Raw genomic sequence first — 72089 nt, forward strand, 5'->3', positions numbered from 1 at the left:
GAGTTTCAGCTTCAGCATCAGTCCTTCCAATGAATATTCAGGACTGATTTCCTTTGAGATTGACGAGTTTGATGTCCTTGTTGTCCAAGGGACTCTCAGGAGTCTTCTGCAATACCACCGTTCAAAAGCATCAATTCTTCGGTGCTCAGCTATTTTTCAAGGCTTCTTGAGGGGTCAAACAATAAAACTATAGGTCAGGCAAGTGGCACTTCCAGTGTTAGATGCAAGAACTATCTCTAAAAACATTGCTTTAAGAACAACAAAATAACAATCTATTTTCTCATCTAAATGGCAGAAGGGAAAAAATGATGTTAGTTGTTTATAAATTGCTGCAGATATATAGTAGGTGAATCTGAAAAATAATTGTAAACTTTAAAGAGAGGCTTACTCCTTGGAAGGAAAGTTATAACCAACCTAGACAGCATATTGAAAAGCAGAGACATTACTTTGCCAACAGAGGTCTGTCTAGTCAAGGTTTTTCCAGTGGTCATGTATGGATGTGAGAGTTGGACGGTGAAGAAAACTGAGCACTGAAGAATTGATGCTTTTGAATTGTGGTGTTGGAGAAGACTCTTGAGAGTCCCTTGGACTGCAAGGAGATCCAAACATCCATTCTAAAGGAGATCAGTCTTGGGTGTTCATTAAAGGACTAATGCTAAAGCTGAAACTCCAATACTTTGGCCACCTCATGCAAAGAGTTGACTCATTGGAAAAGACTCTGAAGCTGGGAGGGATTGGGTACAGGAGGAGAAGGGAACAACAGAGGATGAGATGGCTGGATGGCATCACCGACTCGATAGACATGAGTTTGAGCGAACTCTGGGAGTTGGTGATGGACAGGGAGGCCTGGCGTGCTGCGATTCATGCGGTTGCAAAGAGTTGGACACAACTGAGAGACTGAACTGAACTGAACTGAACTGAACTGAAGAACTAGGTTGTGAAAGGTAATTTTGTTCAGTGCATTCCCATATATCGCCCACCTTTCTTATTTCCCCTCTTTCTTTAGCAAGTCCTTCCCCATCAGTTCAGTTAAGTTCAGTCGCTCAGTCGTGTCTGACTCTTTGCGACCCCATGAATCGCAGCATGCCAGGCCTCCCTGTCCATCACCAACTCCCGGAGTTCACTCAGACTCACGTCCATTGAGTCAGTGATGCCATCCAGCCATCTCATCCTCTGTCGTCCCCTTCTCCACCTGCCCCTAATCCCTCCCAGCATCAGAGTCTTTTTCAATGAGTCAACTCTTCAACTCTTCACATGAGGTGGCCAAAGTACTGGAGTTTCAGCTTCAGCATCATTCCCTCCAAGAAATCCCAGGGTTGATCTCCTTCAGAATGGACTGGCTGGATCTCCTTGCAGTGCAAGGCACTCTCAAGAGTCTTCTCCAACACCACAGTTCAAATGCATCAATTCTTTGGCACTCAGCCTTCTTCACAGTCCAACTCTCACATCCATACATGACCACAGGAAAAACCATAGCCTTGACTAGACGGACCGTTGTTAGCAAAGTAATGTGTCTGCTTTTGAATATGTTATCTAGGTTGGTCATAACTTTCCTTCCAAGGAGTGTCTTATAATTTCATGGCTGCAGTCACCATCTGCAGTGATTTTGGAGCCCAGAAAAATAAAGTCTGACACTGTTTCCACTGTTTCCCCATCTATTTCCCATGAAATGATGGGACCAGATGCCATGATCTTTGTTTTCTGAAGGTTGAGCTTTAAGCCAACTTTTTCACTCTCCTCTTTCACTTTCATCAAGAGGCTTTTTAGTTCCTCTTCACTTTCTGCCATAAGGGTGGTGTCATCTGCAGATCTGAGGTTATTGATATTTCTCCTGGCAATCTTGATTCCAGCTTGTGTTTCTTCCAGTCCAGCATTTCTCATGATGTACTCTGCATATAAGTTAAATAAGCAGGGTGACAATATACAGCCTTGACTTACTCCTTTTCCTATTTGGAACCAGTCTGTTGTTCCATGTCCAGTTCTAACTGTTGCTTCCTGACCTGCATACAGATTTCTCAAGAGGCAGGTCAGGTGGTCTGGTATTCACATCTCCTCAGAATTTTCCACAGTTGATTGTGATCCACACAGTCAAAGGCTTTGGCATAGTCAATAAAGCAGAAATAGGTGTTTTTCTGGAACTCTCTTGCTTTTTCCATGATCCAGTGGATATTGGCAATTTGATCTCTGGGTCCTCTGCCTTTTCTAAAACCAGCTTGAACATCTGGAAGTTCACGGTTCACATATTGCTGAAGCCTGGCTTGGAGAATTTTGAGCATTACTTTACTAGCATGTGAGATGAGTGCAATTGTGCGGTAGTTTGAGCATTCTTTGGCATTGCCTTTCTTTGGGATTGGAATGAAAACTGACCTTTTCCAGTCCTGTGGCCACTGCTGAGTTTTCCAGATTTGCTGGCATATTGAGTGCAGCACTTTCACAGCATCATCTTTCAGGATTTCAAATAGCTCAACTGGAATTCTATCACCTCCACTAGCTTTGTTCGTAGTGATGCTTTCTAAGGCCCACTTGACTTCACATCCCAGGATGTCTGGCTCTAGGTCAGTGATCACACCATTGTGATTATCTGGGTCTTGAAGATCTTTTTTGTACAGGTCTTCTGTGTATTCTTGCCACCTCTTCTTAATATCTTCTGCTTCTGTTAGGTCCATACCATTTCTGTCCTTTATCGAGCCCATCTTTGCATGAAATGTCCCCTTGGTATCTCTAATTTTCTTGAAGAGATCTCTAGTCTTTCCCATTCTGTTGTTTTCCTCTATTTCTTTGCATTGATCACTGAGGAAGGCTTTCTTATCTCTTCTTCCCCATACTAGGTCAGTATCTATACCCGACTGAATCCTGACCTCAGGCTACCCTTAGATTTTTCATGCTAAGAAGTGTGTAGTAATGGTTAGGAGTCTGACTCCACCTATCAAAGGTGAGATAGATTGAAGTCTGAAATCTACCTGCCTCTTACAAACTGGTTGATATCACCAAGCACCTTCCTAGACCTCTCCAAGCCTCAGTTTCCTTATCTGTCTACTGGGGATAATAGTAGTATTTAGCTCAGCTCATGCATGCAAAAGGCTTTGCCCAAATGCTAGGGAAATATCAAGTATGAAATACATTTAAATTATTGTTTTTTCTTCTCTCTCTTTTCCTCTTATCTCTATTTTTTCCTTGTTATTATCTTGCTCTGATAATTAATTCTTGCCCAGATGTTAAAGATTTAATATCAGATATCTAAAGCCATCTTCATGTAAAAAGAAATGCTTTATGGTTGATGGTGCCTTAACCCATTAATTGTTCTGAGCCTTAAGTGCAGAGGTTCGGTTTAACTATAATATTCAATTTATTATACATGCAAGTTCTCTCTAATTTACTTATTTGTTTAGTTGCTTTCTATTTTCATTCCCCACACTCCAATAGTAACCACTTTAATGTATTTAATGCATATCTTTCTGTTTATATTTTTGCCAAATATGTATTTTAATTTTATTTGCAAGTATTTTATTAATAATTCATGTAAACAGTATACTATCTACTAGTTCTCATTTGTTTTCGTGTCTTTTCACTTATGGGATGTTCTTTACTGCTGCTGCTACTGCTAAGTCACTTCAGTCGTGTCTGACTCTGTGCGACCCCATAGACGGCAGCCCACCAGGCTCCCCCGTCCCTGGGATTCTCCAGGCAAGGACACTGGAGTGGGGTGCCATTGCCTTCTCCTGGGATGTTCTTTAAGATTCAGCCAAATCTGGTGCCTCATCTTTAACTGCTGTATAGTACTCAGAGGTGCACATTAATTCAAATCTTTAAAAAAAAAAATTTTTTTTTTAACCAAAGAACTGCTTAAGATTTAGGAAAGTGATCTTATACCCCTATAGCCTCTTAAAGTGGAGCCCAAAGTTCTAGGCTCAAGCTCCATATTTCTTTGAAACAATTTGATTTATCATATAGAAAGAAATCATGGATTTTGCAGTCTATTTCATAGTATGTCCATTGTTAGTTTACTACAAAAATAATATTTTTTGTTTATGATTAAGTTGTTTAATTTTAATCTTCACTAAATCAATGAGCGTGGCCCTCTATAAGATGCACTGTTTTTCCCCCATGAGTTTCCATGCTGTCTGCATACTTCTGAGCAGAACAAGTTTGAGAAATGTGGTCTTAATCTAAATATAAACAGCTTCTAAAAGTGGGATTTCAGGCAAAAATTTGCTTAAGTGACAGAGAGTAATACTTAAATCCCTTCTTATTATGAAAGGCAGCCCTGATAAATATACTTAGCACTGAAAACTCAAAGTATGTCATTTCCCACAGTAAACAGCTAAAGCCATAACTTCAAAGGATAACTATTTGTGTTCCTAAAGGAAAATTCTCTGAAAGATGCCAAACCTTTAGGAGATTTTCTACAAGGTATAGAGTGACACCAAGAGATATTTTGGTTTGGCTAACCTGCCCTCATTTTCATTAACAGTTCCCCAAGTCACCTAAAAGAAGCATATAACTTAAGTAATAACTTCAGATGTCACCTGTTCCAACCAGATGGCTTCCCACATCTATTTTGTCAGACATGCTAGACCACAGCATATTTGCTTTTACAACTTTGGTGGTGGTGTCCTAAGCTTTCCCTTCCTTTTTCACTGTTTGTTCTTTGTGGTTCGGGTCAAGGCTCATCTATTTGCTTGTGCTGTGTTGGATTTCATATGTCATTCTGTTTTTTTCTGAACTGCCTTGTCACTTAAAGTCTCTTTAATTTAGCTCTTTTTCTTTATGTTTGTTTCATGTATCTTAATCTTGGTTGTGGGCTTCTCTGGTGGCTCAGATGATGAAGAATCTGCCTGTAGTGCAGAAGACCCGGGTTTGATTCCTGATTCGGGAAGATCTGCTGGAGAAGGGGATGGCAACCCACTCTGGTATTCTCGCCTGGAGAATTCCATGGATAGAGGACTCTGGTGGGCTATAGTCCATGGGGTCGCAAAGAGTCAGGTGCTACTGAGCAACTAATGTACCACACTACACTATCTTGATTGTAAGCTCCCTGTGGGAAAAGGTTATATTCTCTGTATTTTTCTGAATCTTCCTTGGTATCAAGTATAGAAGCAGACATGTAGTAGATCCTCAGTAAATGCTTATTATTTGATTTAATGGCCTTACCTTTAACAATTTGGTTGAATTTTAATTGTAAATATCTTAAATATCTTATATATCTTATATTAATATCTTAAATTAGATATCTTAGATATCTTAAATATCTTAAATATTTTCTAAGCAGTGCCATTCAAAGAGTGGATCATAGACCAAAAGCATGGGCATCGTTTGTTAGAAAAGTAGGATCTGAGTTGTTCCACCTCAGACTTACTAGGACAAAATATGCATTTTAATAAGATCTCCAGATGACTCATATGTACATTAAATTTGAGACATACCTAGTATTTTTCCAGGCCCTAGGTGTCAGTAGGTTAACAAGTTTTATAAATTCTCCGTATCATTAAATGTTATCTAAAGCTTGGAGAATTTGAAACCAGAGTAAGGTTCAGAACATCTTTTTAAAACTTAATATCTAGATATTACCCTTGGACCAAACCAGGCCCACCCCATGGCTGGTCCATGGCTTATGAGCTACGAATGGTATTCACATTTTTAAATGATTGAAACATATCAAAAGGATGTTTCATGATATATAAGTGTTATATAAAATCAAATTTTAGTGTCCATAAAGTTTTATTGGAACAAAGTCACACTTACTTGTTTATATAATGTCTATGGCTGCTTTCCCAGGTGGTGCTAATGGTAAAGAACCCACCTGCAAATGCAGGAGACATGAGACTTGGGTTCAGTCCCTGGGTAGGGAAGATCCCCTGAAGGAGGGCATGGAAACCCACTCCAGTATTCTTGCCTGCAGAATCCTAGGGATAGAGGAACCTGATGGGCTGCAGTCCAAAGGGTTGCAAAGAGTCAGACACGACTGAAACAACTTAGCACGCATACACATGGCTGCTTTTGCTCTACAAGAGCAGAGTTAAGTAGTTACAAGGGAGACCTTAGAGTCTGCAAAGCTAAAACTATCTGCTCTCTGGTCCTTTACAGAGAAAGTTTGCTGGCCCTTGATCTAGTTTCATGATGCTTGTTTATATAGAAGAAGCTCCAGAGAGATCTAGTTAAATTTGTGGAAAAGCAACTATAAATTTTATACATTTGTTGGCTATAATATTCTATGTCTATACTATGCAACAAGAGGCTCACTACTGTATTATAAAATTACATGCTGTGAAAAAATTATTTTGAAACATCACAAGATTATTATTTTGTGGGATAATGGCTTTCTTTTCTAACCAGTAAGGAAATAAGAAAAATAAAAGTGCTTGAAAATATCCAGTATGTCATTGTCATTTGGAACTCAATAAGCTATTACAGTTTTGTTAGGTTCAATCTCTAAGGAGGTGAATGAAAATATATATCTTGGGCTATTTGACCCCCATCAACATCATGCATCATGGTTACTCTGACATCTGAAGAGGAGCAATTCTGCCCTGTCAACTTGGAGACTCAAAGCTGCTGGTAAAGGTCACTCCTTCCTTCACCTTTAGCCACTGGATATCAGATTGAAACTACAGTGCGGAGATATGGAAAAGGTGTTCTACATCCTCTGTCAAATTAGCCTAATCCTCATTAAGTTGTACTGCTAATTCAGCATGTTCCAGAGGCTCCTGACACTATGAGAAATGTCACCCTATGACTTTAAAGGGCTTAAAGGATATGAGGCTTCTTGGTTTGAGTCAATTCTTTCCTGATACATCCTGGGGATTAAAGGGGTGGGGACCCTTCTCAGCTGCCTACGGGATTTCTGTACATCTTCGTATTTTAGGAATACAGAATGGCAGCCAAGTTGATTGACTGAATAAAACATAAGGCAGGAGGAATCCAAAGGCTGCCTGAAGTACTTGTGCACTTGTATCCTTCACGTGCAAGACTTGTTAGAGTGAATGAGTGACTCTGTAAACATAAATATGCTGTAAAAATTAATAAATTCACTTTGAGGGTTGCACCCTCAAAATTAACAAACAAAATCCCACCAGAAAGGGCCAACTGCTGAGTTTTGAGCTCATGATTAAAAATATTCATTTTGAAAATCTGTACTGTTTAGTTGACAGCTTGCTGGATGACAATGAGAAAAGCGTGGGTTATGCTCTTCTCACTAGTAAAACACTTTGCATTTCTTGAATTCAGATTCTTTGCTGAGTAAAATAGACTTCTACTTTATCCCCTGTAAAAGTCTATTTTACTTTTACTGGCTTTTTAGAAAAATAAAATTCTATAATGTTAAGTAACAATTGTACAACAGAGTTTGGGGTACTTTAAATGAAGGGCTAGGCAAATAAGGTCCTACTGCATAGCACAGGGAAATAGATTCACTATCCTGCAATAAACCATAATGGAAAAGAATATTGAAAAAAGAATGTCTACATATGTACAACTGAGCCACTTTTCTGTACAGCAAAGATTGTCACAACATTGTAAATCAACTATACTTTAATAACTTTTTTTAAAGGCCTTTCAATTTAATTTAAAATTTAAATTTAAGTTAAATTAAGTTAAATTTAAGTGACTTTAATTTCAGTCACTCAGTCTTGTCCAACTTTGTGTGACCCCATGGATGACAGCCCACCACGCTCCTTTGTCCATGGAATTTTCCAGGCAAGAATACTAGAGTGGGTTTCCATTTCCTTCTCCAGGGGATCTTCCCAACCCAGAGATAGAACCCACATCTCTTGCGTCTCCTGCATTGGCAGGCAGATTTTTTTACCAATGCACCACCGAAGAAGCCCAGCAATGTAAGTATCCATATAAACAAATCTCCCCAAGTTATAATGGAAACCCTCAACTATTTCACTTTTTTTCTGTTCCTTTTCTGGGAGAGAAGAATTATAGTGAATAAATAAAGGGATAATGCTATATAATAATATCAAACTTGAAGCACATTAGAGAATAAAATCCTCATTTTCCTAGATGTTACCAACCTGGATTTAGAGATGAGGTTATAATAATAAAATGATAGCCGGAATGTTCTTATCTCTTGCTCCAACCTTTAATATAGAAGTTCCAGGGGGAGGCAGGTCCTCAGCCTGGCACTACTGTCCTTCTGTCCAGGTCTGCTGCTTTTCCACCAGATCCTGGGGTTTCAGAGGGTATTGTCAGTGTTGGGTCAGGTACTGTGCTTGATGCATTACAGGCCTTGAAGTATCCAATTGTGCAGGGTCCTTGATGGATTGGGAGGCAATGTCTCTTTCCTCTTTGTTAGACTGTTTCAGAATTTCTATACTGCTCTTGTTCATTGCCATTTTACAATGTCAGAAAACCCTTTCAATTTTTAATTACAAATTTTTCTCTCTCTCAGATAGAACCCATATTCATGGGCCCAGTCTACAGGTAGGTTTGGCTGATAGCTACAGTGAGTCGACATTCCCATTCCTGATTTTGTCATTAGGTCAGTTCATTATGCCTTCGTCTTTGTCTCCGTGGAATAAATGACCACCCTTGAGTCTCTCCAGTGCCCAGGCAAGTTGACCTGACAGATCTCCTTTACCAAGTCCATGCTTGTTCATCCCCAGACTCATCATAGCCTAGCAATGAGCAACATCTCCCATATAAACTTATCTTGGTTGGGCCGCCCTCTGGTCCACTAGACATGACTAGACACATCTGACTTTCAGCAGTGGACACAACCTTAGCTAAGCCAGTTGATCTGTGGGGGCTAAGGGATTTCCTACTGCTGTATTTGTATGCCATTCTTATATGGAAAGCGGGATCAGTGTTTCCTCTCTCTCCCTATGAAACCTAGGAAGCACTGAATAATACACTAGGTTGAGGCAGACAGTAAGTCTATTTGAAATAGTGTTACAGGGGCTTCTCTTGCTTACTGAGTATCTATTATTCGTCAGGCACTGTGCTATGTGTTACTTAATTTAATTTTCAGAACAGTCTGCTTTGCTTTTACAGTTATATTGTTAAGTCAAAATAAACAATCCTCTCTCCCAAGACTGAGGGTTTCAATAACCTGCTCAGGTTTATACAATTAGAAAATGGTAGGGATTTCAAATGTTGGTCAATTGGACTGCAGAGCCCGTTATTTTTTTCACTCTAATATGCTGAAGGTATTTATATATCCTTCCTACTTATTTTGAAAATTCGCTAAATTCCTCTCTATATTTGGATTCCATTTACATATTTTCCTCCACTGCATTACTCACAATGACAGACTCATCCTTATTTTCTTTTTAACCAGAAACTTTTCACAATTACCTTTTTCCAGAAGAATTGTTGCAGTGTAGTCTCACAATAGAGAAGGAGCTGCTGTTAAAACAAACACATCTAAACACTACTATCATTCTCAACACCTTGTACTGACAAAAGTTAGCTACTTACATTCCTGGAAGGGTAGGCTGGACATCTGCCATTTCCATTAGTGGAAGATGCTTCTGCCCAGTGATAAATTGGTTCCAGTTGTCTTACAGGATTCAGACATCTACCATGTCTAGCCAGGAAACCATCAACCCCTTTATCAATTGAGAAATAAGAGCAAAGTTAATGCCAAAAAAGAACAACAAGGTATGTGATAGGTTCATTGTACTCTCTGTTTGTGGACCAGTAGGATTATGTCATAAATATGCTCGTGACAGTGCTCTGCTTGGAACTTCAGTTACAGAGACAATGGGTATATCTACAGCAAAACTGCTCTGTGTATTCCAGCATTGTTCTATATGTTGTAACAAAGGAAATACGTAATTAGTGGTTTTTCATGCTAAATGTTTTAGCTGCAATTTTGTTGACTTTTTTGAAATTTAATTATTCCAGTGTCAATAAAGTAATTTTTGGTAAAACATATTTAATCAACCAAGGAGATTCTTATTTTATAGAATAGATAAGTCTGTTCCAGGCTTTCCTTGTAACTGTGACTATTTTCTATATGTGATCAGTTTTAAGATGTTAGATATAAGACTTTTTCGTATACTTTATCATATGAAAGGCATGAAGTCAGTTAATGTGACTGATAAGGAAATTGAAGTGTTTTTTACTAAATATAAAAATAGGTTTTAAAATTTTGGCACTGTGCATGGTTGTCTCGGAAATTTTCTATTGATATGCATAAATAATGAAGTATATATTTTTTATGGAAATATTTTATTTGCTCTGTTCAATATAAATAGTTAAGAAATAAAGTAAGCAAGAGATGCAATACTGGTAGGACTCTTGAATGAATATGTAAGTGGCTAAAGATGACAAGAGGTTTTTTTATTTCTTTAATATACAGTGTGGAATAGTTTTCATAATTCTTTGATGTCAGATTTGGAAAATATTGGTAATTATTTGATGGTCTCTTCTGTGAAGGGAATGTAACATACATTGTTTTATTGGTGGAAATTAAGTTATAATTTCCTAATAGTTCATTTCACCCAAAACAATTTTGTTGTGTGCCTTCAAAATGAAACTATCTTAAAAACTTAAACACTGGGATTTGAAATTCTGCAATTTGTGGTGCATACACAGAAATTATTCATAAATCAACACACAATTTCATGATTAAGAGACAAAAATATGGATACTCTGAATAAAACAAGGATACTCTGAATAAAACTTTGGGGCAGGCAAGGAATATTCAATATTGAAACTATAGAAGTGGCCTTGTTCTCAAGGAACTTTTCTATCCTGACTCAGATGATTCAAGATTAATTCCACTAATCTATGTTTTGATAATTTTTAGAATAAATTTTTAAAGGCTTTATGTAACTCTGTGTCCTAAGGATTTGTAAGCTAGATATCATGGTAATGTAGACTTAAAGAAATATATGCTAACTTTTCAGTTCAGTTCAGTCTCTCAGTCGTGTCTGACTCTTTGCGACCCTATGAATTGCAGCACGCCAGGCCTCCTGTCCATCACCAGCTCCCAGAGTTCACTCAAACTCATGTCCATCGAGTCAGTGATGCCAACCAGCCATCTCATCCTCTGTCATCCCCTTCTCCGCCTGCCCCCAATCCCTCCCAGCATCAGGGTCTTTTCCAATGAGTCAACTCTTCGCATGAGGTGGCCAAAGTATTGGAGTTTCAGCTTTAGCATCAGTCCTTCCAAAGAACACCCAGGATGGATCTCCTTTAGAATGGACTGTTTGGATTTCCTTGCAGTCCAAGGGACTCTCAAGAGTCTTCTCCAACACCACAGTTCAAAAGCATCAATTCTTTGGCGCTCAGCTTTTTTCACAGTCCAACTTTCATATCCAACGTGACCACTGGAAAAACCATAGCCTTGACTAGACGGACCTTTGTTGGCAAAGTAATGTCTCTGCTTTTCAATATGCTATCTAGGTTGGTCATAACTTTCCTTCCAAGGAGTAAGCGTCTTTTAATTTCATGGCTGCAGTCACCATCTGCACTGATTTTGGAGCCCCCCAAAATAAAGTCTGACACTGTTTCCACTGTTTCCCCATCTATTTCCCATGAAGTGATGGGACCGGATGCCATGATCTTCGTTTTCTGAATGTTGAGCTTTAAGCCAACTTTTTCACTCTCCTCTTTCACTTTCATCAAGAGGCTTTTTAGTTCCTCTTCACTTTCTGCCATAAGGGTGGTGTCATCTGCAGATCTGAGGTTATTGGCATTTCTCCCGGCAATCTTGATTCCAGTTTGTGCTTCTTCCAGCCCAGCATTTCTCATCATGTATTCTGCATATAAGTTAAATAAGCAGGGTGACAATATACAGCCTTGATGTACTCCTTTTTCCTATTTGGAACCAGTCTGTTGTTCCATGTCCAGTTCTCACTGTTGCTTCCAGACCTGCATATAGGTTTCTCAAGAGGCAGGTCAGGTGGTCTGGTATTCTCATCTCTTTCAGAATTTTCCACAGTTGATTGTGATCCACACAGTCAAAGGCTTTGGCTTAGTCAATAAAGAAGAAATAGATGTTTTTCTGGAACTCTTGCTTTTTTCGATGCTCCAGCGATGTTGGCAATTTGATATCTGGTTCCTCTGCCTTTTCTAAAACCAGCTTGAACATCTGGAAGCTCACGGTTCACGTATTGCTGAAGCCTGGCTTGGAGAATTTTGAGCATTACTTTACTAGCGTGTGAGATGAGTGCAATTGTGTGGTAGCTTGAGCGTTCTTTGGCATTGCCTTTCTTTGGGATTGGAATGAAAACTGACCTTTTCCAGTCCTGTGGCCACTGCTGAGTTTTCCAGATTTGCTGGCATATTGAGTGCAGCACTTTCACAGCATCATCTTCCAGGATTTGAAATATCTCAACTAGAATTCCATCACCTCCACTAGCTTTGTTCATAGTGATGATTCCTAAGGCCCACTTGACTTTGCATTCCAGGATGTCTGGCTCTAGGTGAGTGATCACACCTTCATGATTATCTGGGTCGTGAAGATCATTTCTGTACAGTTCTGAAGCCAGAACTTAAGAAGCCACCTCTTCTTAATATCTTCTGCTTCTTTTAGGTCTATACCATTTCTGTCCTTTATTGAGGCCATCTTTGCATGAAATGTTCCCTTGGTATCTCTAATTTTCTTGAAGAAATCGCTAGTCTTTCCCATTCTGTTGTTTTCCTCTATTTCTATGCATTGATTGCTGAGGAAGACTTTCTTATCTCTCCTTGCTATTCTTTGGAACTCTGCATTCAGATGCTTATATCTTTCCTTTTCTCCTTTGCTTTTCGCTTCTCTTCTTTTCACAGCTATTTGTTAAGGCCTCCCCAGACAGCCATTTTGCTTTTTTGCATTCCTTTTCCATGGGAATGGTCTTGATCCCTCTCTCCTACACAGTGTCACGAACTTCTGTCCATAGTTCATCAGGCACTCTATCAGATCTAGACCCTTAAATCTATTTTTCACTTCCACTGTATAATCATAAGGGATTTGATTTAGGTCATACCTGAATGGTCTAGTGGTTTTGCCTGCTTTCCTCAATTTAAGTCTGAATTTGGCAATAAGGAGTTCTTGATCTTAGGCACAGTCAGCTCCCAGTGTTGTTTTTGCTGACAAACAAAAGCAATGACAACTGTGCCTGCATTTTTAGAGGTTGACAAAACAACTATTAACAATGAGGAGGCAAAGGAAGAAAAATATATGTTCTCAGCTCACACACACACACACACACACACATAAAATAAAATGCTCCTAAGTTGGCTTAAAGCTCAACATTCAGAAAACTAAGATCATGGCATCTGCTCCCATCACTTCGTGGGAAATAGATGGGGAAACAGTGGAAACAGTGTCAGACTTTATTTTTGGGGGCTCCAAAATCACTGCAGATGGTGATTGCAGCCATGAAATTAAAAGACGCTTACTCCTTGGAAGGAAAGTTATGACCAACCTAGATAGCATATTGAAAAGCAGAGACATTACTTTGCCAACAAAGGTCCGTCTAGTCAAGGCTATGGTTTTTCCAGTGGTCACGTTGGATATGAAAGTTGGACTGTGAAAAAAGCTGAGCCCTGAAGAATTGATGCTTTTGAACTGTGGTGTTGGAAGAAGACTCTTGAGAGTCCCTTGGATTGCAAGGAGATACAGCCAGTTGATTCTAAAGGAGATCAGTCCTGGGTGTTCTTTAGAAGGACTGATGGTAAAGCTGAAACTCCAGTACTTTGGCTACCTTATGCGAAGAATTGACTCATTGGAAAAGACTCTGATGCTAGGAGGGATTAGGAACAGGAGGAAAAGGGGACAACAGAAGATGAGATGGCTGGATGGCATCACTAACTCAATGGACATGAGTTTGAGTGAACTCCGGGAGTTGGTGATGGACAGGAGGCCTGGCGTGCTGCAATTCATGGGGTCACAAAGAGTTGGACACAACTGAGTGGCTCAACTGAACTGAACTGAATAATGTAACTTAAAAATACAGCTCAATCTTTTATTGTATTACTTCTCTTTTAGTACTAAGATAATCGGTATCGTGAAATAAACTTTTAGAGAATAGATCATTTGGATTAAATTGGCTCTAACATTTAATATTGAGAGCCACCTCAGAAGCAGAAATGCCTTTGGAAATAGGCATTAAATAAAAGTATACATGAAGTGGCTGAGTATAACATAAGTATTGTTTGAGCCTATGGAAGGCTTGGTGAACAATAGAGTCTAAGAATTGCTTAAAGATATTAATATTCCTTTTTTAAAAAGTTTTCTGTTGGCTAAAACAAAACACTTTGATTTGAAACCCTTCTTACATTGTTAAACCTAATTCTTTCCATTTTCTTTCTGAAGCATCAATTTTTGAACAACTTTAAGTTGGTTTAAATGGCTTAGATGTGACTTAAAAAAACTACCAATATTTTCTAGTTTTGAGATGGAAATTATTAATTAGAGGAGAAATTTCTTTTTGGAGCTGTAGGATCTGACACCAAATCCACAGCAAGTTTCAGCAGAACAAGGCATTTCTTCCAACTGGGAATCACTTATTCAATTAAAGCATGATTTCCCCTTTCAGTTATCAAGACAAAAGAAAATGGAAGATAATCTCTTATACCTAAAAGTTCAGGTTTGTACAAAAAATAAGGAAGATCATAAGGTTGTATCAGAAACTGGCTTTATATTCATAGGAAAGAAATATTTTCTTACAATGAAGGAATTTGGAGTTTCATGTATCCCACAAGTGCTCAGTGTTTCTAAAATCACAGGAAACCGTCTCCTCAACCTGACAATCAGAATTTTGTATTTGGAAATGTGTTCTTTCAAAACCTTTTTACTTATATGAAAAAGGAAATATAAGACTGAAGAATCACTCATGCTACCATACCTTTTGAAAAACAATACTGGAATCTCTTATGAATCATTAAATGAATGTATTCATCCTAAAAAATAGATAATCTCTTTGCTATAAATTTTCATTTCCTCAGAAAATATAAAGATCAAAGAATTTCATTTTGTAAAGCATGCATTAATGACCACTGTGGTTATCAAAAGATTTTAAACCGCTCTGTCCTTGCCCTTGACAACTTACAAAGAACTGCCTTTTATGATGTGATTCTCCCAGGAATCTGGGATACCATCAGTAATTGATTTTGCTGAGAGATCTAATTGTTTGATAAAAGCATTATTTCATCCTTTAGAAGAGTAACCTTGGAGGACCAGGTCTTGACTCTTCTTCCTTTAAAGTCTTGAAGAGATACGTCTCTAGATTGCATGGTACTGCTTGGTTGACTGTTTAGAATTAATTGATTGGTCAGTTCAGCCAAGTAGCCACTTTATCATATTTTTCCTCTTTCAGTTGAGTTGATTTTTGCTTGAGCAGACTGAAAAACTAAGCTTCAAGTAGATCAGAACCAGAGATTACATTTTCCCCTGGTAGAAGCTAATGGCTGAAAATCTTAGAAGCTCTTAATTCAGAATATTTTTCATAAAGGCATAAGGGTGTCACATAGCCCTTAAAAACCATCTGTAATTTAGCACATCCTAAAGTGAACTTCTTTTGACCTTCAAATCTGCTCCTTCCATGATCTTTTACCATCCACAACTCCCTTGGTGGAACTAAGCTATGATCCTCTGCTTAAAAGTACTCATTGGCTCCCCATTGCTTATGAATCACAGTCATTCTAGGATCTTTGAAATCTGGTAGTGATTTGCTGATAATCCACTGAGAAGATACTTTATCACCTTCCACAGCAACCCATGTAGAGTTCTTGCTCTTCTCTGAAGTTTCCCTAGCTCCATGTCTTTGCTGACCTGGTTCAGCGGGAGCAAATGCAGGTCTTCTGTGAATCCTCCTGACAGTTATCTCAGTGCACTGCTGCTGCTGCCGTCACTTCAGTCGTGTCTGACTCTTCGCGACCCCATGGACTGCAGCCCACCAGGCTCCTCCTCCATGGGATTTTCCAGGCAAGAGTACTGGAGTGGGGTGCCATTGCCTTCTCCCAGTGCACACTCCTCGTTTATGTATTTGCAGAGCTCCTCCAGGCCACTCTTTGGAAGAACTTTTCCTCATTTGTTTCCTCCTCTCTTTTCCTCTCATCCTAGCCCCAGCTACAAGGTCACACCATAGCCCATTTTTTTCCCCCTTAATGTAGGGAGTTAGGGCTTATGCCTATATATAAACCTCTGTGTGTTCACTAGGAAAAACTCAACTAACCTTGTACTTATGTCACTATTTCTTCCCTTCAGGATTGACTATATTTTTTCAGCACTGCTCAGAACCTTGTGGATGTGTCAAGTGTTAAGCATTCACAATATTAGCAATGCCAAAGAACTGCAAAGATGGAAAACCTATGATGCAAACCATATAGGTTCTTAGGGACACTAGTCTTAACATAAATTGAGATGTAATTATCATCTCTGCTAAAATAAATCTACAGTGGTTGTTATCTTGAACATCAATGAAGTAATTTATCTGAATTGTTTATGCCTCTGGGACACAGTCTGGAGAACAGAGGAATACTGGACATCTCCAGAGATTGAAAGTATGTATACCATTCAGAAAAAAATAAAAATGATTCTGTTTACTTCAATACATCATGTGGCCCTGACTCAAAGTTGGATTAACTCCAAAGATGCAAGTGCTCAGCAGCCTTTGTGTTACACTATCTTTTTTGCTGTTGTTCCTCAAAGCGGAATAATATTTAATTCTGCAATGTTTTACTTATGCCCAAGGCCTAATTCTACCTGTTGAGTATATGCTTAAACCTCTGCACCTGATGATTAGAAATATTTTCCTGTTACCTCAGTGATGCACTGGGCTTCCCTGGTGGCTCAAGCAGTAAAGAATCTGCCTGCAATACAGAAGAACTGGGCTTGATCCCTGAGTTGGGAAGATCTCCTGGAAAAGAGAGAGGCTACCCACTCCAGTATGCTTGGTTGGAGAATTCCATGGACAGAGGACCTGGTGGCTTACAGTTAATCTGATCACAATGAGTCGGACATGACTGAGCAACTAACACACACACACACACACACACACAGTGATGCACTTTTAATCACATCTACTTCAAGGGACTTGACTTGGTTGAGACTGTAATTCTTTCTAAGATCTAATACCTCAAACAAAATTGATCTCAGACTAATTAATAATCTGGATTTAAATCAGCTACTACTTAATACGAGACTGTATATCAGATCAGATCAGATCAGATCAGTAGCTCAGTTGTGTCCGACTCTTTGCAACCCCATGAATCGCAGCACGCCACGCCTCCCTGTCCATCACCAACTCCCGGAGTTCACTCAGACTCATGTCCATCGAGTCAGTGATGCCATCCAGCCATCTCATCCTCTGTCGTCCCCTTCTCCTCTTGCCCGCAATCCCTCCCAGCATCAGAGTCTTTTCCAATGAGTCAACTCCTCGCGTGAGGTGGCCTAAGTACTGGAGTTTCAGCTTTAGCATCATTCCTTCCAAAGAAATCCCAGGGCTGATCTTCTTCAGAATGGACTGGTTGGATCTCCTTGCAGTCCAAGGGACTCTCAGGAGTCTTCTCCAACACCACAGTTCAAAAGCATCAATTCTTCAGCGCTCAGCCTTCTTCACAGTCCAACTTTCACATCCATACATGACCACAGGAAAAACCATAGCCTTGACTAGACGAAACTTTGCTGGCAAAGTAATGTCTCTGCTTTTGAATATGCTATCTAGGTTGGTCATAACTTTCCTTTTAAGGAGTAAGCGTCTTTTAATTTCATGGCTGCAGTCACCATCTGCAGTGATTTTGGAGCCCAGAAAAATAAAGTCTGACACTGTTTCCCCATCTATTTCCCATGAAGTGATGGGACCAGATGCCATGATCTTCATTTTCTGAATGTTGAGCTTTAAGTCAACTTTTTCACTCTCCTCTTTCACTTTCATCAAGAGGCTTTTTAGGTCCTCTTCACTTTCTGCCATAAGGGTGGTGTCATCTGCATATCTGAGGTTATTGATATTTCTCCCAACAACACAACTTAGTGGTCCAGAAAAGTTAGTTGCTACTGAAAGTTAGTTGCTTTGAGGAACAACAGCAAAAAAGATAGTATAACACAAAGCCTGCTGAGCACTAGCAGCTTTGGAGTTAGTCCAACTTTGAGTCAAGGCCACATGATGTATTGAAGTTAACAGAATTATTTTTATTTTTTTCTGAATGGTATACATACTTTCAATCTCTGGAGATGTCAGTATTGCTCTGTTCTCCAGACTGTGTCCCAGAGGCATAATGAGAACTTCTCATGAGATATTTCTCTCATTTGCATGAGATAGTTCTCTCTCAAGAAATATCAATATTTTTGATATTAAGACAATGCTATTTTTATTGTCAAGTACTAAGTGACCCAGTGGCAAAGAATACTGCCAATGCAGGAGACAATGCTATTTTTATTGTCAAGTACTAAGCGACCCAGTGGCAAAGAATACTGCCAATGCAGGAGACACAAAAGATGCAGGTTTGATCCCTGGGTTGGGAAGATCTAATGGAGTAAGAAATGGCAACCCACTCCAATATTCTTGCCTAGAAAATTCTATGGATAGAAGAGCCTGGTGGGCTACAGTCTACGGGGTTGCAAAGAGTTGAACACGACTGACCAGGCATGCATGCAAAAAGTCTCTAACCTATTACGTTAGGGTTAACAACAACACAACTTAGTGGTCCAGAAAAGTTAGTTGCTACTGAAAGAACTTCCTTTAGGCAGAAGTTTCTCTTACTGTGGATACCATCATCTTTGAAGCAGTAGAGAATTGAGCCTCTGAGCATTTGCTTATTAGGCATGGAGTAAATAGATAAATGAATTGTTCTGAGTTGATAGGATTTCCTGTGACTTTTGAGAAAGCATTTTTCCAGTTATTCATAACTTCTCACCTGCCAGTCTCAGAATGTTTTCAGGCTTACATTAGGAGTTTTGGATATTCTGGATTTGGGTAAACTGGACTTTGCTTGATGCACTGGGGAGTATTTAATTTTTCAGCTTGGTCTCTGCTTATTCCATATGTGTATCATTTTAGCTGAAAATTGTTGGAGAAATTTGATCCTGCGGTCTTGAGAAAATGAAAAGGGGTTATGAAGTTTAAAATTACCAGGCCATAAACAATTTTGAGGAGTTAAATTCTGAATTTAAAAAACCCCAGAGGATCATTTTGGTCTGTTTGACTTGTTGCATAGAAACAGAAGTTTGTTACCTGAGAAAATGTCATCCTCCATTTCAATAAGTGGTTTGTATCAAATTCTAGCCCTCAATAACTGTTGTGTGTTTAGGCATCTTATCTTGTTGGTGGGCTGGTTATTGGAGGAATGCCTCATGGTATTTGGCTTAATTTAGGTTGCTTAGAAGGAAGAGTTCTTGACCACTTAGAAACAGTTTATAAAATGAGGTATAACAGTCAAAATGCATAGAGAACTGTAATATACTATAGTAATATAAGGTATGATTATTTTAATGGACATTTTATGATTTTACTACACATGGTGCTTATATACTTTTTCCATAGTTTATATTGCTTTGATGGGGAAAAAAAAATCTATATTCATGATGAACATAAGCCCAAGAAGTTCTCATTTGCATAAAACATGGTATAGAACCAGAATTCATGATTCAAGGTGTCAAAGACTGTAAATAAAAGCAATCACAGAGCTGTGACAAATTTCACTAGTCATATATCTACATACACAAAAATGCTGTTATGTACATTAGGAGCTTCCAGTTGCCTCTGAGGTACGACAGTAACATGCTGTCAACACTTTCTCACTTTCCACTCACACCTCCACCCTCAACAATCTTGCTCATGTCCCTGCAATGCTAGTGAAACTGCTCTTGTTTTAGCTTGCAAAGATCTCTTCTTGCTCATTCCCAGACGTTTGACTTCTCTGCAACATTTTACACAGAGCTTCACCATCTTGAATCCCTTTTATCCACCGGCTTAACAACATATTCTTTAATGAAAGTGCTTTTATTCTTCTGGTCTACCTCCTACCCCTTTAGTCATTCTTTTTTAGTCTCCATCAAGTCACCCTTTTCTCTCCCCATTAAACCTCTTTTGGCCTTCTAGTCCTTCTATACACATTTTCTCTGAATGATCTCGGTCTTCTCTCATGGTATCATTTCCATCCATATACTGATGCCTCCAAAAGCAGACCTTTCTCCTTAGCACAGACTTAGATATCTGTAGTAAGCATCTAAGGGGTTTTCTGCAAAGGATCCAGTTTTCAGGAATGACTCTCCCTTTCTAACTGTATGTTGAAGTTGTATTACTGTGTGACCTTTCCAGGTTCCACAGCCAGTATTTCCAGGGATGAGTGTTTCACTCAAGCTTGGACCATAAATTTATGTCCTGAGATGTTTGGATTTGAGACTGAGAGTCAGGGCAGCCTCTCTTTGAGATCCGGGGCTGAAGTTAGGGTGGTGGTTGTCTCGAATGCATCTAGTGTCACATAGGGCCCTATATTATCAGTTGGCCCAACTTATTAAATAGTTTAGACATCCTCTAATTGTAGGGTTCAAAGTTTGGGATTTGCAGGCAACTGTGTATACTCTCATATAGACTGTATATGTAGAGATGGACAGTCTGTAAGTCAGATATTATGAAATTTATTCTTATACGAGTTATATCCCAAACTAAATAGGTTTTTAAAAGTTAAGAAAATAAATGAGAGAAATGTCCAGTGTCCTGAGGTGTTAGGTCTCTGATCATCTATTTGCTGAGGTACAGTTACATCCCATCCCAGTACATTTACAGTGAGGTTCACTCTTGGTTAAAGCTTGATTGACATCTGCCACCTTTTATGAAAATGGCCCTAGTGAATAAGACATCCTGCTGCCTATAGGACATTTCTAGTTCAATGTCATGTACCTCTAATTCTCTCCTCATCTCCCACTCCCTCCTTACTTCTGAGTCTGCTTCTCCTTCCATAGCTCAGCAAATGGCATCTTTACTTATTCAAACAACTAAACTGCTTATAATCTTTTATTTTTCCTATAATGTCTTGCCCTTCCATCCAATCAGTCAAATCTTGCTATTTATCTGTCCATTTATTTCCATTGCCATTCTACTACGTTAGTTCCCTTTGTAATTCTTTTATTTGATCACCTTGTAACTGGTTTTGTCCCTTCTATACTCTGCCAACTTCCCGTGAATTCTTACTCTAAAGCAGTCTCTTCTTGGCTTCATATTCAGAACCCTCAGTGATAAAGTTCATGGTTTCCTCTCTAGCTTTGTCCCCTGCTATCACCTTTGTTCATATGGGTCATACGGTTCAGTACAAGAATGAAAATAAAATGCAGATAGGTGCTCTATATCAATCCCTCTTTCTGAAATGACTTTTATTCCCTTGTCACTATCAGAGCACTCTGAACTATTAATTGACTATTTACCACTAGTCTGTAAGCTCCTTGAAGCCAGGGATAATGTTTGGTGATTGCATTACTATTGTATCTTAACATAGTATCTGTTTTATGGTAGACATTCTGTAAATAATTATCGAACAGATGTACACGTTAGGAAAGTGAAATGCTGCTGGATGCAAGTACAGAGGGAGGAAGTAGAGATTTGAACTTGGAAGTCAAGGACAAAGTCCTTTTCCCTGAACTGAATGTTGGGAGGAGAGCAAGACTGTAACTCTGGGTTCAGTGTTTTGTGAATTATCACTTAGCAATCTTAATAATCTTGAGCATGCAGCTCTTCATGCACTAGTTCATGTTCATCTCTCAGGACAGGCATTGATTCTTTGACATGTAGCTAGTCAGGTAGAATAGATTTTACTGTCTACAGCTGGTGGCATTTTTCTCTGTGTTTTCAGTTTTTAGTTCCTTGACATTTTTTTTAGATATTGCTGCTTTGATTTTTCCCAAGCACTGCAGTATGAGGGCTATTAGATTATTAATGGCCACAGCTGTGCACATCCTAGAAAAATTAACTACTTAATTGCATTAATATGAGCCTCTCGAGGCTTAGTGATGGGTTCATATTGAAGTGATTGGATCGGCTGAATGATAATATAAAATGTGGTAGGTCATTAGAGATTTACAATTGTGCTTGATTTCCAACTACTCAGGCTTAAAAATAGAAGGATACATAGAGATGTTTGAAAGCAGATGCTTAGAATTGAAGGAAATCTCAAGTCTTGATAAGGCTCGTAAGTCATTTGTTCTACCAGTTGCAGAGTGAGTAATAAATTTGTAACCAAGATGTGAACTAGTTTCACTCTGCCCCTAAGGATTTAGGCAAGACTAGCTCATGTCCTCATTCTTCCTCCTATGGAGTCTTTTGCTTTTCCAAAGACTTCTGTCATTTCCCCAAAGGCTTATGCTTTGATGGTCACCTGACTGCAGTGTCCTGCCTCTGTTGCCTTCTCGTCATTAGCTCTTGTCTTATACTTGTTCCTTTATCTCTGATCTGTCATTGTTGCCACTAACCCTAATTGATACATAGCCCCTTCTTGGTACCTTTATCGAGGCACCCGCAGATACCAGAGATTTGTACACAATAGAACGAAGTTATTGAAAGTATATTATTGGAAGTTAGTCAGTCGTTGTTAGTCGCTTAGTCATGTCTGACTCTTTGCAACCCTGTGGACTATAGCTGGCCAGGTTCCTCTGTCTATGGAATTCTCTAGGCAAGAATACTGAAGTGGGTGGGCACTCCCTTCTCCAGGGGATCTTCCCTACCCAGGGATCAAGCTTGGATCTCCTGCATTGCAGGCAGATTCTTTACCATCTGAGCCACCAGGGAAGCCCAGAAGTTAGTCATCCTTGCTCTTAATTCACTGCAAGTCATTATCACTGGCCACACTGCCTAATGAGGGGCCCACTTCTATTCTTCTTCTTCTGAATTGCCTCTGGGAATTCAGAATTCTCAGTCAATTATATAGCACAACTCTCTTCAGTCTCCCTACCCCAAATCTCCTTTGCATATCTGAAACCCATCTAGTTATTCAGGCAAAAGAAAAAGACATGATTCATTTAGAAACACAAAGACTGTCCTGCCATTTCATTTTTTCTTTATTAGGATTTTTCCTTCTTAGAACCCTTGTGGTTTAAAATCATCCTTTCTTCTATCTCTTAGTAGCACATTTATTCCAAGGTGAGTATGGAAAGGGACTTTCTGGTTTGACGGCAGAGAAGTGGGAACTTTAAAAAAAGTTAGCTCTCTCAGTGAGCAAGTGGCCCTTCTCTGGGGAATTTTAAGTGAGATGTCACAGACTCTATCCCTATTGATCCTTAAAGAGCAGAAGAAGCAAGGTGACTATATTATAAATCTTTTTCACTTAGGAAATTAGAATTAGTTGAGTGACAAAAATTCTTTTCCTATGGTATTAACCTTCTTTGTTATGGGTAGCACATAAAAAAAACTTATGGACTTCCCTGGTGACTCAGTGGTGAAGAATCTGCCTGCCAATGCAGGAGACACTAGAGACTTGGGTTCAATCCCTGGGTTGCCAAGATACACTGGAGGAAGAAATGGCAACTCACTCCAGTATTCTTGCCTGAGAAATCCCATGGACAGAGGTGTGTGGCGGGCTACAGTCCATCAGGTCGCAAAAGAGTTGGTCTCGTTTTAGTGACTAAATAGCAACACCAAAGACATATTTTATGTTGGTTTCCTCCCTCTCTTGTCTTGGTTGATAACTATTCTCTCATCATCATCTCATTTTGAGAGAAATTTGCTCATGTAACTAAGTTTTAACTATGTAGCAATTTTTAAGCTTTTCCTAGGGGTTGCCAACCAAACTACTTACTAAAGACAGGAAAATAACACAAATTAAAAAGGGAGTTTAGTTCTGTAGAGAACAGATCCAAGTAGAGAACACCTGGCCTGTCTACAAACAGAATCCATGCTGAGTGCAGCACACAGGCTGGGGGCACCATGCTTTCCTTTGCAAATGGAAACCCAGGCTCTGCTGCTCAGCTCAAATGAAATGTTCACTTTAAAATGCATTGCCAATTAATAAAAGCAAGCAAGCAAACAAAATATGCTGTGATACCAACACTGTGAGCTTCAAGCAACACATAGGGAAGGTAAATCTGACCTGAGGGTCAGGACTTTTTGAACATCACTTATTGTTTAAACTTTGGAACTTTCAGTGGTACTTTCTTCTTCTTTCCCTCTTTTTATTTATAACTTCCTTCTCCAACAATGACACACCTGACTCCCATTTTCTTTAAATATATTTACTCATTTGTTCAAGCCACCAATGCACAGAGGGCTTCCCAGGTGGCACTAGTGATAAAGAATCCACCTGCCAATGCAGGAGACTTAAGAGACACAGGTTCGATCCATGGGTCAGGAAGATCCCCTGGAGAACGCCATGGCAACCCACTCCAGTATTCTTGCCTGGGAAATCCAAGGACAGAGAAGCCTCGTGGGCTATAGTCCATAGGGTTGCAAAGAGTCAGACATGACTGAAGTGACTTAGTATAGCACAGAATGCATAGAATGTAGTTTCTTAATTACTTGGCCAGACCACTGGAGGAGTAAACCTTTGCATGAGTGCACATACCCATTATCAAGATAGACCATTTCTGTCACTTCAGAAAGTTCTACTGTGCTTATCCTCTATAAATACATTATTTCTTAGTATATTTCAGCACACTTTTTAGGGCCAGGATTGCTTTCTTGTTTACCGTTGTCTCCCTCTAACTAGCATAACTACATATAGTAAACGCATAATGAAAGTTTGTAAGTAAGCTTTTTTCCTATGAAATGAAAACCTCTGACAAATTACTTTTCTGGAATCTTTGTCATTATGACTATTCCTTTCTGATTGGGACATCTCTGTAGTATCTTGGCATATGTAGGCCTTTCAACTCTGCAGTATTTTGATCTCCCATAGATACAAATGCAGCTATTTTGTGTATTGGGAGATCTTTTCATCGACTCTGGAAGCAGCTTCCTGAGCCCTCATACAACATCATTTTCATATTAAATTTCTTGGTGCTGGATGATTCTGTTCTGCCTCCTTAATGACAAAGGTCATTTGGGCTCTACTATTAGGGTCGTTTTAATGTTACTGTGTCTCCCCTCAAAGTTTAGGCTTGAAAATGTTAAAACAGATGGTGGTACTTAGAGGGTAATTAATTTTCCTTTGGAGACATAATTGCTTTCTTTAAAAATAAATGAATGCCTCTTTTTTTCCCAAGAGGTTTACTAAATTTTAGGAATGAACTGGGCTGCCCTTGACCAGGATTTAGGGGAAAAGGAGAGATCTTTAGGGATTTTGACCTTGTCTGGTTGTGTGAATTTGAGAGCCTTACTTTCTTGGGTGTTTGGAAAAATTAAATATAGCAACATTTTTAAGCATTTAGCATGTTTCTGATGCAGAGGAAGGCTTTAGAAGTTATCGAGTATAATTATTAGAAGTAGAAAGGGGACGTTATTAATTGATCTCATTGACTTTGTTTAGACACTGAGAGTCTTATCAGAGTAGTACATATAAAATACCACAAGGTTCTGATATTCAGGCTCCATTTGCACAAGTGGTATTTTTAAAATTAATTATTGATTAATGACCAAATTATTCTCCTTTTTTGTGTTATAGTAAATCAGTTGGGAAATAGTTGAATTTTCCTATTCTTTCTGGATAGCAATGTACAGCATGTCACTAACAAATGTCATTAAATGCAATCTTACCAGCAGCCTGTGTTTTAATATTTAGAGACAGTTTTTAATATATTTTCAAAAGGCCTGCTGAAGTAAAATTTCCCATGTGTTTACATTTCAAATTTTCCATATTCCCTAACTTTGAACTTCCAGCAACTCTTTGATATCATATATTCTGTGAAACGATAACATTTTTTTTTGTATGTAGCTGCTTGCCATTTGAGTTTTCACAGTTATTTAAATAAATATAAATAATGATACTGTATAGAGAGCTATTGAATGAACAGTCTCTTGAAATTCTTCTGAGTTAAACTTCTGCCAGGGGCTTACTTATTGGGTAGAAATGATCATGGTATCCATATTTTAGCATAGTGGGAGATGTATTCTAATATTTCATTCGAAACAAAGAAGTGATTATTTCTGAAAAAAATGTGTTTGAAGCTTGCTTTCCCTTCTCATAACGTGGAGAAGTGTACTGACCCCACAGACAGAATGCACTGGCAAGGTGACTATAGCTAAATGAACTCACTTCTCAGTACAGGTTGCCCGGGGCTATAGAAACAGCAGCCCTAATTTGCCTTTTGCAGAGTATTGGATGGAAAAAAAAAATGCATTTTTTTCCCACAAGTGTTTGACAAAGACTGTTTTAAAATTTGCTCAGTCAAGTATATAAGGGAAGTGAGACATAGGAAACCAGAACCAAGAAGCAGAGCTTCCAGTACAGATCATTACTGGTGCTTCTACTAGATAATGTCAATCTGTGACATGGAGGAGAGGACCCAGGATGAAGCCAATTTACATCTTTCAACTTGTGGATTAAGGCATGTCTTCCCTACGAGGGTGAATTGGAGATTGATGTCAGATTTCATTGAATATCCTTTATTCAGTCCATACAGCTCATCTATATGTTGGTTTGGAGATTCAGCAAACTGAATCCAATTCTCATTTCCTTTTCCTAAGTAATTTTCAACACATAGAAAATCAATATCATTTGTCATCCAAATAAAGTTCTGAATCAAGGAACTCTTTCAGATGTTGTTTTATGAGGACAGCTAATACCTAGACCAAAGAGAACTTGTAGAAGATAGTCAAAGTCAGTTGTTTGTTTGTGTTAATTTCTTCTGCTTCTCTACAGTGTATTCAGTGCGGAAATTCTTGCCGGGCTTCTAGATGAGATTTCAGGCAGTTCTAGTGTTATTCTGAATATTCTTAGATAATATAAAATGCTGTGATCAGTTTAAGATGAAAAACATAGCCATGGTTTAGGAGCTAGAATTTCTAATCAACTCTGAAAATTGAGTTTTTCTATTAGTTATTTCTTGGTTAGTTAAAACTGCCAGTTTAACATCGTGGGTTACATGTAGTGGTGATGGAGCTGTGCTCAGCTGTGTCTGACTCTTTGCAACCCCATGGGCTGTAGCCCACCAGGCTCCTCTGTTCATGGGATTTCCAGGTAAGGATACTGGAGTAGATTGCCATTTTCTACTTCAGGGATCTTCCCAACCCAGGGATGGAACCCATGTCTCTTGTGTTTCCTGCATTGGCAGGCAGGTTCTTTACTCCTGTGGTAGCTGGGAAGCCCTGGGTTACATGTAGATATCTGGAAATTATGACTCCTACCTAGCTATCAAAACTATAGTGCTAAAGCAGCTAAAACCAGGTAACAAGAGTTCTTACATAATTCTGTTTTCAAGAAGCCTTTTTCTTGGTGTTGTACATGTTATAATTTTCAAAAGAGCTGTTCTTTTGTGATGACAGTCTGGACCTATCAGTGCAGTGCTGGAACTCTGGCTGTAGACGGCCCGCTGCGCATGGCAATCTGTGCTGTCCTTGTCCCAGGCTGGATGCACTCTTGCCCTAAACTTGTTCCTTCGGTGAGTCTCTCCCCCAGGTAAACACAGCTCCTGGCTGCTGCAGCAGAAACATTGTGTGTCCTTCCCCAGGTTCCTCTGCATCTCAGTCTGCCTCAGGGCTGGGTAATAGTAATTGGTGATTGTGCAGGAAACTCAGCAGGCCCTTGCTGGCTCTGGGGCAGCCAGAGGAGACAGTAAAAACCACCACCACCTGCCAAGCTTTCTTTCTTCCCTGTTAAGAGGGGAAGCAAGGAGCGGTTTCCTATGAAGAGAGGCACCACAGGGGAGAGTGCTCATGGAAAGGAGAAGCACTGTGGTTACACCGAAGTGTCGGGAGGTGCTCTTAAACAGCTTGCTTATTCCTGATCTAAGCATCAGGTTTATATTATGAAAATCCATAATGAAACAGCTTAGAATTGCTCTTCACTGTCAGCTTTGGCTAGCTTTCTTTCTTTTGATATATATAAACTCAGGCCACCATTTAAAAATAAAAGTTAATACAGCATTAACATTCTTAGGCATTCCTTGGACTTTTTATCACCTTCCATCTCTCTTGGAGGTTTCCCACCAAAAATCTATATGTGTGAGAAACAATACCCAAGTCTAGACAAAGTTCTCTCTTGGGCCAGCTGATATTGCTTGCTTAGGGTCAAGTTTCTGTAACTTTTGCCCATATCTTAATAGTAGACCATTCTCAGATACATTTATCACGTGGGAACAGGAGTACAAAAGAAAAAAGTAATCAGAATTTGTCAAATTATAAAGCAGAGTTAACCAGATCACTTCTAAAACCTGGTCCAGTGAAATTTCTATATTTTGACTAACACTATTATCAACTCCCTTCACTGGGGTAGAGTAGGCATGTTTTACTATAGATAGAAGAGGATCAGTTCAGTTCAGTCGCTCAGTCATGTCTGACCTCTTTGTGACCCCATGGACTGCAGCATGCCAGGCTTCCCTGTCCTTCACCAACTCCTGGAGCTTGTTCAAACTCATGTCCATTGAGTGGGTGATGCCATCCAAACATCTCATCCTCTGTCGTCCCCATCTCCTCCTGCCTTTAATCTTTCCCAGCATCAGGGTCTTTTCCAATGAGTTAGTTCTTTGAATCAGGTGGCCAAAGTATTGGAGTTTCAGCTTCAGCATCAGTCCTTCCAATAAATATTCAGGACTGATTTCCTTTAAGACTGATTGGTTGGATCTCCTTGCAGTCCAAGGGACCCTCAAGAGTCTTCTCCAACACCAAAAAGCATCAATTCTTCAGCACTCAGCTTTCTTGATAGTCCAACTTTTCACATTCATACATGACTACTGGAAAAACCATAGTTTTGACTAGATAGGCCTTTGTCGGCAAAGTAATGTCTCTGGTTTTTAATATGCTGCCTAGGTTGGTCATAGCTTTTCTTCCAAGGATCAAGTGTCTTTTAATTTCCTGGCTGCAGTCACCATCTTCAGTGATTTTGGAGCCCAAGAAAATAAAGTCTCTCACTGTTTCCATTGTTTCCTCATCTATTTGCTATGAAGCAATGGGACTGGATGCCATGATCTTAGTTTTCTGAATGTTGAGTTTTAAGCCAACTTTTTCACTCTCCTCTTTCACTTTCATCAAGAGGCTCATAAGTTCTTCTTTGCTTTCTGCCATAAGGGTGGTGTCATCTGCATATCTGAGGTTATTGACATTCCTCCTGGCAATCTTTAGTCCAGCTTGTGCTTCATCCAGCCTGGGATTTATTTCACATGATGTACTGTGCATATAAATTAAATAAGCAGGGTGACAATATACAGCCTTGACGTACTCCTTTCCTGGTTTAGAACCAGTTTTTGTTCTACATCCAGTTCTAACTGTTGCCTCTTGAACTGCATACAGATTTCTCAGGAGGCATGTAAAGTGATCTAGTATTCCTATCTCTTGAAGAATTTTCCACAGTTTGTTGTGATCTATACTGTCAAAGGCTTTGGCATAGTCAACAAAGCAGAAGTAGATGTTTTTCTGGAACTCTCTTACTTTTTCAATGATACAATGGATGTTGGCAGTTTGTATGAGAAGGAAATAATTGTCTCCCTTCACAACTATTAATGCTGTTCCCCCAAATCTGAGTGATGAAGTTCCCTAGAGTCTCAGAGATGTCACTCACCAGAGATTTCACCTGCTAAGGCAGAAAGATTAATTCTTACCATCAGAGGTATATTGTCACAGTATAATGTGGAGAACCAACTTTGGATGTAGTCAGGCCATGATATGAATCCCTCTCAACCTCTGCATCCAAGGGGCTTAGTAAAATTTCTTAACCTCTCAAGAGTCTCAGGTTTTTCTGTTGAGTTGAAGCAGGAATAATATCTGGTAGAGTTGAATTGGCAATTACATGATGTAATAATGCATGTAAATGCATGTAAAGTGGAACTCAATCTATGATGTTATAATTGTAACTTTATAATGATGTTGGAATGCACAGCCTTCATGTTCCTAGTTGCTGTGCTACATCTAGGAAGCTCATGCCTTTCCTTCTCATACCATTTGGAAGATTTCCTATTACAAGCTTTGATTCTCGTTAGCCCTCTCTCTGTCTTCCTGGAAACTAATGTTTTCCCCTTATACAGACTCATCATTTCCTTCCCTCCTTTCACGTGGGGAGAGTCTTGACAATAGCGATGGCCTGAGGACAGAACCCTAGGGAACCATAAGGTGCAAGAGGTAGTTAACGGAGAAACATCTCATGAGGGAATCGCAGAAGGACCAAGAAGTACGAAGATATCTAGAAAACAAAAGAAACCCAACAGAGCAGAGTTTTAAGGAGGCTGTAATGAGGACCAAAATGTAGCCTAAAGTCTAGAAGGAGGACTGAAAGAAAACTCTTCACTCAGATCCATAGATACCTTCTTGTCTGTGCCTTCTGAGACTAGTCACATGTTTATGTGCCAGCTGGCTGGGGCCCCAGGAGTCTTACCTACAGCAGAGAATGCATCTAAACAGCCGCCTGAGATGAGACTGCAGTGAGAACAGTGAGCTCAGCCTTAATAGACTGAGCTGAGGAATATTGGTACCCAGTGGTAGTTAAGATCTGGGTATTTGTAACACTTGTAGGATGGCAGGGGCAATGCCAGGAGAAAACCTTCTCTCTGTGGTGGAAAGCAAACTGGTGCAAAAAGTTCATGGGAGCCCAGGATTTTAGAGGTACCAGACGAGGAGCCTGGTGGGCTGCAGTCCATGGGGTCGCTAAGAGTCGGACACGACTGAGCGACTTCACTTTCACTTTTCACTTTCATGCATTGGAGAAGGAAATGGCAACCCACTCCAGTGTTCTTGCCTGGAGAATCCCAGGGACAGCGGAGCCTGGTGGGCTGCCGTCTATGGGGTCGCACAGAGTCAGACACGACTGAAGTGACTTAGCATAGCATAGCATAGAGCTTATGGAGATCCACTCAGGAAGGTGTGCTGTAAAAAAAGTAGGTTACTTTTCAGCTTGTTCAGAAAAGACTGCAAATTTAAACCCATTTATCCTCCTCTGCAGAAAATCATGTACTCAAATAATTCTAAACTAGTGCCTCAGGTGAAGCATCTACTATCCATGTAGGTATATGAAGTTGAATTTGGGCACACATTCTGCCTTTTAGGCCAGGGTCTCTACAAGTCCCTTTTCACTTTGCATTATTCGTTTATGGCCCCTGGAAGCATTTAATCAATTTGCAAAGCTTGACCTAGTCAAATCACATGGTACGCCTTTGCTTCAGCAAGCTACAAATAAAGGTATTTTCCTATACACTTTACTCTTCAAGGCTCCTTCAGATATTTGTTTCAACCTGATTTCACCCAGATAAACTTTTGGAGGGTAAGAACTTTGTCCCTACAAATTACGATTACCCTTAAGTAGATACATTCTCTCTCTGGGGAGTATTCACATAGAGAAGTGACAGTGCTTCCTTCTGTCGGGCAAAAATATATCTGAATACCAGATATTTTCCTATAAAAACATATTGGCACAAGAATCTCTTCAGTTTGAAAAAGAATCTTGCCTTACACTTTTTATGCTGTTTTCTTTCTGTCTCCCTTTCTCATAAATGCCATGGTAACGTGGGTCTGACTACTTCTTCACATTAAGTTATGAAATGGTTTTCTTGACCTATTGCTTTTTATAGGAGGCAGTGTTTATGACCCAATTTTGATTTACACAGAGTCATGGGAAAATGGAGCTGAATGTCAGTGTTTGTATTTGTTAAGCAGCGAACCATGCCACAAACGCTGTTTCCAGCAAGGGGTGAGGGCTAAGAAAACCTTAGTAGAGGCATCCCCGTGCCTTTCTGCTATGAAGCAGGATGAAAAAGGAACTAGGCTTGTTTCTCCAGGGATCAGCCTTCAAGTAATGCAGGAGCTCTATCCTGGGGCGGGGTGGTGCTGACTCACACACTGTTGCTTAAAGACCAGAGTTCCTTGTGCAGGAAGATGAAATTCTCATGGTGGAAACATGAGGCTCTTTTTGCTATTCTCCCAAAAGACATAAGTGCTGCAATTCATACATCATTATTGGTGGTTAGCATGCTGCCTGCCACATGGAAAATCTGTGAATAAGTGGACTGACTTCTGATGTTTCATGCAGGAGATTCAATATATGAGGGAGGGGTGAGATGCGATGTGAAGAAAGATCTTTCTTTTACCAAAGAAAACCAGTTCTAACAGAATTCCTGGGTAGTGGATCAGCAGCTCAGGAAACATGACATGAGATACTTTCTCAGAAAATGTAAATGTTTCTGCAAATATTTTCCTTTCCCAGCCAGATAGCCAGCCTGGCTTTAGTAAATCCCTCATAGAAATATTCGAATTTGCTATCAGCCTCCTTCCTCTAAAACCCATGTATTTTTATTAATAAAAACACAGAGATACATAGTTTGCCAAATTATATATAGAAATGTTCATATCCTTCCTTTGTTTAACGTTAGCTACCTGAGTTTTTAAATAAGTTTGCTAACCTGTTACACATAAGACAAATTACTTCCTCTGGCGATTAACATTTCCCCTCTGATACATAGATGCAGGATAATCAACCATGTTATCTGATTAAATTGTAATTTTAACATCTTTGCATGTATTTTCGATGTTTCAGTTGTTATGATCCAATAAGGGTGAGCTGCATAACTTGGAACTGGAGTTGCTTTCTTTGATGCTGTTTAAGTCAATCTTGCTGCTAGTAACTGATCTCTGTCTAGTGCCTTACTTTTTCTTTCTCTTCTTTCTTTCCTTCTCTGTTCCTCTTCTGCTTCCTCTCTCACCTACTTTCTCTTCTCCTCCTTCTGTCCTCCACTTCTCTTTCCTTTTCTGTCCTCCACTTCTCCCTCTTCCTTCCCTCTTGATTCTGCTTTTTCCCCCTAAATTTGTGATGCTTGGTTTAAATTGTCTAGATCAGTGGAAACATTGTATATCTTAGAAATTGTGCTTTTGTTGATAAAGAAATGCATATGACAAAACTACTATGCTCTTAGCTAAGTGCTTCTATAATCCATCTGTCTTCCTTGTGTAGATACTATTGTGAAAATAGCACTCTTGCAAACAAAAAAACCCCTTCATAGCATTATAGATGAGAGAGAGAGAAAACAATTCATTTTAAAGGAAGCGTTATCTGAGTTACATGCATGTAAGATAGCATGAAAATGACTGCAAAGTCTGCACAAACCTTTTCTTTCTCCTTGAGAGATAAACGGATGCTTCTTGTGATTGTCTCCTATATAACTTCTGAAAGAGTTGGTTTTGGAGGTACATGTTTATAGCGTCAAAGGCCCAAAGGCCTGTGACCTTGCACTATAAAATCAAAAGATAGGGCCTCTTATTGAATCCATTGTATTTTGAAGGAGTGCTGTAAGGCAACTGCTTCTCTCCTCAAAGAAAATGTTATCATTTCAACCTTCTATCATCCAGGAGAGGTTTGCAAGGTGCTTCTTTAAGTGGCTTTCATTAGTCACCACGGTAAACCTCAGTGCAAGGGGGATGATTTAGAAAATGTCCACATACGGCATGCTGTGAGCTGCAATTGGACTAATTAGTTGTGATGGTGTGTGTCTGCATGATAGTGTGGTTTTCAGAGACTGAGATTCATTCTGGCAATATTTTAAGAAGAAAGATTAATACAATGTTAGACTCAAATCTGATCTTAGTTCTATTAGGTTATGATGTGTATGGATTCATCCAGTTGTTCACCTATGGAGGTTTTCTTGGCAGAAGTTTACCTCTTGTCATTCTTGTAGTGCCATTTTTATACATATCACTGACTACACCAGTGATTACATTGTTATTAAGTCTCAGGAAACTCAGGGCCCTGTCAATGTGCCAGGATTGATCTTGCAAGATTCAGGCCAAATGCTCTAATCAAAATTCTTCAAAAACGATTTAGGAGTGGTTGTATGTGATTGCTTTATAGGTTGAGTCTTTCTTTGGGCTTCCAAATAATCAGAAAATCAAAAGAAGCTACTTGCATTCATCATTCATTCATTTTGTAAGATATGGCAATGATGAGGAACAAAGGTGAAATATAATGAATTCCTATTTCAAAAAAGCTTATAATTTAATAGTGAATATGTTCCATAAACAAATAAGTGTGATATAAAATAATCTGTCAAAGGTCAGTGCCTAATGCTACATGAGTGGTCAGATGGTGAAAAGATAACATTTGCTGGGATACTGGGAAAGGCTTTGTGGAGAAGGAGGCATGTGGACACTGGTCTCTACAGGCAATGACACTGGGTATGGGAGGAAGCTCAGGGATGCAGACAGGGAACGGCACAAAGTCACTGTGGCTGGAGCATGTTCAGGATGATGAACTGAACTCACGTTCTGGAAGATGAGACTGCAGATGTAGTTTAGAGCGGTGTTTTCACTTTTCACTTTCATGCATTGGAGAAGGAAATGGCAACCCACTCCAGTGTTCTTGCCTGGAGAATCCCAGGGACGGGGGAGCCTGGTGGGCTGCCGTCTATGGGGTCGCACAGAGTCGGACAGGACTGACGCGACTCAGCAGCAGCAGCATGAAGAGTCACGGGCTAGACTAAGATGAAATCTCATGTGTAGGTGTCATTTCTAAAGAAAGGCAATGGGAAGGACATGGACTTTGGAGTTAGAAAGTCCTAAGTTCAAATTTTGGTATTTTCATTTTCTGTCTCTGGAGTCTCGAGTCATAACTGTTTCACAGCTTCTTCATCTTTAAAGTTGGGGTAAAAATGCTTACCTTGCATCTTACTTTAAAGTTTATTAATTACAGCAATTTAGAAAGCACTAGATAAAATATGATATTTAAACTTTGTCTATTTGAGACTTCCTCCATGTACAGATTCATCACTGTTTTTTTTTTTTTTTCCTGAAGGAGCAGTGTGGGTCTGATTTATTGATTTGAAAGTGCATCATATCAGAGATTAGCACTTAGCATAGATCACTTAATGGTGTCTGTTAGGATACTTTTGAGTTGTTTCCCAATTCCAGCTAACGTCTTACATTTTGGTCCAGGATATTTCTTTCTGTTGTTTAATACTGCTCTTACAATGCCTTGACTAATTTTACTTCTCACTGTTAATCCCAACATGGTATTACTTTTATTTTTTGTTTTTCCTACAAGTGGCTGTTTGAATGAATTGACTTTGGAGCTTTCCCAATTCCTTTATTTACCTCTTAATCCTTTCATGTCACTCTGGAAGTACTGCTTCAAGATGAGTCCCTGCAGAGATGGCATTTCAAGCAGCCTGTAAGGATCAGCTGTGGGTTTTTTTTTTTTATTCTTTTCAGCACACAAACCCAATTTGGGAAATTATCACCTCAGGCATAAGGATGATAGTTCTGGAAATGTCAGTCAGAAAGGCATGTGGAATAGTCCAGCTCCCTTTTTACAAATAGTTTGGTGGGGAGCAAAATATCAACTCCATCAACTAGTCAGTGGGCGGACAGACCTTTGGAAATGTCTGCAAAACCCTCTGCTAGCTGCTAATCTTCTCTGTGTAATTTCACTGACATAAGCAATAAACCTTGTAATTATATTGCACTAATCAGGAACACTGACAATAATGGAATATCAATCACAGCACTCACATGTAAAACTGGTGAGATTCAGAGCCTAGTTTTGGCATCATTTGTAGTCTTACTTATAGCCTAACTAAAAGAAGCCGATGGATGCAAGCCGGCCAAATCACATGTAGCTCAACTATTTCTCTGACGATCTAGAGTATGCTTTTCAAAATGCATCATTCATTAAGTTCAATTTCTTATGCCAATGTTTGAGCCTGTGCAGTTTCCTTCATTTAGAGTTTATAACAGCAATAACATTCTTGACACAGGGCATTTCCTGAGGATTAATGGCCAGCTGGGGTTAATGGCTGAAGGTAGAGCCAAAGACCATCAATTCCTTCTCTCCAGTCATTAATTCTTAGGAGATGACCTGTCCTTTCATCATTATCGCTTGAGTCTGACCTTTATATGAAGAGATGTGGCGCTGTAGGAATTAATCCTATTGTGGGGGCTGCAAAAGATGTACCTGCCAAGCTGGGAGCTTTTTTTCACCCAAATTTGTTTTTAGGAAAACACCCATTTACTTACCAAATTACAAGTCATGCTCTATATCTGCATATATCCATAAGTAGTTTGTCTAGAATCAGTGATTTCCTTTTCTCCTAGTTTCTAATGAGTGATCAGAACTGATATTTATGAGATTTCTCTATTGTTTGATTGTTTGTTTTTAAAATGTTCATCTCTGCCAGGCAGCTCTGCTTTTTGGAGAAGTGTCTCATGACACTACGTTTCCATTGTTATGTAGGAACTGTTACACGTTCTCCTCACAACCGTTAATTCAAATGTGCACAAAGGCCCTTCCTCTTGGGTCTGTGTGTGTGTTTGTTTGGGCTAAAGAGGAGGAGGGATTGATCTGTGGGGAATAAAGGGATATGAAACCCAAGCCATGCATCCACCAAAAGCTCTTAAAAGATTTTCTTTTATGCGGGTACAAGGAGCTTCTTTCTAATCATCTCTTCATTATTGTCTCTGTGATTATTGTTCCCTGAAGATTTTCATTCTTGTATTTTCCCTTGAAAAAATAATAATGGTTAAATTATTTAATAATGTTGCTTTGTCTTTTATCTGGTCTCTCACCCAAGAATCTCCAGGTGCTTTGCAAAGATTAATTATGATTCACAAGGCTCACAAAATGGATCTTAATTTAAAGCATTTTGAGAGTTGTAAGGCCTCAATAAATTAAGGAAAAAAAGCAGAAACCTGAAGTTGGGGTTCATTTGTTTGACTGCAGAAGAAAGAGATTTCCTTCTTATTAATTCTGTGACTTTTTTTTTTTTTGCTCCAGAATTAGGATAAAGGATGTAAGGCTAGATTCGTGAAAGTGAATTAACTTCTCTTAAGTGCTATGAATTAACTTTTCCTAAGTACTCTATCTGTGCTATTTATTACTGGGGGCACAGTGCTGACTATTTAGTGAGCAGTGCATTAATCAGGATTCTTTGGGTCAAAAGTCACTGAAACCCTACTAATAATGGATTAAAAAAATAGCTGATGTAACTGAAAAATCTAGCTTCTGTCTGCCCTCAGCTAGACACAATGACACTATTATGTCCACGGACACTTTAACTTTTGGCTCAGCTTTCTTGGATAGACTTCATTTTTAGGCTGGCTTTCTCCAGGTGGTACCCCCAAGCAGCTTCAGACTTATATCCTACAATTTGAGAAACCTTAGTTAAAAGAGTTTTTCTTTCCCAAGAATTCCAACAAAAATAATTTAAGAGTCAGCCTGACTTCAGTCATGTGAGCACTCGGAACCAATTTCTGTGTCTGGTGGGCTTAAATATGTTGATTGGCTGAGCTGGTTCATGGTACTGTCCTTGAAGCCAAGGCTAGAATCAATCGACCATATCCAAACTGGGTGAGGATGGGCTTCCCAGGTAGCTCATTGGGTAAAGAATCCACCTACAGTGCAGGAGATACAGGAGATGCAGGTTCAATCCCTGGGTCAGGAAGATCCCTTGGAGGAGGGCATGGAAACCCACTTCAGTATTCTTTCCTGGAGAATTCCATGGACAGAAGAGCCTGGCAGGCTACAGTCTATAGGGTCACAGAGAGTCAGACATGACTGAAGCAACTGAGCATGCACCCACCCACAAGGATAGTTCTCAAAAGGAAAGGCAAGAAGTGATTTCAAGAAGGTGGAGGAATGATGTTTGAGAGGCAGAACAATAAGTGTCTGTAGAAGGTAGCATGTCTTACTCATTCATATTTGCTTCCAGCACAGATAATTGAAGACTCAGTGATAAAACTCAAAACCTCTGACTTTATTAATGTAATTTTTCATCAACATAACACTTTCTAAAACATACACTCTGAAACCTAGTCTCGTAAGATATTTCTTGTTAAAAAGTACATAATGATTACACAAACTTAAGAAACACAGATCCCTGGGTTGGGAAGATCCCCTGGAGAAGGAAAAAGCAATCCACTCCGGTACTGTTGCATGGAAAATCCCATGGACAGAGAAGCCTGGTAGGCTACAGTCCATGGAGTCACAAAGAGTCAGACTTGACTGAGTGACTTCACTTCACTTCAAGAAATGCAGAAAATTATAACTCTCCATGGATGTATATTAGTACTAAATAAGTCAGTATGCCCTTATAACACATATGGATTTTTACTGTACTTACACAGTCAACAAACTGCTCCTCCATTCATATATGTATATATATTGCATATGTGTATGTATGTGTTTTTGTTGCCAAATTTGTGTTTTCAGATACCAGAAATGTAATAATAAGATGTGACAGTCTCTCGAGGTAGAATGGTACTGCTGCTGCTGCTGCTGCTAAGTCGCTTCAGTCGTGTCCAACTCTGTGTGACCCCATAGATGGCAGCCCACCAGGCTCCCCTGTCCCTGGGATTCTCCAGGCAAGAACACTGGAGTGGGTTGCCATTTCCTTCTCCAATGCATGAAAGTGAAAAGTGAAAGTGAAGTCGCTCAGTTGCGTCTGACTCTTTGTGACACCATGGACTGTAGCCTACCAGGCTCCTCTGTCTGTGGAATTTTCCAGACAAGAGTACTGGAGTGGGGTGCCAGTGCCTTCTCTGAAAATGGTACTAGGAGAGAGAAGAAAGAGACTGTAAATGAAGGTGGACTGAGATTTTAGGGCAACTGCAGAAATTAACATTGGAGGCTCATTTGCCTATACCAGGGAGTGTTCACAAAAAGCCACAGTTGCTAAAATTATTAAGACTGGGTTTCCCACTGGGAGAGCACAGAGTGGTGAGAATCTGTTGATCAGGTTATGGTTGTCAGGGAAGAATGTGCCCAGTACTGTGAGTTATGAAAAAAATTTGTCTGAGGAGACCTCAGGTATTGTTCAATTCCTAATTCCAGGGAATTGGATTAACATGATTGAAGAGCAGCAGAACCCTCTGCCATAAGTAGGAAGTCCAGGGCTTCAGATTTTGGACTAGACCTGGAGGACAGACTGAGGGGACAGAAGTTATGAGGATTGAGGAAGAAGTCAAGAATAAAACTACTGGCCATGTATGTTCATGGTGTATATACAAGAATATGGGTCTTTTTGGGAATCTAACCTGGTACAAGGATGGGATGGAGAACATGTTGAAAATGTTACCATAACATAATAGATAAACTTCAGAATGGAAAGCACTGTGAATCTCAAATCCCAGAAAATACAAACTGGGCAAGTTATTTAATTATGTGAAAACTTAGTCTCATCTGTAGTCAGAATAATATTATTTTCCTTGGAGGGAAGTTGTAAATATAGTAAATAAAACATTTCACCATTACATTAGAGGGTCTGCAAAAACATCTTGTTCTTTATTTCTTTGTGACTGAAATAACTGGAGCGTATTTCTGCTCATCAGTGAACAATATAATCAATGTTATCAACTCACAATAGCTTAGCCACTCATTTTTAAATTTATTGGAGTATAGTTGCTTTACAATGCTGTTAGTTTCTGCTGTACAGCAAAGTGAATCAGCTATACATATACATATATCCCCTCTTTTTTGGACTTCCTTTCCATTAGATCACCGCAGAGCATTGAGTAGTTTCCTGCACTATACTGTACGTTCTCATTAGGTATCTATTTTATACATAGTATCAATATTATTTATATGTCAATTCCAGTGTCCCAGTTCATCCCACCCCCCTCCCCTTTTCCTGATTGGTCAACCACTTGTTTAAAACCATCTATTTTGAGTAAACATTCAGGTCAACAAAAAATCCCCTTACTCTTGTCCCTTTCTCCTATGTGATCCTAGTTTGAGAGAAACATATAATATGAAAGTATGCTGTTGATAGAAGAGAAAAGTCTGGTTGGTTACCTCTCTGGTTTCTGGGCTTACTGGCATCTGTTGAGGTATAACTTGTTCCATTAGGTGTCAGGTGCTGCCTTATGGGCCTATGTTTCTGTCTTGAGTATTTTTGGACAATTAATTGCCTCTAGTTCTGCAGTCTACTCACCGTTTATGCTAACTGTGAATGTAAATATCTTTCTGGTATACCAATGCTCCTTTTCATTTCTGGGTCCCTCTAAGAGGTTTAGGAGTGCTCCATTTCTTTCAGAGTTTTTTTCCATGAGGTTTTTATCAAGCCTTTCTCCTTCCCTTCCCCCATCCCCCTTCCCCCACTTTCTCTCTTTATTTTTTTCACTTATTCATTAATACATCCATTAATTCCATCTTTATTGGGATATAATTGACAAAAGCCTTTGACTGTGTGGATCACAACAAACTGTGGAAAATTCTGAAAGAGATGGGAATACCAGACCACCTGACCTGCCTCCTGAGAAATTTGTTTGCAGGTCAAGAAGCAACAGTTAGAACTGGACATGGAAAAACAGACTGGTTCCAAACTGGGAAAGGAGTACATCAAGGCTGTATATTGTCACCCTGCTTATTTAACTTATATGCAGAGTACATTATGCGAAATGCCAGGCTGGGTGAAGCACAAGCTGGACTCAAGATTGCTGGGAGAAATACCGATAACCAGAGATATGCAGATGACATCACCCTTGTGGCAGAAAGCAAAGAGGAACTAAAGAGCCTCTTGATGAAAGTGAAAGAGGAGAGTGAAAAAGATGGCTTAAAACTCAACATTCAGAAAACTAAGAGCATGCATCTGGTTCCATCACTATATGGCAAATAGATGGGGGAACAATGGAAACAGTGAGAGACTATATTTTGGGGCTCCAAAATCAATGCAGATGGTGACTGCAGCTGTGAAATTAAAAGACGCTTGCTCCTTGGAAGAAAGGCTATGACCAATCTAGATAGCATATTAAAAAGCAGAGACATCACTTTGCCAACAAATGTCCATCTAGTCAAAGCTTTGGTTTTTCTAGTAGTCATGTATGGATATGACAGTTGGACTATAAAGAAAGCTGAATGTCAAAGAATTGATGCTTTTGAACTGTGGTGTTGGAGAAAACTCTTGAGGTTTATTTGGACTGCAAGGAGATCAAACCAGTCAATCCTAAAGGAAATCAGTCCTGAATATTCATTGGAAGGACTAATGCTGAAGCTGAAATTCCAATACTTTGGCCACCTGATGGGAAGAACTGACTCATTGGAAAAGACCCTGATGCTGGGAAAGATTGAAGGCAGGAGGAGAAGGGGACAACAGAGGATGAGATGGCTGGATGGCATCACCGACTTTATGGCCATGAGTTTGAGTAAGCTCTGGGAGTTGGTGATGGACAGGGAAGCTTGGTGTGCTGCAGTCCATGGAGTCACAAAGAGTTGGACATGACTGACTAAACTGAACTGAACTGAAGTTTAGGGTGTACAGAATTTCCTTCTTTTTAAAGGCTGAGTAATAGTCCATTCATATTTATACCACATTTCCTTTATCTGTTCGTCCTTTGATTGAGTCTTAGGTTCCCTTCATGTCTTGGTTATTTTAAATAATACTTCAATGATCATGGAAGTGCAGGTATCTCTTTGAGATCCTGAGTTCAATTCTTCTGGATAAACACCCAGATATAGGATTGTTGGATCACATGATATTCAATTTTTAATATTTTGAGGACCTTCCATACAGTTTTCCATAGTTGCTGTACTAATTTATATTCCCACCATCCAATGATTCCCTTTCTCTCCATCCTCACCAGCAGTTATTATCTTTGTTTCTTTGATGATAGCTATCGTCTTAGACAACTTTCTGGGCTGCTGCTACTCTACTGCTATGCTGGATATGGTGCTTCTCTATAAGGCTTATATCCTCTGAGTATATACTCTGGAGAGTCAGATACTTATTTAAAATAAAAAAGTCATTACTGTGGTAAAATACACATAGCATAGAATTAGTATCGTGAGTATTTTTAAGTGTACAGTTCACTAGTGTTAAAAGTACCTTCACATTGCTGTGCAACCATCCATCTCCAGAATTCTTCTCATCTTGCTGAATTAAAACTCATGAAACAATAACTCCTCATTTCTCCTTCCTGGAAGTGCCCTTGGAAATCATTTTACTTCTGTCTCTGTATTTGACTACTCTCAATACCTCATATAAGTGAATAACACAGCATTTGTCTTTTTGTTTTTGACTGACTTATATCACTTAGCATAATATCCTCAAACTTCACTCATGTTGTAGCATCTGTCAGAATTTTCTTCCTTTTTAAGGCTGAACAATATTTCATTGTATATTTGTACTATATTTAGTTTTTCAGGTGATTATCTTTTATACTCTGTGATTTTTCAAAATACACCTAATAACCTTTTGCAGTTTCTACCATTTCACCATTTTCCCCCACCAGATGTTAATTCTGAGTGATGGTGAAGGGGGCAGGTAGCTGGATTTCCCACCTCATTTCAGTCCCACCTCATCTAAATCCTTGGCATATGACTCTCACTAAATAAGGCTATTATATAATCTCATACATTATTTTTCTTTTAACCACTCTGTGGTTAATGAATAAATTCTCATTGGTGAATTCTGTAGGATTTGGATCTTGATAAATAAAGTCAAATGATTAAACTTTTAAAAAAGAGAGAAGGAGGGAGGGAAGGTTGGGAAGAGAGAGATGGAAGTAGAGAAAGGAAGAGAGAAAACTGAGGGAGAGAAACTTTTTTCTCAAGCATCTAGTTCCTGCAATTGAAACTGTATAGTTCAATATTAATGTTTCCATAAAATATTTATAAAAATCTGTAGAAGTGCTTGAAAGGCATGCATTTGACTCATTTTTCTCTGTGTATCAAATGCTAAGCTAAGAACAGTATGTATAGATAAATATTACTGTCATTTGAATGGGAGGGGGACAATTATGGGTAAAAGGGATTAAAACAAACAAAAACAAATGACCAACAACATATATCAATATGCCCTGCTATATGAGAACTGAAGCTAATTCATGTAAAGCATCTGACACATAATAAGTGGTCAAGAAATGGTGACTGTAATTATAGTATATTCACCCTTTTGGTGAGAGTTTGAATTAATTTTGACAATTGATTTTGACTTCATTCAAGGTTTTACCCTCAAGTTCAGACCTGATGATTTGGGATTTTGAGCTGATTACTTAAGTATGTTTGTACTTTGAATGACAGAGAGTGATAATGGGAAGATTGATGCTTTATTTTGTAAACTGAGAGAGCTGATATTCTATTCTTACCAAAAGAAAGGGCTCCTCAATCCTCTTCTCTCTGAGAATGGTAATTTATACTTATGTGTAGCATCATACTTTGAATAATTTTTTTATGCAAAATCATCTATCTATGATTAGTTATATTTAGTTGTATAACAACAATGGAAATTCCCCTTTTGTAAAGAGAATATGGTTTGCTCATCCTTTCCTCATTTAAATGGAACTCCAGGCTTCATTTGAGGCAATAGTGTACAGGTTGAAGATATGGGCTCTGGGATCAGAGAACTGTGGTTTCAAAACCAAGCCTTGTTATGTACTAGCTGTGTGACCTGGAGAGCATTATTATTTAACCTCTTGCCAGTTTTCTTATCTGTCAATAGGAATAAAACAGAATCTACCTTCTGGAGTCAATGTGAAAATTCAATGAAATAATAATTCAACATTTACTGTAGTATATGCTGCATGCTAGGGGTCAAAGTTAGTTGTTACTATTCACAACTCCTACCCTTATTTGTGTAATGAGTTTTACCTTGCAGTACTTAAAAAATTTTCTTTCTTGGCTGTTTGCTATTATTTCCTGAGTACTGTGGGACTTCTTGCTTCCTGCCAAGAGGGCCATCCTCATTTTCTCTGTGTGGGTTATCCTTAGCTCATTGGCTGAAATTTCCTGCCTTTTTTAGAGGTGCCATTTTCAGAGTCAAGTTCAAGGGCCTGTGAGGTCCTCCTGTGGTGAGAAGTTAGGCCAAGATGATGCTGATAGCACTGTGCTGCTTGAATTCATTTGCTCTGAAAGCCATTCCTAATCCTGGATGGTGCCCCTGCCTGGTGCCCTTGTCTGGGTTGTAACCACTGTGGGGTATGACCTCTAGAGAATACTCAGTCTCTGAAAAACTTCCTTGCTGGAATCTCTCTCAAACGGGAGGAGCACAGTGTACTTGTCATTTGCAGTATGGCTTCTTGTTACTTGTTTAGTTCGATTCAAGTCTGCATTTGAGAGTCTGGCTTTTTTTTTTTTTTTTAAGGAATCTCTCCCTTTCACCTAACATTTAAAGATAATCAGACAAGACAAACAGACCAACAAAACAGTTGATATGTAGCATTTCTAACAGATTCTTTCCAGAAAATAGAGGCTATTAAGGATCACAAATAATGTACTAACTCTTTTTAAAAGAATTTTTTGGGGAGATTTTAAAGTAAACTAGGTCTGAGGGAAGTGGCAACCCACTCCAGCATTCTTGCCAGGAGAGTCCCATGGACAGAGGAGCCTGGAGGGCTGCAGTCCATGGGGTCACACAGAGTCGAACACGATTGAAGCAACTAAGCAGCAAGAAGCTGCAGGTCTTGTTGCAGTTTATCAGATGAAGAGCAAAAATGGCCCACCCAGGATACCGCTCTTAATTAGATATACAATAGAGTTAATGGAATTTGTCATTGTTCAAGCAGTTTCGAACATCCACCATTTATGTAGCATTGTGGCAGTTGCTGAGAACTGTTCTAGAATAAAATAGAATTTGTTCCAAAAGCTTACAGTGATGGGAGAAAAAGCTATAGTTGGAGATGGAGAACATTATGTATGGGCAGCAGGCCAGTATGTGGAGCTTTAGTTTTGCATCATTTCTGTTTGTTATACAGAGCAAGCAGGATTCTACTTGTCTTCACTCCTCTTTAGGCTGTGAGGATACTAATGAATCAGCAAAACTTGGCTCATTATTTTAGTATTAATTTTTTTGCTGTATCTACAATTTATATTTTGGGAGCCAAATCCTCTTTGCTTAGGTAGAAAGCTGCTATTCATAATTGTATCAAAAGATGAACCAACTGGACTCTTAACTGAGTATAATTCAACTTGGAATAACACATTTTGAAGGAGAGTCCTTGAAAAAAGAAATGTGAAAAGGTCTGGAAAATTCTGAACAAGATCTGGATAGATAAAAATTGGCCATAGGGCACAGGGGTAAGGTTGATAGCAAGATTCTTCTAATCCTAATATCTTTTTTTACATGCAGAGGCAGCCTTATTACAGGAAATTACAATGACAGTGATAACAGGGTTGTGTTATATGACACTAGTTCCACAGAATGTTTCTACTGTTTTTATAAAAGAAAAATTATGCTTCTCAGTTTGAGTTCATTTTTTTTTTTTTAGTATGCACTTTTGTATAGTTCTGTGTATAATGATTTTCCAATGTAATGGTTCAAAAGCAGTTACTCAATTTGATGCATGTGAAACATGCTGCTGCTAAGTCGCTTCGGTCGTGTCCGACTCTGTGCGACCCCATAGATGGCAGCCCACCAGGCTCCCCCGTCCCTGGGATTCTCCAGGCAAGAACACTGGAGTGGGTTGCCATGCTAATCCTGAAAAGCATTTCAACCTAGGAGAATCCTTCTCTACATGGAAAGCTAGTTTACTTGAAAATGATTTCTAGGCAAGGACTGGGTTTCCAAGGTATGGAGAGATACAGAGTTATCTTGGTTTAATTAGAAACTGGCATTTCTACCCAACCCCATTTACTTAATTACAGCTTGTTTTAAGGAGAATAATAACATGAAGAAAGAGTAAAGAATAAGATTAAGACTTAAAACTTGAGTTCAAAATCTATCTCAGTGCTTAACAGTGTGGTGATTTTGTGGAAAAGCTACTTGCAATCTATGCTGGTTTAATTGCAAAGTATTTCTAATTCTTTACTCTCCACTCTGTCCATGTGACTCTGTGTCTCCTCTCAGTAAGCAGTGATGTCTATTTCCTCAGCCCTTGACTCTGATTTGGTCTTTTAATTTCTTTGGCCAATGTAATGAAGTGGCTAGAGAATGAATGGCTGTGTGGCCCATTGGCACTCAGACTTCTTGCCACATGTAGAGAAATTACATGAAGGAGAGAGGTCCCCAGCTAATGACTGGCCACCCTCCAGAACCAAGGTCTCCCAAGCTCAGCTACATGCTCAGTGACAGCAGATGCTTGAGAAAGGCCAGCAGAGATGAGAGAATATCTCAGCTGAACCCTGCCTCCAAAATCAACTTATGGAATCGTGAAATATAAATGATTATTGTCTTAGACTAAATTGATTTAGTAAACCTCTGAGATTCACTTAACCTATCTGTAAAATGGAGATGATTATATCTGTCTCAAACAGTTGTTATGAGGACTGTATAATATGAGAGATGTTATAAATAGGCCAATCACCACAGCTGACACATAGCATGTGTCTAATTAATGTCAATTCTCCTTTCACCCTTTCTATCAGCTCCACCTTCCTTTTCACCCCTTCCTTCCCTACAGCTTTCTCCCTTGGATCAGAAAGGCATATAGTCAACACTGTTAATAATTCAGTTGTCATATAGATGGCTAAGGCACTATGAATATGTAATTAAAGTGATGGATGCTCAGCTCACATTAAAATAACTGGCGTGGTGAGTACAACAGAACACATCTTGATTAAGCAGTTTGATCCATGTGCTTTCTCAGTGGCTGCAGATCAAATACCGAGTGGGGCTGCGTGAGGCTGACAGGCCCTATGTGACTTAAAGAAGGACAATGCTGGAAGGGCTGATTTCACCAAATTCCACCCATTCATGTTTGGTATCAGTGGATTAATTATTGAAATGTGTTTTACAGCACAGCTTTTATTAATTTGCAAAGTACTTTACATTTGAGCTAAGTTGTATATATTTTGAAAGTGAATGAACATTGATTTAATGAAAAAAAAAATTGAGAACCTAATATGTTAGAGATTAGGCCAGAGATTCAGTATAGCTATATAAGTTGTCCCTGTAGAGCTTAACTCTGTTCTGTTCCTAAATCATATTCCAAATAGAGGTCTTCTCATCCCAAGGGACTCTGGGATTAATCTTTTCCTTGGAAGGAAAGGCTGAAGTTCATTGATTCAACACTGACTGAGTCTGGTTGTTTATCTGTTATAAACATATAACCAAATTTGAATGTAACAAGTACGACCTTCTTGAGACTGAATTACAGTGAGATGAATAATGCCTCAAGGGGCTGATAATATGTATTGTTCAATGACTTCATTATACTGATATCTACTATTAAATACATTAATCTACCCGTATTGCTGATTGCCTGTTGTTTGGAATTTTGTCCGATGCCCTGAATCTTTGGTTTCTTTTCTTTTTTTTTTTTTGTAGTTATCCATTTACTGATTCAACAATTTATCAAGCACATGTGCCTTTGTTGTGCCAGAAACATGGTCTTTGCTCTACCAGAAATTCTGGACCAGTGAACTGAGGCAGACACATAAACAAATGACTAGAACAACAGAAGGAAACCTTCAGCTAGAAGTTTTATAGGGGATCATGGAATAGGAGCAAGGAATCAAGGTGCCTTTCACCCGGGACAACTTGTTTTGATCTGAGGCAAACTCTCTCCCATTATAGAAAGTTTATCATCACCCCAGGAAACTAACCCTGCAGCTAGTTTTTTTTATTTCCACATCTCAGTCTTGAACTTTTCTGACTTGCAGCACTCTGCCTGGGTTCCTGAATATATCATTTCTGTCCCCCTGAGGCTGTTATGAAATACTTGGCCAGACTTAGGAAGAAAACACATAAATATACAGCCATAGAATGTGTTACATTGATTTTTACAAGAAATTCTCTCAGTTATATTTCTCTTTAGTGGTGGGTGATATTTATGGAAAAGTGATCTTTGTGAGTAATACCAGTATTGTATTTAGGAAGTGCTTATTGCCATGAATTTAGGAAGTTAGTAGTTATATTAGTCTGCTCTGGCTGGCATTACAAATTACCACAGACTGGGTGGCTTAAACAACAGAACTTTATTTTCTTACCTCCTGGAGGCTACAGGTTAGCCATCACAGGATGAGCAGGGTGGGTTTCTGAGGCTCCGCATCCTGGCTGGTGTATGGCCAGCTTCTTCCTGTGTCTTCACCTGGCCTTCCTCAGTGTGTCTGTATGTCCTAAACTCCTCTTCTTACCAGGACACCAGTCATATTGGATTAGGGCTTGCTCTAATGACCTCGCTCTAACGTAATCCCTTCTTTAGAGACTCAGTCTTCAAGTACAGCCACATTCTCAGATGTGAGGCACTGGGACTTCAGCATATGAATTTTGTCGTTGTTCAGTTGCTCAGTTGTGTCCTACTGTTTGGGACCCCATGGACTGCAGCACGCCAAGCTCCCTGTCCCAGAGCTTGCTCAAACTCATGTCCCTCGAGTCAGGGATGCCGTCCAACCATCCTCTGTCACCTCCTTCTCCTCCTGCTTTCAATCTCTTATAGCATCAGGGTCTTTTCTAATGAGCCAGCTCTTCTCATCAGGTGTCCAAAGTATTAGAGCTTCAGCTTATGAATTATAGGAAAACGCAATTCAGCCGATTGTTATGTTTGCATAGTTTGCATTTTGTAGTTTGCATCAAAATATCATTAAAATCTGAACATTTATAAGTAACAAATAAGTTTCTGCTTTATTTTTAATATAGCTAATAAAATATATTCAACTACTTTAAAGAAAAGGGGCCTTTGTTTCGTGGCACTTGGTATGTGTTTATATATAAGCTCAGTTGGCTCAGGTGTGAAGGAGAGAGGAGTCTGAAGTTTTAGACAAGCCAGAAATGGTGTGAAAGCCTTCAGTTTGCTCTGAGCTTCTACATATTAATTTCCTTGCTCTAGTAATAAAATTATGGCATATGATTTGAAAATTATTACCTAAATAATTCTTTTTTGAATTGGCAATTAGCCAGCTTCTTCTTTATATACTGTCAGGAACATTTTTTCTTTCTTTTTTCTTTGCTTTATGAGCTCTCAGTTTGACTTCTATTCTAGCGGTGCATCTGTTGACTAACGGTATTTTTCTTTGCCTGTGTTGTTTTGTATTGTGTGTGTGTGTGTGTTGAGAGAGAGAAGGAAAATAGTGCCAGAACAGGAGGGAGGAAGAAAGCACATTTACTTTGGATTAACATATGTCATCCCTTGTTATCCATCTGGAAATTCAGAGAGAGAGAATTATCTAAGGGAAGGAAAGGGATTACTCATTGAATTTATACATAAGATAAAGAATATTTATGTCCAACTCTGTTAACTTTCAAAATTGTACTAACGCTACTAGCATTTGGAAGAAACTAGCAAAGCTTCAGTCAGAGGCAATGCTGATACATGTAATTAAGATGAAGCATGATAAGTGCTTTGGTAGGGCAATAATAGTGTTTACAGAAGGACATAGAAAGGTCATTTAGCCTGAAGAATAATTAGAAGGTGATGTTTGGTTGACTTACCAACAATAGCATTTAATCTGCTCAATGTTTTCAGCATCAGGAATTTGAACAGAGCACTTCTGAGCAGCTGTGCTTCTTGTGGCATCAGATGAGGTCTAAGTGATCTTATTTACATGCTGGAAATGGGTGCTCACTGTCAGCTGGGAGCCCAGTGTGTTTGGGCTGTCAGCCAAGAGCCTCAGTTTTCCATGTGGTCTTCTCCACACACCTACTTGTTCCTCACAGCATGGTGACTGGGTTTTCAAAGGAAGTGTTATAAGACAGTAGAGCTGAAACATGTGTGGACCTTTTAAGACCTTGCAAGAGAAGTTATACAATATCACTTCTAACAACATTTTATAGTTCAAAACAGATCGTAGGAACCATCCATTTTCAAAGAGAGAGGAAATCTACTCCACTTACTGATGGGAATATAAATTCATATTGTTTTTTTTTTAAATTTTATTTTATTTTTAAACTTTACATAATTGTATTACTTTTGCCAAATATCAAAATGAATCCGCCACAGGTATACATGTGTTCCCCATCCTGAACCCTCCCCCCCTCCTCCCTCCCCATGCCATCCCTCTGGGTCGTCCCAGTGCACCAGCCCCAAGCATCCAGTATCGTGCATCGAACCTGGACTGGCAACTCGTTTCATACATGATATTTTACATGTTTCAATGCCATTCTCCCAAATCTTCCCACCCTCTCCCTCTCCCACAGAGTCCATAAGACTGTTCTATACATCAGTGTCTCTTTCTCTTCTAAAGCAGGATGTTGAATGGGAGATTTTTCTGTGACCATCTTTGGAAATATGGTCTACCACACTGGTCTACATCTCCTGGCATTTTGCCTGTTTTTTTCTTTTTTTTTTTTTGCCCTGATTTTGGAAGCCAACTAACACTTTCCTCTTGATAATGACTTTTCACACCATGAAGTCATGAAGAAAATGATCCTTTATTTTATCTTCTCTTTCAACCCTTCCTTCCAGGAATATTTGATTAAGTCCTATTTCACAACTTAAATTAGTTCTTTTCTATTTTTGGAAAATGGATAATATCTTAATATCTTTTAAATCAGCACCTTACATAGGATATTTGACTCTTGATAGGAATTGGTAAGTGTTAAGCAAATACACAATAAACTGTGGAAAATTCTGAAAGAGATGGGAATACCAGACCACCTGACCTGCCTCTTGAGAAACCTATATGCAGGTCAGGAAGCAATAGTTAGAACTGAACATGAAACAACAGACTGGTTCCAAATAGGGAAAGGAGTACATCAAGGCTGTATATTGTCACCCTGCTTATTTAACTTATATGCAGAATACATGATGAGAAATGCTGGGCTGGAAGAAGCACGAGCTAGAATCAAGGTTGCCGGGAGAAATATCAACAACCTCAGATATGCAGATGACACCACCCTTATGGCAGAAAGTGAAGAGGAACTAAAAAACCTCTTGATGAAAGTGAAAGAGGAGAGTGGAAAAGCTGGCTTAAAGCTCAACATTCAGAAAACGAAGATCATGGCATCTGGCCTCATCACTTCATGGGAAATAGATGGGGAAACAGTGTCAGACTTTATTTTTCTGGGCTCCAAAATCAATGCAGATGGTGATTGCAGCCATGAAATTAAAAGACGCTTACTGCTTGGAAGGAAAGTTATGACCAACCTAGATAGCATATTCAAAAGCATTACTTTGCCAACAAAGGTCCATCTAGTCAATGCTATGGTTTTTCCAGTGGTCATGTATGGATGTGAGAGTTGGACTGTGAAGAAAGCTGAGCCCTGAAGAATTGATGTTTTTGAACTGTGGTGTTGGAGAAGACTCTTGAGAGTCCCTTGGACTGCAAGAAGATCCAACCAGTCCATTCTAAAGGAGATCAGTCCTGGGTGTTCATCAGAAAGACTGATGCTAAAGCTGAAACTCTAATACTTTGGCCACCTCATGTGAAGAATTGACTCATTGTAAAAGACCCTGATGCTGGGAGAGATTGGGGGCAGGAGGAGAAGGGGACGACAAAGGATGAGATGGCTGGATGGCATCACCGACTCGATGGACATGAGTCTGAGTGAACTCAGGGAGTTGGTAATGGACAAGGAGGCCTGGCGTGCTGCAATTCATGGGGTCACAAAGAGTTGGACATGACTGAGTGACTGAACTGAACTGAACTGAAGAAAATACCAAAGGATACAGCGCCTCTCTAGTTTGTAACTGTGTACTAGTCAATGCATCTCACTGTTGGTTGTGAGGTCTTAAAATGAATGATATTGTAGTTGGGGACCTGATTCTGGTACTTAGTCTCTGATCACTACTCTATATTACCTTGAGCAAATCACACATCTTTGGGACTCAGTTTTCTCTTGTGTAAAGTGAGTACTTTGGATTTGATATCAAAAACCTATTCAAACTTTATAAAGTAAATTTATTTTCAGAAAAATGTGGTGAATGTTAAAATTTTTTGATGACTATTTAAAGATAGCTTTCTTAGTAATTCAACTTGGAAAGAAGTTGTGCATTTCTTATGTCTGTTTAAGTAAAGTGACACAAATATTCAAATATTCTTTTTATTCCCATTAAGATTTAGAAGCCAGCTATTTCCAGCTAATGTTAAATTACCTTGGGACTGTGGTTCATTTAAGTTGTTACTATTATGTGTGAAACACATAGATTTTTCCAACTAAAAGTCAGAAAGCCTTACTTTTATTTTCAAGCTGAATTTGAGTTTAGTCAAGTAATATTTCTAATGGCATATACAGGTGACAAAAACTCTTAGAGTTTATAGATCAATGCAACAGAAAGATATTCATGTGAATGTTGCACTATTTGATTATTTCAGCCATTTCTTTCTGTCCTCATCCATGAATTTATTTTGTGCCAGCATTTAATAGTCATGGCATGATTTATTTCTTACAGCAGCTCTATGAGGTGGGTGACATTATTATTTGCATTTTACAGGTGAGGAAGCAGATGCATATTAAGAGTTACCAAACTGCCCAAGATCAGATATCTTAACTTGAGAAATCTGTATGCAGGTCAAAAAGCAACAGTTAGAACTATACATAGAAAAACTGGTTCCAAATCAGGAAAGGAGTACATCAAGACTATATATTGTCACCCTGTTTGTTTAACTTATATGCAGTGTTCATCATGAGAAATGCTGGACTGGATAAAGCACAAGCTGGACTCAAGACTGCTGGGAGAAATATCAATAACCTCAGATATGCAGATGACACCACCCTCATGGCAGAAAGTGAATGAATGGGGAGGGAGGAGGGAGGGGGGTTCGGGATGGGGAACACATGTATACCTGTGGCGGATTCATTTTGATATTTGGCAAAACTAATACAGTTATGTAAAGTTTAAAAAAAAATAAAAATAAAAAGCCTCTTGATGAAAGTGAAAGAAGAGAGTGAAAAAGTTGGCTTAAAACTCAACATACAGAAAACTAAGATCATGGTATGTGGTCCCATCACTACATGGCAAATAGATGGGGAAACAAGGGAAACAGTGACAGACTTTAGTTTTTGGGTCTCCAAAATCACTGCAGATGGTGACTGCAGCCATGAAATTAAAAGATGCTTGCTCCTTGAAAGAAAAGCTGTGACCAACCTAGACAGCATATTAAAAAGCAGAGACATTATTTTGCCAACAAAGGTCCATCTAGTCAAAGCTATGGTTTTTCCAGTGGTTGTGTATTGATATGAGAGTTGAACTATAAAGAAAGCTGAGTGCTGAAGAACTGATGCTTTTGAACTGTGGTGTTGGAGAAAACTCTTGAGAGTCCCTTGGACAGCAAGGAGATCTAGGCAGTCCATCCTAAAGGAGATCAATCCTGAATATTCCTTGGAAGGACTGATGCTGAAGCTGAAACTCCAATACTTTGGCCACCTGTTATGAAAAACTGACTCATTTGAGAAGACCCTGATGCTGGGAAAGATTAAGGTGGGGGGATAAGGGGATGAGAGAGGATGAGATGGTTGAATGGCATAACCGACTCAATGGATATGCTTTTGAGTAAGCTCCGGGAGTTGAGGATGGACAGGAAGCCTGGATTGCTGGTCAATATGGTCGCAAAGAGTCAGACACGACTGAGTGACTGAACTGACTGACATATGTTAACACTCAATAGACCTGGAATCAAATCCAGAGTTTATGATTTAAGAGTCTCTTAATCCCTGTGGCATGTATTTTTTTATAATATTGGAATCACAATTTTTTTTTTCTGAATTCCATCCATAAATTCAATACTGTGGTTCCAGGAATAAGGCCCTAACACTGGGGCACTGGGTCTAATGCATCCTGGAAGTGCTGAGCCATTTGTATAACGGATCCCAGACTGAGTGATGAGACAGATATCATGAGGTTTGGAGACTTAATGGGCTTCATCTCCAAGATGTTTAAGAACTTTCCCTTGTGCATCTGTCATCCTTTCATAGTTCCGTTAAAACATCATCATTCTACTTCTACTTTTATCCAGTGCCTGGCCAGAGTGTTTCTTGCATTTCAGTTTTTAATAGTGTTGCTCCAAAGGAGGAGGATGATAAAAATGTCATATAAAAAATCATCCAGTAACAGACTATTAAAATAGTGCAAATTGCATAGGACTGCAAATATGCTTTATCTTGAAAATTTATCTGGAACATTTGCTTAACTGGAACAATTTTGCATATTCACTTCCATCTGCCAATGAAATATTCCCTAAGATAAAACTATTCCTTGTTCTGAATATTCAATGTTAACTTTTTTTTTCTTGGCCCTTTAATAGATTCACATGTTTATTGCAAACACAAATCAGGCAGTTTTACCTACTACAAATATTACATATGTGTACACTCTTTTGTTTAACACATTTCTGAGTTATCTTGCCATTTATTAATATGCATTGAAACTACATATAGTAATGCATTTGAAAACAGTTTCCAAAACATTGTAACCAATATACTTAATAATTTTGTGGACTCCTTTGATGGTTTACTGTCTCATAATGTAGGAGCCAATGTAACATACTTTTAGGCAGCTGTTGATTGCAATCTTCTATTAGATGGGTTTAGTCAAAAGACTGAGGTTTTAGTTTTTAAAAGGACACTTAATTTATATTTGTGACATCAAGTTACATTTTGTCTTAGGTTTAGTAAAGATGTAATGAGCACAAATAGATATTACATGTGAAGTTACCTTCACAGCTTTCTGACCATCTTTATATCTTTAACCTTCTTCCTACCCACTGGTCCTGAAACAAGAGCTGCTCTTAGGTTTCCTGAAACTCGGATCCTAGTGAGAAGAAGAGTTCTAGATTCTGCTTTCAGTTCTCTGATATGATCCACTTGCTATACTCTTGATTTGCTTCTCTTTTTACCTGTCCATGAGTGGCTTTCATCTGCTCCTGAGCTAAGGACTCTTGGACTTTGCTTTCTACTGGATTAATGCTGGGCTGTCGGCTCAAGTGATCAATTTTGGATTATGCCTGATGCTTCCCTTTGGCTCTACCTTTTGCTTACCTTTGGCTCTTGTGGTTTTGTCCCAGACCACCTGTGCCCTACACGGAATCTTAGAACTTGGATTACCATCTGAAATACTGCTGCATCTAGAAAAGGCATAGACAGGCTCTGTGTCTGGTGCTAACACCACAAAGGAGACCAGGACACAGTGTCCGTCCCAGGAAACTGGTTTACCTGTTGCAGTAAGGGAGTAGAAATATATAGATTTTTTTTGATGTGATAAATGTAGTACAAGTCTGTGCATACAATTTTGTGAGAACACAGGAGAAGACCAAGAAGTCAAGCCTCACAGTTAGAAAGATATCTGGAAGACTTGTCACTTGAGGCTTGATGATATGAAGGCAGTAGCTTTGTGCAGCATGTGTATAAGGGCAAAGCTGTTTTTATTTTAAGGCAAATTATGAAGTACAGAAATAACACTGAGTTAATAAAGAAATACAAGCATTTGGATATTGCCAGAATGTAATATGCAATGTTGGAGAAGGCAATGGCACCCCACTCCAGTACTCTTGCCTGGAAAATTCCATGGACGGAGGAGCCTGGTAGGCTGCAGTCCATAGGGTCGCTAAGAGTCAGAAACGACTGAGCGACTTCACTTTCACTTTTTACTTTCATGCATTGGAGAAGGAAATGGCAACCCACTCCAGTGTTCTTGCCTGGAGAATCCCAGGGATGGGGGAGTCTGGTGGGCTGCCGTCTATGGGGTCGCACAGAGTCGGACACGACGGAAGCGACTTAGCAGCAGCAGCAGCAATATGCAATGTAAAATGGCAAAAATGACACTGGGGAAGGCAGAGGTCAGATCAGAAAAACCGTGCTATATGTGGAAAGTGTGGTCTTATCTCGTACTGATAGAGAATCAGTGATTATAATGCTTTGCTGTTTTATCTAGTTATAGATCAAGTGACATCTATTTACTCTTCTCCTAGAAGGAGCACTTTAATTTGATTTTGAAATCCTCACCACTTGCTCATTTCTTGTCCATGGGATTGAATTATGTTAGGTCCACTTGAAGTTCCAGCACATTAAACAGACCAGACTGGTAAGAACATCCTATCTATCTAACCATAATTGGTCCTTTCTTCAGGTAAAATTTGTGGTAGTAGCTGTTACTACAGTATGTATATGTGTAGGATGTGGAACAGGAATGAATGAGCTGGAAGAGAAGTTCTTATAGGGCAACCAAAACTCCCTAATACCTGGTTGGTGAGATGGTTCCACGCCTCTAAACAAGTAAGGCCCTTCCTACTTTTGTCCTACTTTTTTTCAGCTTGTAGGTTTGTTTCATTTCAGATGGATAAATGTGGATAGACCATCAAATTGTGTATTTTTTTTTTTGTCCTAACACTATTCACTGCATAGTTTATGGCATTGTATCGTTGCAGATTTTTCCAGTATTCTGCGGATACTGGAATTATATGTCTTCCTTAATAGTTATTTTCCTAGGAATTTAGATCCAGGATGTCTAAATAGATCCTCTTTGAAGTATGTCTCATGTAAATTCAAGATAGTAATCTAACATTAATAGTAGCAATTTACTGTTTGCAAATCAGTTTAACCATACAAGAAATTTTTTGATTTGCATTTCAATTCTGTAAACTATGTATTATAAGATGTTTCATTTTACACATGAAAAAAAATTGACCTTCTCTGGGAGTGAAGGCCCTCATTCATACAGCAGCTTGAGACAAGATTCTCAAGCTTCAGAGACTGGCATCTTTCTCTATACCATATTGTCTCTCAGTCGTTCTAACAGTAAGTCTGGAAGATGAGTTTGAAACATATTCACTGCCTCCCTTTGCTAATAAGGTCCCTGAAGTGCAAGATAAAACAAAATCATGGCTGGAGTTGAAATAGAAGACGAGTACAAGTCTTTTAACTTCTTATGAACTGTCAACTTTATCCATGATTTCTTTTTGCATAAACATATAGCTAATTTCTTGACACTCATAACACTGATTGGTTTTACTACTGCTGGATTGCTCCTCTCTGATCTTTCGTCTAAATGCTGGGACACATTAGAAATGCTGCTTGTGTTGTATTATCAAGTAGGGTATGAATAAGACTTTTTTAACCACAGGAAAAAAAAAATGATAGCTATGTATCAGACTCAGATTCTGTATACCCAAACTGTATTCTAGCTGCAAGGTGCTTGTTATGAGCACCCAAAATATATGTATGGCATGTGTAATGGTAGCAATTTGACAAATAATTCACATATAAAAATCTGAAATGCACTTAAATTGACATGGTTTTGGAACTATAATTATAAGCAGAAGTCTCCCTGGCTCTTGGTTTCACCTTGGGGTCATAATTTTATCTTTTCAACCTTCTCTCTGGAGAGTATTAACGCTGACTGGGTTTTCTTACTGCTTCCCTGTTGATCTCTGGTGTGTCTAGAGTATGTCAGGAAAATGTTTTAACTCCATCCTATTTCTGCTTGGTTGGAAAAAGCTTTTAATCTCTAGAAAGCTCACATTTTGTAAATGTGGGTTGTAAAAGTAGTTTCTTTAAGAGAAAAAATGCCATTGCTTTCTAAATATGAAAAAAAATTATATGGCTTAGATACATTTTTCAGTTTTATATCAACACACCCATCTCAGGAGAGTGCTTATTATTGCATGAATATGGTGTCTTATCCCTGGTTCAACGAGCAGGTTCAATAAATAGATATCAGAATGTTGTGTACAATCATATTCAATGTTATATATTTTTTAAAAGACCAAGTATAAGTTCTAAATAATTGAGGTTTCCAAAAGTTATATTAACATTTATGATGATGATGTTGGAAGATAAAACATAATGAGAACCCTTATAGTTAAGCATGTTATAATCTTTGGAGAATACATGCTTGATATCTTATAAAGAATAATTCTACCTTTCCTGTTTTGTTGTTGTTAGACACTGTGTGGTACTGATCTTGATTAATTTAAAAAGTATGTTTATTTTATAGTTCCGTAATAATGTCTATTATTATTATTTTATTTTGTATATAGGAATGTTTCAAATGGAAAGTGGCTCTAGTTGGATTGAATTTGAATCTTTTTGTGAGGAATCATTTGGTTTTCCTACTGGATGATAGGCTTTTCTTTTTTTTTTTTTAAATTTTATTTTATTTTTAAACTTTACATAACTGTATTAGTTTTGCCAAATATCAAAATGAATCCGCCACAGGTATACTTCTCTTTAATTATGTAATCTCAATTAATAGTGAGAGACATAGAAACTTAGAATGTTAGAACTGGTAGAGACCTTAGTAATCTCTGACCACAACTCACATTAAAAGTATGTTATGCAAACAAAACTCCTCTGCCTGCTCTACACAGATGTATGCATGCATGTAAACAAAACTGGAAAAAGAATATTATGAAAGAATATTTATACTTTATGTGGCATACCTTAGCTTTTCAACTAATTTATTAAGAAAAAGAAAGCTGACCTCAACCCATCAAACTGATCTAACCACCAGGACCAGCTATATATTTTGCAGATCCAAAAGCAACTATGGTTCCCCTTGGTCAAACTATTATTTAAAGATTTATTTAAAATTTTAAAGATTTCAAGATTGCATTAGCAGATCATTAATCCAAGCTTGGGGCCCCCTGAGCATGAAGCCCTGAGACGCAGCACAGGTTTTACACAAGTGAAACCACCTCTGCTCACCCCTTCTGAATGGATTGTGGCCAGCAGTTTTAAAACACTAGCAACTCTCTCATTTTATAGAAATGAAAACTGAGGTTCATTAAAGGTGAATCACTTCAGATAAAAATATGACGAAATGCAGCAGAAAGGCAATTTTCTGACTTCTATTCCATTCTATTCCAGTGTTACTACCACTAATCTCATTAGCTTACTCTAGGGGCAGGATAATAGATTTATACATTTCCTGGCTTTTTGTAAACTATTTCCTCCTGTGATCCCAACTCTTTTTAGAATTTAATTTTATTTCAGATGTTGAAAATGTTCTTAATATCACTTAGTCTATTTTCATGTCTTGGTAAAAGTGGGCAATGATTTTCTTTCTTTCTTCTTCTTCTTTTTTTTTTTTTTTTACTTTGAGGCTTTCTGAACCACCAACTACTATTATATAGTATTGTAGTTGCTTGGAGGTAATGAAAGGAAAGACCGGACATAAGTTTCAAGATCTGGGTCAGAGAAGAAAGTCATAAAAATCAGGAACCTGTAATGCCCTACAGAAACTGAGAAACGATATGGAGGAGTGAAATACAGGAGTTATATTTAGAGAAGGAGGGAAGCAATTATTCCCCTGAGCCTAGAGGGATACATGAGAGGACAACTGTGTATGCTGAATATTACTTCTAAGTGTGTGGAGAAGAAATGTGTCCATTGTTTTTATTTCTACACAGAAATGGCAACCAAGATCATCATGTGGTGAGGATGGTATGGAGGAGGTCAGACAAAATAGAAGGCTTATAAAAGTTGCCTGGTGAGGCTGGAAGCCTGGTTCTTCATATAAGGGTCTGCAACCTGAAGGGTTAAATAATGTACTCAAAGTCAAGTATCTGTATATCCAACTAAATCTGATAAAATGTATTATTGAATTATAACAATGAATAGAATGTAAAATGATTAATAATTACATTTCATTGATTATTAAGCTGAATCCAGATTGTTTTAAAATAAAAGTGAATTTGAGCCTACTCACTGGAAAAGATTCTGATGCTGGGAAAGATTGAAGACCAAAGGAGAAGGGGGCGACAGAGGATGAAATGGTTAGATAGCATCACTGACTCAATGGACATGAATTTGAGCAAACTTCTGAAGATAGTGGAGGATAGGGGAACTTGGTGTGTTTCTGTCTATGGCATTGCAAAGATTCAGACACAACTTAGCGACTGAACAACAACAACAACAAAACAAGCTGGTCTATCTGAAATAGGGTCCTTGATCTGAACCTATAACAATTTTTTGTGTGTGTGCATTTGTCAGTGAAGTTGCTTAAGCTATTTTTTATTTAGACATTGTCTTTAAATTGGTGATTAGTCAATATAAATTAAATTTTTTTAGTCCATCTTTATTTTTTAACAAGAGAAGTCAAAGGTGGTGAAAATGGAGAATAACTGGAGCAGGAAAGTGAATAAAATAAAAGAAAATCCATCAGAATGTCATGTTGTTTCTTTATTGAAACTGTAGTGTTTGACCATGTACAGTCAAACCATGAGGGAATACCACTTTAAAAATGTGAATGAATATTAAACATTCTTTATCAGACTTCGAGATATAATACTATGTTACAAAGGCTTTCATTTATTAATAGAAAAACTTTGAAAAAGGCACCAGCTTTGAAAGTTTTAAAGTGTTTTCATCTACATCCTAAGTTTTTTCCTTTCACTCCAAGTTAGTTCTCTTACTCTTTTTTATTTACTTTTTCTTTAAGTACTTGTGTTCCAGTTTTAGGCAGGACCTCATTCATTCAGAACCTGATGAAAACATAAAGTTCTTTAACCCACTGTTGTGCTGCAGGGCTTCATGATAGATATTATTAAATCAACACATACAGTACTTTTTTTTTTTTTTTTAAGTTGCTGACCCTGGAGAATTTGGGATCCCTTTTGCGGAAACATTTAACCATGTGCTCTTAGCACATGTATCTGAAAAACTGTGCTTAGCTGAACCTGAAAGAGAAACTGTTCTTTGTTTGTTTCTCCCTCAGGATCAAGTGAAGATCAAAAGTTAACATACTTCAGGAAGGCCTTTTATTCATTTTGAAGCCCCTTTTCATATCAACATTTAGTAGAAAACAGTTATGTGATGATTGAAGGCTCTTAGAATCTCTTTATGGGACTTTTCAAATGTCAAATGCCCAGGCACACAGTAGGTATAAAATGTCTTTTCCAACGATCAGAGCAAAAGTAAAAAGAAAAAAAATTGAAAGTTTCCTTCTGATAGCTCTACTGAGATTTTAAGACAGCAATTAAAAATAATTTCTATCCATAATTTGCATATCAATATGCAATATTCATGCAAACCATGAAATATTCACTCTATTTACTTTTTAATTAAATTCTGATCACTATGATAATTTATTTCAATAATTTTTGAAATAGCAATCCCTTAAAAAGATCAGTGGTGAACAATGTTTAAGACCTACATAACTGCCTTCAATCTCTTGCATAGTTTCTCAGTTTACTTAATCTGAAAAGTAATCCAAGGAATCACAATGCATTAATTAAAATTTGGATGATTCAAAATTTCTAAAATATTATTTTTTCAACGTAGTTATTGTTGTTTGTAATATGAAAAAATCTGTTACTTTAAAAAAAGCCCTCTGAGTGAAACATAGTTTAATATGTTTCATTTTGATGAGATTTCTAAGAGCCTTTAAAATGTTGGTATTTATTGTAAATTTCTAAGGGAGGGTGCATGGGGAATACAGCAGTTTCCATATTTGTTTAACTAGCTTTGAGAAAAGACACCTCAGGGGACAATCCTATAGAACATGTCTTGGCAAAAACTGCTATAGAGGGTGTTTGCGTTTATACATCCAAGGACATAATCATGGTATATATATAAAAAAGTGTCAAATTTTTGTTAGGTTATGAGAAAAAATGTGTTGTCAAGGTGAAGCAGTCTCATGTGAAATAAATGGAATGGAAAATATTTATAAATTTAAAATAAAAGCAAAATCTATGCCCAGAGTTTTCTGTTAGCTTATGAGCTTATGTTTTAACAGACTGTCTTTGAATGAAATTCTTTTGTATATTTTTTACTTAACATGGAGGATGAAAGTGGAAATCACGGGCATCTTAGCTCTAAGAAAATCTTAAGTGACTCAGGAAGATGAATGACTTTGGGGAAGCGATTGTGTTCTAGGATTCTATGTGTTGAATGACATGGCCTCTGAGTCAGTGTGTTGTAGATGATCTTAAAAAGATATGGATATCCTAAGCTAGACTGAGGTTATATCAAATCATTTTTCCATAGAGGGAAAAGAAGAAGACTTCTCGCATGGTGATGATTGATAATATTATACAAAGTAAAAATTTGTAATCATAATTCACTCTTTTGGAGTGGCTTGCTACTGTACTAAAGCACTTTATGTAGATCATTTTGTATAATCCTCAAAAAAAAAATAAAGTTAGTATAATATTCCCATTTTTAGACAAGAAAATTGAGGCCTAGAGAAAGCTTGGATTATTTTACCCACATCGCACAGCTATAAATGAATGAGCCAGGGAACAAAAGTAGTCTGACATCCAAGCCTGTGTTTCAAAACAGTAGCTGTTTGTCTTCTGTGTTGTTGGTTTTACCATCAGAAAAACATCTATTTCTGCTTTATTGACTATGCCAAAGCCTTTGACTGTGTGGATCACAATAAACTGTGGGAAATTCTGAAAGAGATGGGAATACCAGACCACCTGACCTGCCTCTTGAGAAACCTATATGCAGGTCAGGAGGCAACAGTTAGAACTTGACATGGAACAACAGACTGGTTCCAAATAGGAAAAGGAATAGGTCAAGGCTGTATACTGTCACTCTGCTTATTTAACTTATATGAAGAGTACATCATGAGAAACGCTGGGCTGGGTGAAGCACAAGCTGGAATCAAGATTGCCGGGAGAAATATCAATAACCTCAGATATGCAGATGACGCCACCCTTATGATCTCCCTTATCATCTCCACTTTCCCTACAGAAAGTGGAGAGGAACTAAAAAGCCTCTTGATGAAAGTGAAAGAGGAGAGTGAAAAAGTTGGCTTAAAGCTCAACATTCAGAAAACGAGGATCATGGCATCCAGTCCCATCACTTCATGGGAAATAGATGGGGAAACAGTGGAAACAGTATCAGACTTTATTTTTTTGGGCTCCAAGATCACTGCATATGGTGACTGCAGCCATGAAATTAGAAGACGCTCCTTGGAAGGAGAGTTATGACCAACCTATATAGAATATTCTAAAGCAGAGACATTACTTTGCCAACAAAGGTCTGTCTAGTCAAGGCTATGGTTTTCCAGTGGTCATGTATGGATGTGAGAGTTGGACTGTGAAGAAGGCTGAGTGCCAAAGAATTGATGCTTTTGAACTGTGGTGTTGGAGAAGACTCTTGAGAGTCCCTTGGACTGCAAGGAGATCCAACCAGTCCATCCTAAAGGAGATCAGCCCTGGGTGTTCTTTGGAAGGACTGATGCTAAAGCTGAAACTCCAATAATTTGGTCACCTCATGTGAAGAGTTGACTCATTGGAAAAGACTCTGATGTTGGGAGGGATTGGGGGCAGGAGGAAAAGGGAACAGAGGACGAGATGGCTGGATGGCATCACCGACTTGATGGACATGAGTTTGAGTGAGCTCTGGGAATTAGTGATGGACAGGGAGGCCTGGCATGCTGCAATTCATGAGGTTGCAAAGAGTCGGAGACGACTGAGCAACTGAACTGAACTGAACTGAACTGAATAAAGTTTCCAGTAACAAAGCATGTTATTGGAAGGTCTGTTCTTTAGGAAATAGAGGCACCTCTGTGGCTACAAATGCCCCAACTTTCTTGGACACTTTCTAACTTTTTATTTACTAGTTACTGTTTGAATAGGGAATTTCTTTCTTCCTTGATATGCCACTGTAACTTGTATTTGTAACTAAGGTGTTGAGAGGTAAGGGATGATGTCAGGTAAGGAAGTAGAAGTTTATGGTTGTTAAGAAGAAAGTAAAGTTCTTTTTGAAATAGAGCAGAGAAAGAAGTGGAAAAAATTAAGCAAATTTTCATAATGTTGAGGACTTGCAAAAGAGCCCAATGGGATAAATGTTGCAATGTGGATGTAGTATGTGATTTGGGGGTTCAGGATGGGGGGGCACATGTATATCTGTGGCTGATTCATGTTTATGAATGGTAGAAACCATTACAACATTGTAGAATAATTATCTTCCCATTAAAATAAATTAATTAAATTTAAAAAGACATAAAAATACTGTCAAAAACAGCATGGGTGGTCATGTGTAGTTGAATACATCCATGCAGATGGTGGCAGAATAAGCTTGCATTTGCTTTAGGAGTGGCTCCGAGGACCAATCAGTTCTTATGCTGTTGGAGACACAAAGCAATAGAGTTAATGGAGGTGTCACTGCTGCTGTGATCAGATCAGTTACTGCAGGTGGTACCTAATGGGTTTGGAGCTCAACATTCTTTACTAATTTCTCATTTCCATTCCTGCTGTCATAGTTCAGGCCCTTATTACCTTTTGTCTGGACTACCAGCTGGTCTGACTACCTTTGGTCTCACATTTCTCAAATTCACCCTACAGAGTTTAAGGTTCTTGAAGCTCCTTTTTTATCATTTCACTCTCCTGATCAAAAGTCTCCAGTGGGTTTCCATCACCTACTGAATGAAGAACAGACTTTGTAGCCTGGCATCTAATAGTTTCCTGAACTGGCTGTAACACACCTGCCCTGCCTTTTCCCCTGATTAACTTACCCATATCCTTCATCTGTGCCTACTAACAGCTGCCTGTAGCCCAGGTTTCCTCATGCCATCCCCTTGCTTTTGTTTCTCTGTCAGCTAAAATCCTTTCTCTTCTTTTTTTCCTATCAGCATTCTACATAGGCACTATTTATTTTTGTCTTTGAACTACTTTGCTGAGGTGTGATTGACATGTACATGCTGTATGTATTTAACACATACAATTTGGTGAGTCTGGGGCTACGTACATACCAGTGAAACCATCACCACCATCAAGGCTGTGGACATCCATAATCTCCCAAAGTTTCTTCCCGCCCTCCTTATCATCATCATCATCATTTTTTTGGCGTGTGTATGATATGAATATTTAACATGAGATCTACGTTTTAACAAATTTTAAGCACATATTAGGGCTTCTCTGGTTGCTCAGTGGTTAAAGAATCCATCTGCAATGCAGGAGACACTGATGCAGGTTCGATTCCTGGAAGATCCCCTGGAAGAGGGAATGACAACCCACTCCAGTATTCTTGCCTGGAGAATCCTAAGGACAGAGGAAGCTAGTGGGCTACAATCCATAGGGTTGCACAGCTGGTCATGACTGAAGTGACTGAGTGAGCACACACACACACATACACACGCCCATGTTATTGTTAGCTGTAGGCACTATGCTATATAGCAGATCTCCAGAATTTTCTTATCTTGGGTAGCAGAAACATTTTGCCTTTTGACCATTACCTCCTCGTTTCCCCCTTCCTCCAGGTCCTGGAAACCACCATTCTACTCTCTTTCTGTGAGTTTGGCTATTTAGATTAAGTGAGATAACACAGTATTTGCCTTTCTGTGACTGGCTTATTTCAGTTAGCTTATTGTCCTCCAGGTCCATCCATGTTGTCATAAATGGAGTTTCCTTTTTGTAAAGGCTGAATGATATTCCATTGTATCTGCATGCCACATTTTCTTTATCTGTTTCATCCATCAGTGGACATTTAGATTGCTTCATATATGCATTCTTTAATGCCATTACAAATGTCTCTTACTTCATAAAACTCTCTAATCATCTCAGCTATGAGGAACTTATTTTTTGAAGTAGGAAATGGCAACCTACTCTAGCATTCTTGCTTGGAAAATTCCATGGACAGAGGAGCCTGACAGGCGTCTGTCCACGGGGTCACAAAGAATCAGATGTGACTGAGTGACTGGGCATATATGCCCATAGTTGATTTCCAGTGTTGTGTTGGTTTCTGCTGCACAGCCAGGTGAGACAGTTATACATATAAATACACCCACTCCTTTTTAGATTCTATTCCCATACAGGTCATTACAGAGTATTGAATATAGCTTCCTGTGCTATATAATAGCTTCTTTTCAGTTACTACTTCATATATTTTATATAGTAGTGTGTATATGTCAGTCCCAGTCTCCCAATTTAACCTTCCCCCCACCTTTCCTGTTTGATAACCATGTTTGTTTTCTATATCTGTAACTCAATTTCTATTTTGTAAATTGGCTCATTTATACCACTCTTTTAAGATTAAACATATAAGCAAAATCACATGCTATTTGTCTTTCTGTCAGACTTCACTTAGTTTAGCAACCTCTAGATCATTCCATGTCATTGAAAATGGCATTATTTCACTCGTTTTTATGGATGAGTAGGATTCCATTGTATATGAGGAACTTTTCATCCTCTGAACTTTACAAGTGGACTTATGATCTCTTTGCAGGAAGCTAACACATTTTTCTTTAGATTATAGCTAGATTACATCTTTATTACTGGATTTTTGAGATTATTAAGTGTAGAGGTTGCATTTTAATTATCTCTATACCCCACAGTGATGATCTCAAGGCTATAACATAGGAAATACTTAAAAAATATTTGTGGCACTCAGGTGAGCTGACTCCCACCATTCTTGAGAATATTATCCACAAAATCTTAACTCCCCAAAACCTGGTGGTTGTAATATTTCTTTTGCTCTATTTTCTCTTCTAGCAGCCTCCATTTTTCTTCTGTAAAATCATCACAATTGGAATGAAAATCTTAATTGGCACAATTATTTATTGGTGATCTTTGTAAGAACAGAGACGAAATGTGCCTAGATCATCATTGTATAATTAGTATAGTATTCAGAATAGGGAAGTGATATAATAAATATTAATTGAATGAGTGAACGTCTCCTAACATAATCTGTTTTCCAAAACACCTGAATAATAGTTATTCATTCCAAGATATTTGTTGGGTACTGTATTTGCTACATGGAATACATTGCTAGGATTATGGCAGCAAAAATTAATTGGGAATACCTTCATGTCCAAGTGTGAAAGCTTTATTCAATCTAGTCAACTGGCAGAATAAATTGAGTGAGCCACTGTAGCGTCAGTGATGCCAGAAGTTGGTCCATAAATGAATCAGAAAATCTCTCCAAGCCTGATCTACCATCTTGGTAAACAGATATAATCTACCTTACTTGTAAGGGATATTCAACATCTTTAAGTTTAACTTGATTTGCCCAGTAGAAGTAACCATTTCTTCTTTGTAGTAGATTTAACCTCATCTGAATACTGTCATTGGATATGTATCCAACAGTGTAAGACTCGATTGATAATACAGAATGTGTACACTTCAAATGCTTGATAGCATCCCTATATTTGAATGATCTGTCTTGGCTCCTGCCAAAAGTTCAGTTCAGTTCAGTCACTCAGTCATGTCCGACTCTTTGCAACCCCATGGACTGCAGCACGCGGTTAAGATCCTTAGTATTCGAGTGAGTTGCTCTAAGAATTATGTCATCCATAAATTCTGATTCTAAGCCTTACACCTATAGCAAGTTAGATCTGTATATGTTCAGCTCAGTTCAGTTCAGTCGCTCAGTCGTGTCCGACTCTTTGTGACCCCATGAATCGCAGCACGCCAGGCCTCCCTGTCTATCATCAACTCCCAGAGTTTATGCAAACCCATGTCCATCGAGTCGGAGATGCCATCCAGCCATTTCATCCTCTGTTGTCCCCTTCTCTTCCTGCCCCCAATCCCTCCCAGCATCAGGGTCTTTTCCAATGAGTCAACTCTTCACATAGATCTGTATATACTGGCCTATATCCTGTAGAACAACATTATAAAACTCTATCCTTGGATTTTACTGCAGTCATCTGGGGAATGGTCCCATGTAGTAGATCTTCATACTTTTTAATGAAACAGCAATTAAGGATATCATATATAAATTTATCACATTTCTTATATGAGGATCCATGTCCTCATATTTTTTTTTTCAGAATTTAGGGTCAAAATTAACTTTGTCTACTGATATGTTTGTTTTTTTAATTGTAAAAAAATTTTTTTTGGCTGCACCATGCACCATTTGGGATCTTAGTTTCCCAACCAGGGATTGAATCTATCTCCCCTGCAGAGGAAATTCAAAGTCTTAACCACTGGACCACCAGGCAAGTCCCAATGATAAACTTCTTTTCAGTAGTTAATGAAAAATTTGCAATTCATCATCATATACATGTGTGTGTGTGTGTGTGTGTGTGTGTGTATGTGTATGTGTGTATGCTATTCAGAAAGTTCAAAGGTAAGCCTTTTGCCTGGGTTCCTTTATCTTGATTTTTATTCTATGATTCCTTTCCTTTCCCTCTTTTTTCCCAATTACTGCCTGACTCATTTTTTTTTCTGTGCTTTTGAAAATAGTTTTATTGCATTGATTACTTGCACTGTGGTTTGAATCAATTATTTTTCGATAAAGTTGGAGGCATAAATAAATAACACCTAGTAAATAATAGACTTGTCTTTAGGCATCCATATTCTCTTTTACAAACATTCATTGCCGGAGTTAATTGGAAATGCAACTAAATATTACTCTAATTAATTAGTGTTCATTAAGTTCCCTTGGTGTACTTTATAGAACCCAGGAAGCTTCTGGTGTCTTCCCTAGCACAGCTTGAAGGTACTTTTGGTGACACAGCATTGAATTTTTCTTGTATTTTAATGAATGTCATATATACAGATTAATTATTTTCATTCAACATTCCATATTGTTCCTTTTGCTTTGAAATTAAAATTGTAAATGCTTAAATAAATTAATTGAAAAGTTGTTTACCGTCACTGCAACCTGTATAATATTTTCATGTCCTTAGCTGAAATGCAATTTTCTAATGCTTGACACAGGTAATACTGTTTAATGAATCACAGCTGAGTTCACTTTTAGCTTCTTTAGGGAAGAAAAGAACAAAACTCTCTTCCATTGTTCACTTATATGAGTACAAAAAATATGGAAATGTCTAAGCTACTCATGATCTAGAAAACAACCCTAGACTTATTGGCACACCTGTTCACATTACCATTAGTGGAGAATATACTTCTCTAGAAACATATCTATCAATCTCATCTGATATTGGAGCAAAATATTCCTACTGATAGAAAGCAGTATTTGAACATATAGACATGGTTAGTCATGGGCAAAAACTTGACCCTTGGATTGTGCCAGTGACTCTTCTGTTTTTGGGGACTGGGCTCTCAAACAGGGTATCATCCCTAATTTTTTTAAAGGTATCATCCTTGAGTTGTGTTTCCTAGATAGTATTTAGGAAAATTCTAAATATTTTATAAAAAATTAGTATTTAGTACTATCTACAAAATGCTTTTCCTACAGTATGCACTGTGAGAATGGGGATTGGGAACTACTGATCAAATACATGGGGAAAAAAAGATGTATCACAGCTACATTTTCTTAGACAGTCATAGCTTCTATTAGTATCAAGGCTCCAAGAACTCTTGCAGAAAATAAATGTTAAATCTAGCATTTTCCTAAAAGAAGGATTTTCTTCTCAGAACAAGCCAAGTATTAATACCCTGAGAAATTCTTCTAGTTGCTATTGTTCCATGTTCACTTTGATTAGGAATGCTTTAGGAGTTTTTATTTCCACTCGGAGCTTATTCATGAACTCTTTATTTCTTACAAAATCATGGAGCATTGAAATGGCCTCAGAAGCTACTGTAGCTCAGTGGTTTTCAAACTGTGGCATTCATGATAACCACCCACGGAAGATCTGTTGAAACAAGGATTGCTGGCTTCATTCCTGGAGTTGGGTTCAATAGATCTGAATTAGGAGGTTAAGTATTTGCATTCTAACAAGTTCCTGGGTGATTCTGGTGCTGCTGACATGGGATGAGACTTGAAAACCTGTGATATAGGGGTGTGATGTGGTCCACCTTGTCTCCCTCCACTTCTAGTGTCTGAAACTTTCATAGACTTTTTTACTCTCAATTTCCTCAAGTATCCTTAATTGTCTAGGACACATTACTTATCCCCAAACCATTAGGCTTGAATATGGGAACCAGGTGGTCACTCATTAGTTCTGGAGTTATTTCTGGAAAGAGAAACAGCTTGTTTTCAATGACCTCTGCTGCCTCTGGATGCCTTTGTTTTTTAGCTGTCTATCCATCTGGATGTTCATTTATTTACTTTTTGAATAAATGCTTACTGAGTACATACTATATTTTGGACACTCTTTTAGGTGCTGGGCATATAGTGGAAAGCAAAACATACACAGGTTCCTACTCTCATGAAAACTTACGTAGAAGGGGAAACAATTTAAGAGGGAGATAAGTGAAAACAAAGAAACAAAAAACAGGAGATAGTAATGCTAGGGAGAAGGTCTGTGAGGGACTAACCAATACTGTGGTTGGAAGATGCCTTCTCTGAGGAGGGAGCATCTGAAGCGAATCCTCAGTGGCCAGTTGTATTTTTGAGATTATTTTCCTTTGGATTTGGCCACCTAATGTGTGGATTGTTAGTTCACTGTCAGTCTCATTCTTCTTTGGATTTGGATGCTGTGTGACTCCCTTCTCACAACTTTGCTGCTTTGCTTGTGGCTTTGGATAGAGGTTCTTCCAGCCCAGAGACCTATAATCCAGAAACTTCATCACTCCTGGTCATGCCTCCCTTATCAACTCCCCACTCTCCATCAGCTCTTTGACCCATCATCAAGAGTAAGATCATCTACTGCTTCACCAACTCTGTTCTTGAACAGCTCCAGGAAAGGAATGCTATACATTTTGAAGCTTGCCTTTTCATCTCTGAAATGTTCTTTGTGCAAAATCTCTTCTTCAGTTGTGTTCGACTCTTTGTGACCCACAGGCTATAGCCCGCCAGGTTCCTTTGTCCATGGGATTCTCCAGGCCAAAATACTGGACTGGGTTGTCATTTCCTCTTCCGGGGGATCTTCCCCATCCAGGGATCAAACCCACGTCTCTCAAGTCCCCTGCATTGGGCAGGTGGGTTCTTTACCACTAGCACCACCTGGGAAGCCTTGAAATAGTCTTAAAGAAAACTTTAAAAAATATAATGAGCCGAATTTAATTTCCCTGTCATTTCCCTTCCTAATTGTAGCCATTAGTGGTTATATGGATCTAATCTAACCTCTCTGCATGGCACAACTCTGGATAATTGACGACAGCCCCCATGTCCTCCACTTCTCCGGCGAGATTTTTTTTTCTTAGGCCGAACTTCCACATTGTCTTTGAATCAGTCATTCCTCACTGGATGTGGCTTCGAGTCTCTTCTCTTTCTTGCATTCTCTCCTTCATATGTCCTTTACTTTGTCTTTAACCTATCATCCTGATGTGGTTTGAATAAGAGAGAGCAAAAGACTATTTCCTTTTCTTGATCTAATTACTATTCATCTATGATGCAGCCTAAATGCACAGACGCTTTTTATTTCTTTAATTTTGAATAGGAATCTCATTTTTAAAACTCAAATTGAGTTTGACTAACCTCTTCTCCCCTAATTATGTTTTCCTGCACATTTGCTGCAGGGAAATCATGCCCCCTCCATCACTACACTTAACATAGCACTCACTTTATGTCAGGCACTTTTCTAATGCATTAACTTATTTAATTCTTAAACAACCTTATGAAATGGAAACTAGAATTAACTCCATTTTATAGATAGTGAAAGCAAGTCACAGTGAGGTCAAATGACTTGCCAAAAGTTACACAGCTACTTACAAGTGATGGTGCCAGAATTTGAACCCCAATATCCCTGCTCTAGTGTTTGTGCTCTGAAACACTATCTTATGATGCTCTTAATCCTGTTGCAATTGAGTACAAAACTTTTTATTATCCTTGTGAAATTTCATATTATAAGATTTACTTCAATCTCTTCAGCCTATCAAGATTCTTTTGTGTCCTGGGTGTGCCAACCAATGCATTCAGTGTACCTAACAAGTTCACGTCTTTCATAAATACAAAAAATAAATCCATTAAAGTAATCTATCTATCCATCAATCATTGATCTTTTTAGAAGTGATGTATCATCCATATTTATTCACAGGTTCCAAGAGCCGTCAGCTGATTAGAATTTTACTGTATCTCAAGTTAAATACATGCTGTCTGTGGCTTCTCTCCCTATCTTTATTTCACGTTCTAATGAAGAATTTTGACCCATGATGACTGGTAGAAGGTACTCTGGATCTCTTAAAAGGAAACAAAGATCATGTGTTGAGATGGTTATTAAAAGGCAAATTGCATGACTTCAAGTTTCCTTTCGGGGCCCTCCCCGAGCCAGGGCAGTGAGTGAGTATGTGTGTGCATGTGTGTCCATGTGGGCTTGCACACGTGAGGCTGGAAGGTAGCCCGCTTGACTGTGGGAGAAGGAAATGGCAACCCACTCCAGTATTCTTGCCTAGAGAATCCTGTGGACAGTGGAGCATGGTGGGCTGCCGTCTATGGGGTTGAACAGAATAGGACACGATTGAAGCGACTTAGCATGCAGCATGCAAGTTTCCTTTAGGCAATGATCTTGGAAACAGAAGGTAAAACTTGTGTGTGTATACGTAGCTTCAGTTGTGTCTGACTCTTTGTAACCCTATGGACTGTAGCTTGCCAGGCAAGAATACTGGAGTGGGTTACCATGTTCTTCTTCAGGGGATCTTCCTGATCCAGTGATCCAATCTGCATGTCTTAGGTCTCCTGCATTGGTAGA

At 38.6% G+C, this 72089-nt stretch overlaps 1 long non-coding RNA gene across 1 annotated transcript; it reads left to right on the forward strand.

Annotated features, from left to right (window-relative positions):
* The first annotated feature begins 23075 nt into the window (after nucleotides 1-23075).
* On the forward strand, nucleotides 23076-59590 carry LOC129657246 (uncharacterized). The gene is made up of 3 exons (XR_008716636.1): nucleotides 23076-23164; nucleotides 47117-47308; nucleotides 59323-59590. It is a non-coding gene; the product is annotated as an uncharacterized LOC129657246 (long non-coding RNA).
* Nucleotides 59591-72089: the final 12499 nt, after the last annotated feature.

Source organism: Bubalus kerabau, chromosome 7 (genome assembly GCF_029407905.1).
Source record: "Bubalus kerabau isolate K-KA32 ecotype Philippines breed swamp buffalo chromosome 7, PCC_UOA_SB_1v2, whole genome shotgun sequence".
NCBI classification, from domain to species: Eukaryota; Metazoa; Chordata; class Mammalia; order Artiodactyla; family Bovidae; genus Bubalus; species Bubalus kerabau.